The sequence below is a fragment of the Leiobunum rupestre genome, chromosome 10, assembly GCF_980474605.1.
Source record: "Leiobunum rupestre chromosome 10, qqLeiRupe1.1.hap1, whole genome shotgun sequence".
Lineage (NCBI taxonomy): Eukaryota > Metazoa > Arthropoda > Arachnida > Opiliones > Sclerosomatidae > Leiobunum > Leiobunum rupestre.
The window spans coordinates 17,936,911-18,008,999 of record NC_143393.1 but is presented as its reverse complement, the minus strand read 5'-3'; the positions used below and the strand labels follow the sequence as shown (position 1 = coordinate 18,008,999).

General features: G+C 36.6%; 4 protein-coding genes across 6 annotated transcripts in view; 2 read left to right on the top strand and 2 right to left on the bottom strand.

Annotated features, from left to right (window-relative positions):
* Positions 1-2,187: 2,187 nt before the first annotated feature.
* LOC149924909 (uncharacterized) lies at positions 2,188-3,576 on the top strand. The gene is made up of 4 exons (XM_090160340.1): positions 2,188-2,600; positions 2,664-2,776; positions 2,858-3,169; positions 3,354-3,576. Exons 1-4 carry the CDS (start codon positions 2,354-2,356, stop codon positions 3,558-3,560), a joined length of 879 nt encoding a protein of 292 aa, XP_090016466.1. The 5' UTR covers positions 2,188-2,353; the 3' UTR covers positions 3,561-3,576.
* Positions 3,577-3,603: 27 nt separating this feature from the next.
* Positions 3,604-6,689, bottom strand: LOC149924908 (polypeptide N-acetylgalactosaminyltransferase 1-like). The gene is made up of 9 exons (XM_090160339.1): positions 6,038-6,689; positions 5,813-5,979; positions 5,579-5,756; positions 5,189-5,516; positions 4,940-5,125; positions 4,730-4,864; positions 4,489-4,605; positions 4,284-4,430; positions 3,604-4,225 (listed from the first exon to the last, which is right to left on the bottom strand). Exons 1-9 carry the CDS (start codon positions 6,556-6,558, stop codon positions 4,061-4,063), a joined length of 1,944 nt encoding a protein of 647 aa, XP_090016465.1. The 5' UTR covers positions 6,559-6,689; the 3' UTR covers positions 3,604-4,060.
* Positions 6,690-22,677: 15,988 nt separating this feature from the next.
* gus (splA/ryanodine receptor domain and SOCS box containing gustavus) lies at positions 22,678-45,474 on the bottom strand. 3 transcript variants are annotated; one of them, XM_090159760.1, is made up of 5 exons: positions 44,776-45,471; positions 23,945-25,044; positions 23,744-23,876; positions 23,048-23,249; positions 22,678-22,958 (listed from the first exon to the last, which is right to left on the bottom strand). In XM_090159760.1, the coding sequence occupies exons 1-4, from the start codon at positions 45,144-45,146 to the stop codon at positions 23,150-23,152; spliced, it is 1,704 nt and encodes a 567-aa protein (XP_090015886.1). In that variant the 5' UTR covers positions 45,147-45,471; the 3' UTR covers positions 22,678-22,958; positions 23,048-23,149. The 3 variants fall into 3 exon arrangements, with proteins under 3 accessions (XP_090015886.1, XP_090015887.1, XP_090015888.1); XM_090159761.1 differs by having other exon boundaries at positions 23,048-23,246; positions 44,776-45,470; XM_090159762.1 differs by lacking the exon at positions 23,048-23,249 and having other exon boundaries at positions 44,776-45,474.
* Positions 45,475-65,507: 20,033 nt separating this feature from the next.
* LOC149924906 (uncharacterized) overlaps positions 65,508-72,089 on the top strand; it is a 6,944-nt gene continuing 362 nt past the window's right edge. Inside the window, exons 1-6 of the mRNA XM_090159948.1 lie at positions 65,508-65,643; positions 65,705-65,847; positions 65,909-66,033; positions 67,121-67,217; positions 70,940-71,087; positions 71,161-71,264. Coding sequence (XP_090016074.1) covers positions 65,613-65,643; positions 65,705-65,847; positions 65,909-66,033; positions 67,121-67,217; positions 70,940-71,087; positions 71,161-71,264 — 648 coding nt within the window. The 5' untranslated portion in view covers positions 65,508-65,612. The remainder of the gene's footprint in view (positions 65,644-65,704; positions 65,848-65,908; positions 66,034-67,120; positions 67,218-70,939; positions 71,088-71,160; positions 71,265-72,089) is intronic.

The window sequence follows — 72,089 nt, the reverse complement described above, 5'->3', positions numbered from 1 at the left end:
AAAGCTCGGCCTGGACCAGTCAAAACAAGTACCTCGAGTTACGCAGTGTGAACTTCAAGAAGTAAATAATTTGTATCCTGTCAAAGTCGGGCGAAGGTGTCGATATTGGTTTTAGATGTTTAATTATGGCTCTTTCCAAGGCCATGCCAGGCCCGGAGCCCCGGGGTACGTTCAGCAGAGTTCATCGGACTCACTGATTACTAATCGGTGACATCGGTTTCCTACTGTACGCTTTGTTTCCGGTTTTGACGTCACGATAGTCATCGGTTACTCACCGAAGTCATCGGCTGGAAGAGTCGGTTTTTCCGATGACTGACGTCATTTCTACTAGCCAGTCCGGCCCTGGGAGACATTTCGGGTCCCCGGGCAAATTATGTAAATCGTGGGCCCTTTTAATTTTCAGGGGGGGAGGTCCCGGTGAAAAGCTAGGCAATGGGCTCTCCAAAAAGCATGCTTGTGGACCTTTTACCACCGGGCCCCTGGGATTTTGACTCCTCTGCCCCCCTCTCTACACCGTCCTGTTTCTTGTGGAAATTGCACGCTATGTTTTGAAAAGCGCGGCAAAAGTTAAAATCTTGGGCAGGAAAAACGCATGCGTTTAACAGTTTCATTTGCTGTTTACTAGTGTATGTCCCCTTTAGAGAAAATATATAATCTTGTACCCAGCCTTGGAAATAACGGTGGTCAGGTGGTCAAAGACCAGTTTATTAATTGCTCAGACCAGTTTATTTATTCAAAATTTTGGGGATCACTGGTCGCCGTGTCCAGTTTATTAATAGTTGATTTTATAAAATGTCTTTACGCTTGCCCAGCTTGTTGAAATGTGGCCTGGAATAGTTCAGCCAATGCCTAAGAATGAGTTCATAAGCTCTTTAGTGGGAGAGAAAACGGATCCACAGCTGAAGCGGGGAGGCAACATTTCAACAAGATGGCCAAGGTTATTAAATAATACCAAAAAAATAGAAGGTGACCAGTTTAATAATTCGAAATAATATCAAAAAATAGGAGATGAGCAGTTTATTAGTACAAGGTTTCTATCAATTTTGATTTCCCTATTCACCGGATTTCTATGTACCGCGTCCGCGACTCCGCGTACTACCGCATTCCTCGAACGAGTCGAACTGGCATCAAACCATCAATCCTCTAGTCTCGCTTTCCCCCCGAGTACGGTAGGCTACGTGTGGTAACGGAACGGGGACTCGGGAACTACGCGAAATTAAGAGGGTCTTGTAAGCTTGGACAGTAGTCTTAGGTGAGATAGTACTAGTATTTTCTATGCCGTTTTTTTAAGCTTATAAAATGACATTAGAACATTTTATGTGGGACCAGTTTAATAATTCATAAGCTAAGGGGTCACTGGTCACAAAGACTAATTAAATATTTCATAATCAAGGGGGTCACTGGTCATAAGGACCAGTTAAATAAAAAACCTTATTTCCAAGGCTGCTTGTACCTAAGACGCTACTATACGCCAGTGTTGGAAATAAGCTTTTTAAAAGTACTGATCAATGTGACCACTATACCCCCTACTTAAAAATAAATTAACTGGTCATGACCCCCCTTTTCTGCCCCACCTCTCACCGCTTTTATTTTACCTTTGAAAGTGAATTGTTAATAGCGATTAGGAACTACAATGAGTTATAATTATCACAAACCAAAGAGCTTTGATATTTATCACATTTCTTAAGGAACTTTAAAAAATATTTCATCATCTTCTGGTTCTTCGAGAAAAAAAACAGTTTTACTCCTTTTTGTTTCTAAAAGTCATAAATAAATTGCAATGTCTTCTATGCTTATTTTCTTAAACATATTCTTAATGATTGATCTAGATGTTTCGCATTTAGTTCGATGAATCTGACCACTATGATCTGACTGATTTTAGCGGAAGAACGTCAAATTGCATTACTGCCAGATGCCACGAAACACGCTCAATTTAGGAGTCAAAATCCGCAATTTCATTAGCTGTGAGAAACTGAGAGCGCAACGCTTTTATCACTTAATTAAAAATAAACTGGCCATTATGACCAGTGAACCCCTCAGATTCTATTTAATTTACTGGTCATAGCCCAAAATAAACTGGTCTTTGACCGACGCCACCGCCTTATTTCCAACACTGCTATACGCTACCCATGGAACGCAGTATTAATACATATCCATGCGCTACTCTAGTACCAAAGATAATTTAAACTCGTACGAGTTTAAATTATCTTTGCTAGTACTTAGCTTACACTGCTACTTAGCAGACGACACAAATGCAGAAAGTGGTAATGTGGGATCCGGTTCGGGTACCCTTGTCCAAAAAACGGTGAACCCCGTTATTTTTCTCGTAACATATTAATCCAACGACTTCATAATGTTCAAAATGTTAAAATTAATTAAAACTGCTTTACCGATGTGTAGATCAGCTTTAAGTAAAGAGCAATTTAAAATAATTTGGTTTATAAATTCTCCCCCCAAGCTTAAATTAAATGGTACCATCATCAGAAACATGGCAGGCCACAGCAAATGGCAAAATATTAAACATGTTAAAGCGGTCAAAGATGCTGAAAAATCGAGAACAAACTCTAGATTTGTAACTTTACTTAAGAGAGCAGCATTAGGTGTAAAAACTATTATTTTTATTAATGTCTAAATGAAAGTTTTAAATATATTTATATACTTAGAGGGTGGTGGACCAAATCCGAAATTGAACTCCAAGTTGGCTGCTGTTATATCTCAAGCCAAGGACCAAAATGTTTCCAGCGGTACCATAGACAATGCATTAAAAAGATTAGAGGTATAATAGAACTTTAAAAAATTTATTAGTTTAAGAATTTAGATATCACATTACTTGTTAGTATTTTATTCAAAATTCCAGAATGCAAAGTTGAAACCGTTTAAAGCGGAAATAGTAGGCTCTGGAGGATGCTTATTCATTGTAGAATTAGAGTGTGAACAGAAAAATGTTACAATTCACGAATTAAAAACTGTATGCAAGAGAATACCTGGATATAGACTAGCTCAAGAGGGACGTACAGGCCACAGTTTCAATCAGAAGGGTGTTATCAAAATTTCCAAAAAAAAGGATGGAGCTGCTTTAAATAGCGAAAATGTTTTAGACGATGCAATTTTAGCAGGCGCAGAGGAGGTCACTGAGGAGAAAGATGACAATGATAACGCAGTCTTTAAAGTAATTCTTTTAAAATTAAAATTAAAACTAACGAACGACTGAAGAAGAGCCTCGGCTCGAAACGTCTTGTATAAAATAAGTTTTATCTTCTAATACCATGCCGTTTTCTCTGAATTAAACATAATTTCTACTAATTCTTTTAACAATTGATATTCTGCTTCAACCTAAAACTCTTCCATTACAGTTTATGACAAGCGCTGAAGATATTCACAAAGTGAAAAAAGAATTAGAAACTATGCAGTACGTAATTGAAGAATTTGGTTTGGAATTTTTCCCATATCAAAGGGTTTCTTTAAATGAAGAGGATATGAATCATTTGTCAAAATTTTACAATTCAATGGAAGGACATGCTGATGTGCAGAGAATTTATGATAATGTAGAGTATCAATAAATTAATAACTAATAAATAGCATAAAGTTTCACATAAAATATACTTTTAATACTTTTTTTTGTATAAACTAGAAATCACCACACTGTACACAACCTTAACATACAAAAGCCCTCAACATTGTGTATATAAAACCTTTTAGAAGTATATGCGACTTTACAAACGAGTGTAGTTTTAACAAGAATAGCTTGTAAAAATGAACAGGAAAGCTTCAATGGGTTAAATACCAACCATTTCTATAAGCATCATGTTTGAGTTTAGCGTTAAAATGAGATTTGCTTTATATCACAGTCTCTTAAAACTGTTTCTTTAAATGTTGAACTAGAAAGGAAGACCTAAAACACTTGTATATTTTAGAAATATACCAAGCAACAACACAAAACTATTTCCCGAATTATATCCGTTAAGTTAAACCTAGTTTTGTCACCTAATTAGTTAAGTTTTTAAAAACCCCTTTTTTAATACTCCACTAAAATTCCCTGTTTTAGTGTTTTTGCTATAAATTATAGTTTCACATCATCAACTTCCAATTCAATATCTAAATAATTATTAAACCACCACACTTGGGAATGTCCACCGTGACAGTGAGATACGTAAACTGTCGTACCAGCGTCCGTTCCTCTACCGTCTAGACATTTCCCAGTCATAACGTGCATTAATGGTCCTCCCTTCAAACATAATAAACATTTAATCAATGTTTTATATAAGAAAAAAGGTGTATAAGACCTTCGTATGGGTCCATTTCTGAGACTTTGCCAAAGGATCACAACGATCCATAACAACTTTTTCTCTATTTTCACCCGATAGACTCAATGAAACTTTAGCACAGTTCTCCTCGCGTCTGAGTTCCCCCAGATTTGAAAACGCAAAAAGCTAAAAAAACGTACTTATTCAAAATTATTAAATAAATTAAGATTTATAAATGACGTACTTGATTTTTAGAGAAGCTATAGCCATCACCTTGACATTTATCTAGTCCCAATGGATGGGTTGTTGCTTCGTCATTATCTAAAATATCAAGGCACAAGCCAGTGTAAGAGTTACGAACCTACAATTTAAAGAATTAAAATACTTAAAAAACAACAAACAAATGAAAATAATTTAATGTGTATAAAAATTCTCAACAGGCAAAAACTACAATTTTTTTTAATAATTTAAAGCAATTTCCTTACGGAACCGTATTGTTGTACGTTTTTATCCCAAATAAATTTATCTGGATAAACATTCTGGAGATACCAATCAAAATTTTGGCACTTTAGTTTTTGACGTAGTTGCAAACGTTCAGATATATCTCCAAAATCAATATCCTGTCAAAATAGGATTATTATTATTACTACTTCCGACAAAATTCATTATATTAAAATTTTAAGCAAGCAAGCGACCTTTAAATCCGGCCTATGTAAATAAAAATATTTCTTATACTGATCCATCCACACTTCGACAGTTCGAACAGTGTTAATGCCGTGCGAATCTTTGTTCTTTGGGAAAGGATAAGGGTGAAACGCTCTGAATATATGTCCTACGTGCGAGCATGGAATTATTAACAATTCTCCTCCGCACATCCACACCTAATTTATGTAACAAAACATTAACTAAAAATCAACATTCAACTTTTAATTAAAATAACAAACCCTGAAAGATAATTCTAAGTTCTCTCCGCCCCAAGTATCCATTTTATTGTCGTAGCTTCCAATTTCAAAAAAATATTTGCGGTCTATGGCAAATAGTCCACCAGCCATGGTGGGAGACCTCGTAGCGTCAATTAATGATTTACGCCGAGCTTGTTCATAAGGCGGTATATCCATCCAACTGAAGTACCCTGACCAAGTAAAACCACCGATTTGAAAGTAGTCACCACTGCTTGATTCGTATTGCAAGGTTTTATCATCGATGATATCAATAATTGGACATACAACGGCTTTGCGGTTTCTTTTGATTTCTTGAAGCATTGGTTCTAGCCTAAAGAAAAACAGTTTAAATTAGCAAACGATATTAAAAAATTATAATATTCTTTCACATACCAATTAGCGTTAACTTCACAATGAGAATCTAAGAAAACCAAAATATCACCCACAGCAGTTTTAGCTCCAGCTAGTCTAGCTCTGATTAAGCCTTCTCTAGACGATAGTCGGATTAATTTCACTTTTCCAGTAGGAAATTTCTTTTGAATATAAGTGATGAGATTTGACTTAAGCTCCTCTAATAATAAAAATAAGTTAAAAAGAGCTGTTACTTTTGTTTTAAAAAATATTTACTTCTGTCACTGTTGTCATCTACAAGAATAATTTCTTTAAGTAAATTTGGAGGGGTTCTATTTATTACGCTGTAGATTGTGCGCATTAGGGCAGAAAAAATTTCATTATAGAAAATAATAACTACGCTAGTAGATGGAAGACTCGAATGGTATTTTACATTCTGGCATCTGAAAAATGAGTTTATGTTATAAAATATCGAAATAATTAATTAAGTTGGTTTCTTACAACGAATGCCTAGTGTCAGGAACAGTTCGATTATAAGAAATTCTATCACTAATATAAACATTGAAAGCTGCTTCTTTGAATTTTTCATCAGCAATAATAGATTCTTCTTTTTTCAAAATCACAGCTGCTCCATTTTCTCCCCATCCTTTAATGGGTTTGATTACAGGATATTCATTATTAGCGAGAGTTGAGGATTTCTTCTGTTTATAATTATCTAAATTGTGGTTCAATGGTGGTGCTATTTGACCAATACCGTGATCAGATCCACCTTTCAATACATTCAATATTTTGGGGTTGATTTTTAGTTTGACTTTGTGATTAGCATTGTCAATTATATTAGGAGAATCCAAGTTCGTTTCTAAAACTCTAGAATTGGCGTGTTTTTGTTTATTTAACGTATCTTTAGATGCACCTTGTTCACCGAACCAAAACACAAGAAACAGTATAACAATCCCCAATACTATAACTTTAACCGTCCGTGATTTAAATCGACGTCTTCTACTAACTACCGCGGCTATCATATTAACTTACTATGTTTTAAAACTTTAAACATTAAGAAACTGAGAAAATTTTGTAAATGCATGTGCAAATTCGATGTGCATTTTGGTCACCCATTTTGTACACGTCAAAGTAACGTCATTCGCAACTCACAGGGCTGCAATGTTGTTTGTTGTTCAGGAGTTCCGGACACAAGTTTTTGTTTCAAAACTAAGAAAACCAATTTTTACAAGGAAATATATTTTTAGGACAATTCGAATAAACAATCCTTGAGAGAAGCCCCTGGTGGAAAGTATCTAAAAAGGAAGATGTATTCCTTCGCTAGAAGGCACTCGCAATGCTCTGGATCAATGTTGGTAGAAGTGCGGTAAAACGCACTGGCGCTGGATTAGGTATTCCACGGAACGCATTTCACCGGAAACGTCCCGTATTTGGCAATTTATGGTATGAATTAGAGCCAAATCAGCGTCCGAAGAAACCATTGTTTTAACGGCCACGGCCTCAAACAAATAGCGATTTTCCAGAGCTAAGTTAATTCAGCCTGGTTAGTGGCTGTAGAATAAGAGGCCAAACAAATAAGACCACTAGACAGGGAGATAAATTTGAGTACTTGTCAGCAGTAGGACCTTCCCAAAGTAACTCCAATAATCGGGCAAAGATATAATACTGTATCCGTAATAGGTTACCATTGATCACCAAAAACCAGGTCGGGAGAGTCAGTTATAGAGGCGGGATGGAAGTGTTGTACTAGGTCAGCTACGCTAGACTGCGAACTTTTATAATTTTAAGTAAATTTCATAAGAATAAGTTAGAATAACGCTCATCAGAAACATCGGTGAGTAATCGATGTCATCATTTTCTACTTCACTTCCTTTGTTCCTCTTAACGTGGCTTCCATTTCAAAAAATCATTTGTAACTGCAACTAACAATGATTGGACCATGGACTAATTAAAGGGCAACGCAAGTGGCCATGCAGGGGGTAAATTATCTTATAGATAAAAAGAACAACTGCGCATGCGCTATCTGCCATAGCCTTTCCCTCTTTAAAAAAAGCCGAATTTTTTTTGTATATATGCGCCTCTCGTGGTTGTTATGCAAAATCCATGCATACTTTAGTCGCGAAAATGGCCGAGGAAAGTGAAGTTTCCGAGCTCCCCGACAAATCGGATTCTTTATATAAAAGAAATGTAATAAAACAAAGATAAATATTCTGTTTGGGTATAATGATTGCGAAATTGTTAAGCAAGACCGAGGGGTAAGACACTCTGCGAACTCGGTGTACACTGCCGTACCCATAGAAATCTCATAGGTAACTAGAATGCTGCCGTGTAACTGGCAAATGGGCCAAACGCCGTGGCAGACGATAGCCAGATATCAGCCACTCAGAGCTCAAAGAGTGGTTCTGCCAAGAATTTAATGTCACCAGAGAGAATGACGTCACCTATCTCCCGCTATAGTAGCGGATCCAAGGAGGATTATTATCCTCCTTGGCGGAACCACTCTACGGCCTCTCATTGGCTGAAGGTTCAAGGCGAACTGGCGTCAAGCTCGGCCGTAGGCGGCAGCATTCTAGTTACCTATGATATTTCTATGGCCGTACCTTTGACAGTGCTAAATGGAACTCGCGAACTCTTGAAAATATGTACCTTTAACAGTGCTAAATGCACGAACTCGGTGTACAGAACTACAGATTATATGAGACTGTCTTACCCCTCGAGGAAGACGGGATATACACTCTTTTTCGCGCCTTTATTTTACCCCTCTTACTTGCCTCCCACTCGTCGGACATTGCCTCTGCCCCCAGCGGGGAGTCTAGCATGTACTCTTTGGCAGTGTTACCACTCCTTGGCATTTCTCCCAAGATCTGGGCATATTGAGATCGATCTTGGCATCTGGGTATTTATTTTCAACGCCTTGGTATTTTCCCTAAGGTTTTTTTCTTTCCTGGGATTTTATATTTTTCCTAGGATTTTCTGTGTGATAAGGTTCAACATGAAAAAAAAGAGGGGAAATAAAAAATTCTGATTGGGCAGTCCCACCAAAGTGTCGTCGTTGTTGATAGGTGGCGCTAGCCGTTGCCAATAGTACGACCAATTGCGCTTGCCTAGCTGATTGGACCTAAAGGGGTCGGAGTGTGCAATAACTGGTGGCTTTACCGGGGAGTCGGGGTCCGGCTCTTGTAACACTAACACATAAGGGCGGTGGCGCACTGGGAGATGTTAGCTCTGATCAAATGGTCCTATCTCGCCCTCCGGGCTGCTGTGTGCTCGTCGTTCCCCTTTATGAGCTCTTTCCAAAGGGTTTGGCTCTCTACCTTCCTAGGTAGGGTGTCGGCCGGAGTTGCTAGAGCATCCGCTCTCACTCCCACTGCTGTGTGCGAAGTGGCGAGCTGGTCGAACCATTGCTGCACCTTCTGCTGGGTTGAGCGGCTTGCGTCGAGGGTGCGACTATCAGTAGTAGGGTTCTACTACCCATGCTGGTTTTGTCACCTGTCCGGGCTTGTGGACGCTGGTGTAGGGCATTCTTATGATAGACCTCCGGTGGTGTGGTTTAAATCTTACCGGTACACCGGGATATAAATTCTGACACATGCCTAGCTGATTATTATTATTATACTGTATAACTCAATGGTGCTTTCGTCTTACGCACTGTTCAGGGCTGAACAGTACTTATGGCTTAAGCGCCACCAGTTTGAAATATCTGGTGACGCCACTGCCATACATCGACCGGCTAATGAAAAAACGGGCTGACCGAACCACAATAACGCTTCAAAGTGGAAATGATTCTGAAGAGTACTATACTGTTAAATAAAAAACCCGTTTTTTTTAAATCTAAGTCATAGCATTTCTGTGATAAAATAAAATATATACACTCTTTTTCGCGGTATTTTCATGGGCGCGTCCATGTTTGGTTTTACCCCTTTAACAGAAGACATGGTATATAAAGTACTCCAGCAGGCTCCATAGTGTCCGGTTGTGTTGTATCAATAGTAGCTCCTACCTCCAATTTTGATAATGCAACAGCCAAACCATTAATGTAGATCAGGAACAAAATTGGAGAGTGGGCAACAAGGTCAAGGAGCCCAGCATACAATCTAGTATTTCTAGTTTTGCACAGCTCAATCAATTGGGTAAGGACAAATAGGTTATCAGCAATTCGGCGACCTTTTCGCAAGCCATACTGTGATTCATGTAATAGATAATTGGTCTCCAAGTAGGACGTGATGCGTTCTTTCCATAGCATGGCGTATATCTTGTACATTATCGATCAATTGGGTGATAGGCATCTAGATCTGTTTCGGCTTTTCCCTTGCCCTTATGAATTAATGTTACTCGGGATTCCGTGCATGAATGCGGTAGCTTAGATTGGGATTCAATGTCATTATAAATTAGTCGTAAGCAGGCGGTCGCCAGTGGCCCGAGATCAGTGATAACTTCTGATTGTAGGTTATCGGTGCCAGCTTCTTTACCTCGTTTAAGGTTTTTCAGAACTGAGGCAATTCAGGGGGAAAAAATCATCATCCAATGAAGAAGCTGGGATTTCGTTTGAGTGCTCTAAGTCTTCCGTCAGAAAAATGGAATCATTGTCTACCCGCAATAACAGATCTGTTTTCACCTCTTTAACAAAATGTGTTAGACGACAGAGCATTTCATCAGGTCTGGTAAGAATTAGCCCATTTTTTCCACTAAAGCCCTTCGCTACTGTTCGATGTGTTTTTGTAGCCTTTCTCAGTTTCGATAATTAGTTCCAAAACTTTTTCCCCTGAGACTTCCCAGCCTGTATGATCTCTTTCTCCACTTTCTTTTTGATGAGACGTATTTTGCGGGAAACCATTTCCTTAACCTTCTTTTTCTCTAATAAGTATGCCTTCCACTTCCGTAGTACTACATCCACTGGTTCTTTAAGCTTTTCGAGAGGCGGTGACTGCGACAGGCGTCTTTCCCAGCTTTGACTGCCAGACTGAATTCATTGTCCCCCCATTTTTTGGGGTACCCTTCGGTTTCGTCGGTTTCCAGGTTTTCTTGTTAAGAGTTTTTTGCATGGAGGTATGTACAGTGGCAATGAAGGAATCGTAGTCTGGTGGGTTGCTAAGAGATTGAGCCCAGAGTTCTATATCAGCTGTATATGCATGTAGTCCTTCAATATCATCAAAGTTCCAAAATTCATGCCCCGGAATTGTATTAATTATTACTTTATTCTTATTTTTCTTGTCTGCTTCAGTGATACGGACTGTTAATAAGTTATGGTCACTGCCCAGGCTCAATTGCCCTTACTCATCAATTTCCATGTCTAAGGTAGTCACCATGTCAAGAAACTCTTTACTGAACAAAACATAGTCAATTGAAGAGGAATTACTACCGTTATGCCACGTAATAGTTCCGTTACACGTATCCATGAGTTTTCCAATCTCTAAATTCTGCTTTTCCACAAAAAGACGCAGAAATTCTCCATTATCACAGTCATAGCGGTCAAGCTCAGTTAAATGGGCATTCATATCACCAACAATGCAAAAGCCACGAAAACCTTCCAAACGTAGCTGTACCATATCACTTTCAAGGCAACTATAAATGCGCCTGTTCCATTCCTGGGATTGGGTACCTGTTGCACAGTAAACTATCGCTATAGCAATCGAAGGAAGAACGCTAGACTTTATCCACATATGTTCACAGCAAAGTTTGACTTCTGAGGGTGGAGGCAAAGAATATAAAGCCCCAGGAATGGAAGGATTGATATTTTTGGCCGCGGCTTTATATTCTTTGGTGGAGGTAATGGCGAACGCGCGGGGGCATACAAGAGAGGGGGGAAAGGTGCGCCATATATACTCTTTTTCGCGCCTTTATTTTATCCCTCTTACTTACCTCCCGCTGCTCGTCGACCCTTGCCTCTGCCCCCAGCGGGCAGTCTAGCATCCACTCTTTGGGTTCCTGTAATCACGGACTGTAAATTTTACAGTCCATGCTGTAATGGAGGATGTGGCTGAAAGGGGAAAAGCAAACATGGACGCGCACAGTAAAATACCGCGAAAAAGAGTGTCAAATTCTTTATAGAGAGGGAGGGGGCATTGCACAGGACTGCCAGTCGGGCTGTTTTCCAGCCCAATTGGGCTTCTTTAAAAGCTCACTCACTCACTAGAAATTTATGGTTGGGCTGTTGGGTGGTTTTTTGGGTTACTTCATAATTTTACCTCAATTTTTTGTAATCACGGAAATTTCACGTTTTTTGTAAAGAGAAAAACGTTTTTACACCTCCAACAACGGGTGGAAATCGCCAAATCTCAGAAAACCGGCCCCCGACAGGGCCGGGAAAAGAAGGGTTATTTTCTATTTACCCTTCTACCGTCCCCTGCTTCGTCCCCCCTAAATACGAGGGAGGCTCAGGGAGCGTATTAGATTGCCATTTGCTATTTGGAAAGTATTCTCTACATATTTTTTGCCAACCTCCGAACTTCTGAACTTTAATAGTACTATCAAGAATGTATTTATTTATACTTAGAGAGAATGAATATGTCGAGATTATTTTTGGAGTTTCGCCAATTCCACCCCTTAGGGCCCCCGGTCCTTGCCCCGGTATGTTCCACTGCTTTAATGAAATAAAATAATACTGCAATCTCATTGGTTCTTAAAAATTACATTTTTCGATCCGATTAACGCTGCTGCGTGTACGCAAAAAATAAGAACACCTCCTTTTTTGCTCCCCCCCCCCCCTTTTCGTGACGGGGTTAGGGCCTCAACGTGTCCGTCGATAGTCTCGACATATTCATTCTCCCTGAGTATAAATAAATACATTCTTGGTTCTATATATCAATAATGCAGGTTTCAAAATACATTTTAATTGATTTGTACTTAATGAAAAAGTTTTATTCTAAAATTAAGGAGGGCCACTTTATTATTTTTTACGATACTAATCTTTCAGTGAACGCGTTCGGAATAGTGCAAGCATCGTATCCTAAAATATTAAAGAAGCGCGCTAAGCCACAGGATACGAGTAGGGTCAACTTGTCGGAATGGGGGAAAATCCACAACGCCACCAGACGTCGTCTTATATGCCAAAATGTTCTGGAATTTGGGCTTATTTAAGAAATACCGAGTTTTAGATTGGGGTTGTTCGAAAAATTTCGAACTTTAAATTGGGCTACTTTGGAAAGCAGTTGGGCGTTAAAAGTTAAAAACATTCTGGCAGCTCTGGGGGGGGGGGGCAATGGCAAAAAAGGGTGGCGTAGAGTTGCCAGCTGGACGGTTTTCTCGCACGATTGGGCTCGTTTTCAAAGCGCTTGGCGGGTTTTGCGTTCTTGTTTTTATGGATTCCAAAAAATAGTGGCTGCCCAGCGGTCTAGAGAATAATTTATACCGCTAAATGTGTAAAACGCAGGCAAAGTTGAAAGAAAACGAGGTGATAGCGGCATTTCGGAAGTCTAGGGACTAACGATTTGGCGTGACTACCCTTATATTTGACCGCAATTCTGCTAAAAACAAATATTACACTTGTTTGGTTTTGTTATTGTTAATATGCAGTAATTGGTTGACCGGAAATTATCGCTTTTATAAAATTTTCCACTCTATTTCTTTAAATATTTGGGCTGCGGTGGGTCACTTGTACTTTATACATGAGAAAACTACTACATGACTTATACTTGATAACTTTGACTTGAGCGTGTTGAATGGAGGCTAGATCGATAGTCTGCCAGACTCAATTATTGTTATAAAAATATTTTAATAAATGTTAAAGAAAAATAACACATTTTGGCGCACAAAATTAACGTGCCACAGATATGGGACTGACTCATTTATTGTTATTTACGGATGTTACCAGGTAACTCGTGTGAAACTATTATTCGGGGCACGACGTGGCTCACTTTTTCCTTTCCCTCTTTTGTGCCGATCGTCACAACATAGAATAAATAAATTCATTCCGAACGCGTGGCCCTTAATGGATCACAGTGTGCAATAACTGGTTGCTTTACCGGGGAGTCTGGGTCCGGCTCTTGTAACCCATAAGGGCGGTGGTACACTGGGAGATGTTAGCCGTGGTTAAATGGTCCTATCTGCACCTCCGACTTCGGTCAGTGTGTCAGAATTTATAGCCCTGTGTACCTAGTAACAGAGACCATACCAGCGGAGGTCTATCATCATAGTGCCCTATGCCAGCGTCCACAAGCCCGGACAGGTGACAAACCCAGCATGGATAGTAGTACCCTACTACTGATGGTCGCACCTTTGACGCAAGCCACTCAACCCAGCAGAAGGTACAGCAATGGAACGACCAACACCCTACCTACGTAGGTAAAGAGTCATACCATTTGGAGAGAGCTCCTAAAGGGGAACGACGGGCACACAGCGGTCCACATAACCCGGCACAGCTGGGAAACAGGACCACCGTGCCCTCATACGGAGGCCCACCGCCCCACAGCAGGCTACCCAATACTCCGAGGCGGCCAGTTTGCACGGACCCTCTCCGTTAGCCTGAGCCGAAGCTCAGTTTCCAGCCCAAACCTGACCGAAGTCGGAGTTGGAGATAGGACCAATTGATCAGAGCGAACATCTCCCAGGGCACAACCGCCCTTATGGTTACAAATTGACGACTCTCATCACAGTAGAATCTCTTAAGAACGGTACTACGGTTATGTACGAGATCTTTCTACGACTTAATGAAACGCCAGAATCTCCTAGCGATGAGCCAAAGATCTACATAATTTGCTTTAGCCATCATTTATATCTTAGGACTCTTTGGTTTGCCTGGAAATTATTGGTGCTGGGGCCTATGTTTGGGTAAATCGTTGAAAAGGATTTTTCGTTTCTACTGTCACTGATTCACCACGACCATATCAGCAAAACATATATTACGACTGTCACAAACTTTGATTGAGTTAGCGAAATCGAAATTTCGACGACTTTGGATTAATTTCACCCGTCCCGAATAAAACACTTGGGAACTTCCAGTTTTTTGGCCACATTGGGACTTCTTCTAAGTCCATTTGTCCTTTAGTTTGGTGAAATGTTCCTCACTAATGGCACTTTGAAAAACACTCAAAATTTCTGGGAGATCACGGGATAACGGGCTTTGAGTTTCAATAGCTACTGCGTTGTGAATAATACTCTGGTACCAACACAGGAACAGTAGATCGGAAAAGAAATATGACGGACCAGAAGTAAATGAACCGAAGTTATCGAAATAGCGATCAGAATCGGAGGGCGTTTTCCTTATGAAAATGATGAGAAAATCGAGTCAAATAAAAGCTAATTTCCATCCCCGTCTTTTGACGCGATAATTTGAACTTGGGAAAACTATTTATAGGGTGAGTGAGGGTAAGAATGGACACTTTTGTAAAATTCCATTTAAAAACACAAATTTAGAGTAGACCATTTTAAAACGATTTGAAATACAAATAATGAATGTTCATTTTTAATTTACTCTGGTTTTTGGCATTTAAATTTGTGAATTTTTAAAACAATAATTATTTTAAGATATTAAGTGAGTAAGTCAAACATTGGACAAAATAGTTTTGAATTGGACTGGGGGGGTGCTAACTAAAGACAATAAGGTTTAAAATTAGACACTAATTCGCTAACTTTGGAAACTATTAGGAAAACTATGGACAATAAGGTATATTTTTGGACAATTTCGTCTATCATTGGACATTTTAATAAAACATATAACTTAGTGGAAAATTTTGAAAAAAGATTTTTTAAGAACTAATTTAAGGCAAATAAATAATATGGAAACAAATATTTTAATATGGTAGCAGGGCCCCAACTCAAATCTTCCATTTTTTTATAGGAAAAATAGGATTATAATTCTAAAAATATAGGACTTTATAGGACTATTTTTACAAAATTATAGGATTTTATAGGACTAAATATGCTATTTAATTTACTAACTTTATGCATTTAAAAACAAAATCTATATTTAAAGAAATAAATCTTTGATTTTCACTTAAAAAATAGAAACTATTTAACCATTTTATCACAAAAATATACTAGTAGCTAACCATGTTAACAATAACAAAAGTATAGACTAGAATGACTTGGTATAGCAATTTATACTATAGCTAAATCTAGCAATTTAACTGAGTGGTTGGATTTGAAATGGGCAAAATATCAAAATTATAGGATTTTATAGGACATCTGGGGAATTTTGCTAAAAATATAGGATGTTATAGGACATTTTTGAAAATATAGGATTTTATAGGAATTATAGGACCTCTGGGGGCCCTGTGGTAGATATTGTAATATTACAATATTAATATATAAAGATATTAATATATTACATATTATACTTCTGGTGTGCAGTTACCACAGAAATAGTTAACAGTATCTTTGGAAATTTCTCCTTCGGGGTTTTTTGTAAATTTGTAAATTTTTAAGATTTCTTAAATTTCCCGTAGAAATTTATTAATTTTCTCAAGATTTGCTAAAATTTGAATTCAAATTTACAAATTTTTGCAAGATTTCATAAAAATTTGCGGAAAACCATCAAATTTTATAAGATTTATTAAATTTCCCGTAGAAATTTATTAATTTTCTCAAGATTTGCTAAAATTTCAATTCAAATTTACAAATTTTTGCAAGATTTCATAAAAATTTGCGCAAAACCATCAAATTTTATAAGATTTATTAAATTTGAGAAATTTGCCAAAAAAATTTGAGAAATTTGAAAAGATTTTCTAAAATTTAATAAGTAATTTGAAATTTGGAAATTTTCAAATCACTGGCGTGTACGAAATTTGAAAGAGTGTCGGACCCTTCGACTCTCCTTCACTAACAATGTAAGCGAGGCAGCCTCATAGAGGGAACTAGCCACGTGTTTCGTTGAGCTCCAACCTCACAGCCGTACGCAGTCAGCCGTTTGCTTTCCCGGGAAATTTGAATATGAAAACTTGTTTTTAAAGTTTCCTTTCAAGCAAAGACCTTAAACTAAATCCTACCTCGTTTAAAATTGAATACAATCGACATGTGATTGATCACAAGGTAGGCTGTCCAATCTTAAACTTTGCACTAGTTAATTTAAATGCTTATAAAAAAGGTAAAACCTTCATTAAATTATAAAATTCGTGTACTAGAAAAACGCGAAATTGCTTAAAATAATACTTAAACAATTTATTTTTATCTCACCATTTCATGTTTGCATGCTATATCTTATATCCTAAGCCACAAAACGAAATTTCCAATGAAATTTCAAGACATTTTTTCGATAATTTTAGTTCTTTTATTTCAAGACTTGCTGTATAAATTGTCGCGGTGTAAATATTTAGTAATAAATTGCATGTTTTAGGGTATGTTTCAGGCTTCAAAATGAGACCAATTTTGCGCTTTGGCATCAAAGAATAAATTTTCAAATAAATATTTTTCAAAAGTGTTCAAACTTCGCCATGTCCATTCTTACCCTCACTCACCATATGTATAAATAATGGTTTCATAAAAACCAAAACGTTTTTCTTTCGGCATGGGAGCGCGCAAAATTTAAAATTCGAGGTAAAAATGTAACTTCATAAGGAAAACGCCTCCAACGTGGGGAGTATAGCAGTCTGATAACTTCGGTTCATTTACTTCTGGACGGACTTAATGACAGATAGCCTTCGGGTACTTTCAGTTACTCGTAAACTGAGCATGATATGCAACGAAAAAAGCTAAGTCATTACTGTATGATTTATCATTTCCACATTTGATCTCACGATGTTCATCGTTGGCTCATCGACTATTGATGATCGGATTAGTACGTTACTAATCAGTATTTTTGTTCCAAAAACGGGGTCGAGTAACATTTTTGACATTTGAACAAAAATGGAAAAGGTTAGAATATCTATTAAGAACTATTATTTATTTAATTACATTCAGGGTTGGCTAATTTAAACCACACTGGTTTAAATTATGGTTTAAACCAGTATTTTTTTTAATTAACTAAAAATGTCTGTACATTTTCTTAACGAAATGATTACATTTCTAAAACATTTACAAGGTGACCACATTTCCTATAAATTCGTTAGGTTTTCTCGTGTAGTATATAACCCGAAAACATTCCGTCGTCGTGTACCCTTTCACTTTATTGTATCCATTGTTTTTCGATAAGAATCCTTTTTGCTTATGATTTTTCCTATATTTTCCATTAATTCGTGCGAAAATTTCCTATTTTTTCTTTAAAATTTTCAAGCCTTTTTCCTGATCACCCTGCATTGATACCAAACCCAAAATGAAACTAAAACTTCGTTCTGGTCAGGTGAGACTTGTAATAATCTAAACCAAAACTAAAAACTTCGTTTCTGGTAAGACTTGTAGTAAATTATTTGCACTGGCAGTTTAATCTAGACATAGTTTTTATTACACATACCAATTTTTAGTTTAATTAAACAAAAGCGAGAAATATATTAAAAGTAAAATAAAGCAATATTTAAAAAAATCTGATTAAAAACCAAAAATACCAGGTTTAAACTAAAAAAAAAACTTTTTTTAGGTTTTATTTAAAATAAAACGGTCTTTTTTCCAACCCTGATTACATTAAATTTAAGATTTCGTTACGTAAATAGCAAACAATCATGAAACCCGATGTAGATAATAATCATTACCAAATTCATTTTTAAGAAATATTGTCAATTTAATTCTGTGATCTGGGCTTTTATACTTCACTCCGCCATCTTGAAAATAATTTAAAAATTATTATTCGTCAGTAGATGTCGTTATCATTCGCGTTGAACTTCAACCAGCGCCAGTTAAGCAAAGTTTCAGTTACGCCTGATGGCTGTAATGTGAGATTAGGTTATCTACCATAAATATAATAAACTTTACTTAATAAATAGAAAAACCACTATAGAGTAGTTTCAGTTCGTAGCTTTGGCTATGGCCGCCATTTTGTGTGGGATTTTTTCTCTATCGGAAAAAACATAGGTGACGTCGTGTCACGTGATACTGCAATCACTGTCTTGTACAATAAACAAACATTTATTTAAAAACTGCTACAGCCGTTTCGACGCTATTAGCAGCGTGGCACGAGTTAGTGAGAGGTTTGCTGATGTCCCGTTACGAGCACACCTGATAGATACCAATTTCCTACACCCATCCCAACGACTATTTGGTGAAATGAAGGCAAGCCCGTAGATGTCATATATCTAGACTTTCGGAAAGCCTTCGACACCATCCCCCATCAGGGCTTAGTCAAAGCACTGGAGTTTGCTGGAGTTGGGGGCCCGGCCCTAAAGTGGCTTTCGTACTTTATTAGAGGCAGACCACAATCCGTCGTCCTACAAGGTTGTTCATCCGCAGCTGGCACTCCTCTTAGCGGGGTACCCCAGGGAAGTGTACTGGCCCAATCCTTGTCATCGTATTCATAAACTTTATACCCAAAGTCATCCTGCACTCCCATATGACATCCCCCGTTGCTTCGACCCAGGAACAACTAAATCTACAAAATTACCTCAACACCGTAGCTTGAGCCAGGTTCACACTTACCCCTAAAATCGCTTCGTTTTAGATAACTAGTTGTCGCTTCGTGTTGGTTCGGGAAACAACTCGTCCAAGTCGGTTCGCTTAGAATCGCTTTCAAAACGACAAGGCGGGGAAGTAAAATTGCTCGTATTTTCAAAAATAATGGGAATAAAATTCTAAATTATGTCCAATAATAATACTGTATGCCACCCCCCCCCCTCTTCTGCGGCAACGATGTACTCCAGGTCTGGAATAGGTGGACGGCTCAACCCCAATGGACCCCTCCACTTTTTTCACTTTTGATAATCTCTACAAAACCCGCGGTCATTATGTGTCAAGACCAAAGTCCGCCAATGGAACTTCGCTTATAGAACAATTAAAAACTGCGTAAATCGTTGAACTTTTAGAAAACAAATTGGTGACCAACTCCGGCGACCATTTACATTAGCTCCTGTTCCTACTCCTATTCCTTTTACTGCAGGGTTGCCACACAATTTTCAGATTCAAATTCCCTGTTTTTCCTGACCATGAGATTATCCCTGACTTTTAAAGGCCAAAATTTTACTTTATATTTTACATTTATCAGAAGTTAATAAATTTAAATGGACTTATATTTCAGTAAAAAGGTTATTGAAATGCTGAAAAAATTAGCCTCACTTTCAAGGAAATAAATGATAATCAAAGAATTTGTCATAGATCTAGAGTAAAATTACCTTCAAAAAGTGTCAAGAGAAAATATAATTCCCTGACCTTTTACAAATTCTTAAAATTCCCTGAGCTATTAGGCACATTTAAATTCCCCGATTTCGCTGACGTGTGGCAACTTTGTATTTAAGTGATGAACCCCTGATAATACAAAATTTAAGCATCAATAATTCAGTCGTAATAAATCGCAATAAAAAAAATGAGTATACTTGTACAAATTATTTTTTAATTGAGTCACATTTTTGACAGGTTACAACGAGCATTTGTTTTGTTATGAAGAATAAAATTAAAAGTGTTAATTTACCTTTTTTAAATTTCGTTCCTAAGACTACTGACAAACCCCCGCCTCAAATGCTTTACATAATAAAATAAGATTTTTCAAATCGTACATTCAAATAGGAAATTCTTAAATTTTCCTTTTTTTTTCAATTATTTTTTTATACAAAAGTCGAGGTCAGGGTGGGGGAGGGCGAAATATGCAAATGGGCTGGGGTTATTATTTGCATTCCATTTTTTCGCGATTGACGAAACGAAACTTTTATTTTTCACACAAGCTATTCATATTATCAGTATCACACTTTGGTTATTTTCTTTTGGTACTCCAATATTAAATTGACCGGTTATTACTTCATTTTGCGTTTGAAACTGATTAAATTTGTGGCCTAGAATATTGTGATTGAGGGATCCAGCGTAATGATTTGATTTTTTATAACAAACGAGGGTTATTTAATTTAAATTTAATATGACAATTAAGAGCCAAAATTTTCAAAAGACGTTTAAATTTCGGTAAAAAAATTCTAAAATTTAAAAACACTAAATGGAAATTATTTCGTAGTTTTAGCTTGTTTTCATTTTGAACTACTTAAAATATTTAAAGAAACGGTTTCGGATATGTGAACGTCACTGAGGTATAGTATAATGGAGAAAAACTTAACTTTCTTAATTAACAGCTAACAATAATTAAAATAGTTGAGTAGAAATTCGTACGTAATGAATAGGAAGATTATTTGCAATGTTTTTTTTAAACTATCTAAAACAAATTCTAGAAAAAATGGCACATGATTTTGGGATCATGGAATGATATTGTTAACCCCGGTACAGAGTATTTTATTTTAAATTTTATTTTGGTCCTTCTTATCACCCCCATTTCGTTGACGGAAAACCTAAAAAATAAATAACACTGATTTGAGTGTTTCAGTCAAAATGAAATGACTTTTCGCCAATCGTAGCTTTCAGGCAAGTCTAACGCGATCCATTCCATTAGCACGCCTCATAATGTATTTTCCTACGCGGGTTAAAATGTTCGTACGTTCCGAAGTTCAGTGACCACCCGCCCTAGTGGAAACCAAGGCTAATTCTTAGTTTCCACTAACGCGCTACTTTGGTATGTACAAAAATACGTTATGAATCGCGCTAGTGGAAACTAAACACCAAGCGTCAGTCAACTTTGGGACGTAGAAACGTATTGACGACCGTAAAGAAAAATGCGTTATGACGCGCGTTAGTGGAAATTAAGCTTTATTATTGTTTTCCACTACGGCGCTGGGTTAACACTATCTCTTAAAACCAGATATCATTGGTCAAAACTGGCATTTAAGCTCTAGACAGTTGCTTACGGAACGTACAAACGTAAAGAAAAAAGCGTTACGACTCACGCTAGTGGAAACTAAGTTTAACGCTTAGTTTCCACTAGCGAGCGAAACTGAGTGTTTCTAAACATTGATTCGTATAAATCGTTTCCTTAATTTAAAAACGTCATAACTCTAGCTTTAATGTAGCCCAAGTTACGATGTTTTAAGACTGAGATAGTGTTACTTTATTTACGAGCCTAAAATATTTCGTTATGACGCGCGATAGTGGAAACTAAGCTTTAAGTTTAGTTCCCACTAGCGCCGGTAATAACATTTTTTTTACGAGCATAAAACTTTTTTACGTATCCAAGTTAGTAAACGCGCCGTTACGAGCGATAGTGGAAACCAAGCTTTAGATTTCGACTTTGTGGCCCAGGAACATATTAAGCCTAAAACCCATCCCAAACTAAAAGTTGGGAGTCTGCGGATATTGAGGTGATAGTCTATGCGGGCAAACTTTCTGTAAATAGACCGATTCACAAATTGCTTATAGCAAAGCCCTGAAAGATTCAATTTTAATTCTTTTATTTTTACTAGATGGCACCAATTTATTATTATTATTATTTTTTGGAAAAGGAAGAAATAAAAATTGATTTATGACCTCTAACACTGTTTTAAGCGATAATTTTCAGTTTTTTAAGCGGTATTAGCGAATATAAATTTTTAACTTTTCGGACTGTTGGCGCCATCTGGTGGTACTACGGGTATTTAAAAGTACCTCCAATGGCGTGACCCCCGTGAAAGGGGCTTCTCCCTAATCAAACGTGTATCGGTCTAATTAACAAGTTAGTCGAAAGCAGTTTCTTAGCGTACCAATGGCGAAATCTTTTTGAACTGAAAACGAATCTAGGACAGGTTGAGAGAGTAGAATCGTTAAAGAAGGAAATATTACCAACTAAATTACAATTAAATAAAAAGGATATCGCGATACTATACAAAAAACGCGTTTTAAAGTTGATAAAAAATGGGAAAAAATCCATTTTTACTTGTACATTTTATTTAATTTTTCTAATCCTTGTACTTTTAAATCTCACTCGCGTTAAAAATACACGATTTTTCGGTGTCAGTAACAAAAAATTATGTATTCGTAATAAAACCAAAAGGTGGTTAATTTCGTGTAACCTCTAAAAATTATACAATGAGAGGGGTCGTAACCAGAAGAAGAAAAAAATGAAGTCCGGTATTTGACCACGGTACACATTTATATAAAGGACAGGGATAATGTCATTGTTAATTTCATTCAATCGTTAATTAATTCCTGAATATCAGGAATTGATGTAACAAGACGAACACAATCCTATTTTTGTTTACGTTATTTTTTTTTGGTTTCAAGGTAATAAAAATTAAATAACACTTAGTGAAAACACGAATTCACTTAGTCATCAGCCTATATTGTTTTTTTTTTAATTTTCCAAGTTTTTTCCCGATTATTTTTTATAACATTATTGTAGTTCCGTTTAAGCACTGACACACGGCATTCCATCGTACGCAATTGTTTCACCATCTTTTCTTTTATAGAAGTAGCAGCGAACAAAAATTGATTTTGGCGAAATTGTATAGAGATAGAGGCTTGTTGTTTTGGTAATAGTTAACGTTAAACCAATAAAAAAAAGACTCGTTCATATCCGGAATAATTTGATCAGTTCAACCTCCAGTTCACACGGCTTTCTCAGCTATAGATTGGATTTGGGTTTCAGTTAATTAATGAAAGAGAAAATTTCGAAATTATTAGATAAATTAAGAAAATAAAACAGCAACGTACAAACGCCATGATCGCTGAAACTTGGGGTTTAGTTTTCGTTTGTTTTTTTGTTAAAAAATAGAACGCAAAAACAAAAAAATGGTCTAGGCAAAGAAAGGAATTCTACGTGTTGGCTGCACTCTCGTTTTCAAGCATTTTGCAAGGGTAGAGTTTAGCTTTAAACTGTTGCATTTCAGCCTCATTTTCAAGGAGCAGGTCCCTGCTTAAAAGTTTGACAAAATGTTCGGTTAAATTAATTTCAAACGCTCTAATCAATTACAGGGTTGATTTTTCGAATTAAAAAAATCCAGAAAGTCCCAATTTTTTTAATTTAAAAAATAGATATTTTTTGGTGATTTTTTTATTTAAAAAAATCCAGATTGTTTCATTGATTCTTTAAATAAAATTTCGATTAAGTTTTTTTATAGACTAAGTTTTTATGCCCGTTTTTCTGGACAAATTTAATTTAAGTGCAATGGGAAATTAAAATTAATTCTAATAAATTTATGTATTAATTAAAAATAAAATTTTAGTCTTGCTTCGTGCATTTTCATAAATACATTTAAGCATAATAGGCGATTTAAATTTAACAACCGTGATCGATTAGCGTAATCCTGTACTTTTATGTAAAGTAGGCTGTCGGAGACACTAATAGTTAGCTAATTAAAAAGGAATAAAAAATTGTTATCGAAAATTTGAAGAATTGAAAAAATATACCTTCTGTCTTTGTATCGTAGGTAGGCCTTGAGAGCTTTTGGAAGATTAAGTTCTCGAATCCGATTAATTCGATGCTTTCCTATATGTTTCCTAATCACCCTACGGCAGATTTCTTTTAACGGCACGGGTTCGGCTAAACGGGAAGAACGATAAGAATGATTAACGAAATAGAGCCAGAGTGGAGGTCAGAAAGATACTAACGATCGAGCCCGCCGACGTATTTCATGGTGATCTCGCAGTGGCCCCAGACAGCGCTCACCACGGGGTAGAGTTTCTTGCCCTTGAGGCCGCGAAAAGCGACTCCCAAGTACTGTCCGTCGGCGAAGAAGGCCAGCGTGCCTTCGTCCATGTCCAAGACGACCAGAAACGTATCGGGCACGATAAACGTCTCGTCCGAGTTGAGCATGACGGGGTAGGTGACGCCCGGATTGTTCTTGCCGTCGTGGTACAATTTGTTCCTACCCAGATCCCAGCCCCAAGACTCTCCGTTGCATCCGACCAACGACTGGTAGCCGACCGCGTGCAGAGGGGCGTCGCGGGTCGCTACGCCGACCACGGCGTGCGTGCCCCGCTGCTGTAAGTCCCAGTAGATGCCCCAGACGTGCATGCCGCGACTGAAGCCCGTCTTGCCGCGAATGCAGTCCGTGCTCTGGGCCACGGGGTGCCGGTGGAAGGTGAACTTGTCGTCCTCCTTGACGAAAATGTTCAAAGAGCGGTCCTCGTTGTTCCACGCGTACTTCAGCTGCACCTCGGAGCGCGGCGAGGGCATGTCCAAGAGCGTGTCCAAGCGCGAGGGGCACTGCAGGTCTCGCTGGTTGACTAAGTCGCGGGCCAAAGGCCGCTGGATGGTCGTCGAGGAGTCCCTGGAGATCCCCTTCATTCCGGTGGACGCCTTCTGGCCCATGTTCATCGACCAAGTCGCCGCTGCGAGCGCCGCGCTCAATGGGACGCCGGCGGCGGCGGCGGCGGCTACGGCTGCCGAGGCGGCGATGTTCGACTGACGCAGGATCGCCGAAGCGAGGAGGGCGGCGCCTGGCTGGAAGGAGCCCGGGTGGCGCTGCTGGGCGGCGACGGCCAACTGCCGCTGGTTGGCGGCCGCGAGGATGGAGAGCGGGATGGGCCGATAGACTAGGTAGCGAGCCCGCGACTTGGACGACTTGATGGCTCGGCCCGCTGGCCAGCGAGCGGACGAGGAAGCGCCGTGGTCGCCGCTGAAGTACAGACTGTAGCCCGAGTAACTGGACACTGGCGACAGCGGAGAATTGGCGTATCCGTTATGGGCCGCTTCAAACCCACCGCACCTGCCACCGAAAAAGACAAAAGATAAACATTCGATACATTAACACCGCGTATAAGATAAGCTTAGCCGCTTACAACGACGAAATCTTAAACAAGGTCTTCTAATACGACCTTTCTGGTACGTTTTAGTATTTTCTCTATAAACTTCCCTCCCAGCCCGTCGCCGCGGAAATATTTCTCCAAACTAAGACGCGCATTTATCCGTCAGCCAAGGACGCTAAATATATTCCAAGGTAAACGCGAATAATTTAATCGTTTTCTTAAATATCGAAATATTTCGGCCGTAACAACAACCCTCCACATTTATTACGATTACATTGTAACCCGGCCACCTGAATTAATGGCTTTAAAAGTCGCTTGATGACTTAGGCATAAGGTGGTGCCTTGGGTATTAGCCTAGCTGATTATTGTTATTATTATTATTATTATTACTTTTTAATTAATTAAGGATATTTTTGGGGACGGAAATTGTTAAAAGGGGGAATTTGAAAATAGAGTGCTTTCATCTGATAGGATTTTGAAAATTTGTAACGTCACAGCTGTAGTGTTAATAGTGGCCGCCATGACAGTTACCGTTTTTTATCAATAGGGAAATTACATTGGTGACATCATGAGTTTCAAATTGAAAGCACTTTATACGCAACGGAACGAAGAACGTCCAGGGTATCAAAGACGGATCCGTAACTTCCGGTGGTAAAGATAGAAAAAAATTAGTAGACTTATTTAATTTTAATATTAATTAAATATTCGTACATTATTGGACACTATTATTGTGTTCAACTAAAAGCTTGGTTTTTAATTTAGGAATATTGGCTAGATGAAAATAACCATTAAAATCTAAATACTCAAATCAAATGATGTCATTAATTAATATTAGTTTCTGTATGTTAAAAAATTACAAAAAACACGAATTCTTAAATAATAAATACTTCTTTAGAAACAGTTAAATTTATTATAAAATTTAAAATTAATACCTTACGTTACTAAAATTTAAATTTAAGATTTAATTAAAAACCACGACATAGCAGCCTTTTTATTATAAAATTTACTAATTTAGTAATTAAACTTAATTACATTATGTAAAATATAGCTTACCTTGTCACTTTAAACTTAATTACAGTTATGTAAAATATCACAAAAGTGTCAAAACTATCGCTATAGCTTACCTAGTCACTAACACTTTACAATACAAATTTTGAACTACAAAACACGGATTTGGAGAAAAAAGTGGACTTTCTTATACTGTTTACGCGGATATTTTTCACCCTACAATTACTACGCGATGAAAGTTACTTTTTTTTATTCGTCCCCATTTTTGGTCAACCACAAAAATGGGAATACTTAAAAAGAGACTAAAATTCAAAAAACTTATCGTTTACTAACTGATGCGTAAAAAAACACGTAACTTTCGTAACGGCGCGACAATTTTTAAGACGGAAATTTGTGTGAAAAGAAAATTTCTCAACCACCGCGTTTCGGAGATCAGAGATAACAATAACTAATGAAAAATCATAAACAACCGTTAATCCTGATACTACGGAAACTACTCGCGCTTATTTGGAAAACAAAGGAAGAATTTACCTCGTGTCAGACGTCCCGCTTCACAACGAAAAGTATTATCTACAACTTACAAGAGCGTTCTATTATTGGCTAAACTATGAGTTGGGGGGGTAAATAACGTCACCCGACTAGTGAATCTATCTTTTGGTTTCTCAACAGGGGGTGGCGGGAAACGTTCACCTTCAGAAAAGTACAAGGGTTTTAATATAAGCGTCACAGCGATCAGCGTGCGAGTTTTCAAAACAAATCAACGTGCGTCATAGCCATGAAAACACCTTCAAATCTGTACAGACAGCGTTGTCGCTAACGTTACATTGAAAACGGGGAATATTTTATTAAAATAACTTTAATTTTAAATAATTTTTTTGTAAGAATAAAATTAAAATGCGAAACTCAAACCAAATAAATCTTCGAGGCCAAAAGAAATTAAAATGAAATTAAATATCCAGAATTTCCAGCGGTAGACCGGTTTGACCCTACTTAGAGCTCATTAGAATCTGGCTCGCGACTATACCGAAAAGAAAAGTTAAGCCTAAACATTACAAGTTAAAGGAACCACCTATGGACTGCATTGTAAAGGATGATAAAATTAGCGAATAAGTAGATTAGTCCATTATGAAAAGGGATAATAAAGCTAAACCCTAAACAAATGTGAAGAAATTTAAAAACTTACTAATAGCTCGTACCGATAGGTCTTCGAGCGAACAAAAAGACGCGAAACTCGGACCAAATAGATCTTCGAGGGACTTTAAATACTGTTTAAGTTTACTTTTTTACGCTGGTTACTTCGATTTGTTTACAAAGTTCTTTTTTACCTATCAATCACACGAACACAAACCTTAATGTTCGCGTTTCCCCGCTGCTTGGTTTTGCGCTTGTAGCAGCCTACTTCCAGGGGCTAGCAGGCCACACTTTAAGCTCTCTGGCGCTCTTTTAACTCATCGTAGGAAAATGGGGGAAAAACTGGCACACTCCTCAACTCACCCCTATAACTCCTTCAAATTTTTGCATAACCTTTTGAAACACCCTGTATAACTATATGTTACAAAGAATTAGCAAAAATATAATTTTAAACCCAGAATTAATTAATAGAGAGGGTAAGTAGAGAGCTTTAGAAGTTAGAACGACCACGTCGAGAGTCAAGTGAAGTTCTCCACGGTTTTCTTTTCGTGTTTATACTTTGGAGTCGTAACTTTTTATAATTTGAAAACGACACCATATTTCTGTCGAGCTTATGTGGCACGTAGTGTAAGCTCCATAGCGTTGAAATAAAAATACTGAATATTAGCATTTTCCTGCTCAACAAATCGATAAATAATTATGGCGGGTTGTTTCTTTCCTAGGAGCGGGCGTTTTTGCAATCGTAAATACTAGTTTCAATTGTAACGCCATAAGACGAAATCGGAGACATTTAAAGTAAAGAAGGGTACACGAAAACTAATGTTTCTGTTTAAACAATGCTCACAGCTATACATAGTATGGGTTTAGTATTGTTAGTATTTATACCAAGATTTTGTATTTTTTAACCTTTATTTTAGAAAAAGTTTCCTATTTGCAACAAAAAATTAAATTCCCTGACATTTCCCTGATTTTTAGACAAATTTTTAAAATTCCCTGACATTTCCCTGATTTTAAGACAAATTTTTAAAATTCCCTGACATTTCCCTGATTTTAAGACAAATTTTTAAAATTCCCTGACATTTCCCTGATTTTAAGACAAATTTTTAAAATTCCCTGACATTTCCCTGATTTTAAGACAAATTTTTAAAATTCCCTGACACAGGGCTCCCACCAAAATCTGAAGAAAAAAATAGGGAAATAGGGGATTTTTCTGGCTAGAAATAGATTGAAATAGGAACCAAATATTTTAAAGTAGGAACCAAATAGGGACCATTTTAATAAACAAAAATAAGATCTTTATTCTTTTAAAAGCAGCAAACTTTTAAAACTGACTAGTTTTAATTTTTTTTTAAATATTTTATCACAAAAATTACTTAGGTTTAATTTCTAAAAAACTTTTATCGATCACAAAAATAACTATACATTTTTTGTAATAATTCTATCAAATTAAATCGGGTTTTTTTCGCTTTTCTACGAAATATTTTTTAGACTAATTTTTAAAATTCCCTGACATTTCCCTGATTTGTAGACTAATTTTTAAAATTCCCTGACTTTTCCCGATTTGTAGACTAATTTTTAAAATTCCCTGACTTTTCCCGATTTGTAGACTAATTTTTAAAATTCCCTGACTTTTCCCGATTTGTAGACTAATTTTAAAAATTCCCTGACATTTCCCTGATTTGTAGACTAATTTTTAAAATTCCCTGACTTTTCCCGATTTGTAGACTAATTTTAAAAATTCCCTGACATTTTCCTGATTTGTAGACTAATTTTTAAAATTCCCTGACTTTTCCCGATTTGTAGACTAATTTTAAAAATTCCCTGACATTTCCCTGATTTGTAGACTAATTTTTAAAATTCCCTGACTTTTCCCGATTTGTAGACTAATTTTAAAAATTCCCTGACATTTCCCTGATTTGTAGACTAATTTTTAAAATTCCCTGACTTTTCCCGATTTGTAGACTAATTTTTAAAATTCCCTGACTTTTCCCGATTTGTAGACTAATTTTTAAAATTCCCTGACTTTTCCCTGATTTTTATACCCATATTCAAATTCCCTGACTTTTCCCTAATTTTAAGACTAATTTTTACCGTGGCAATCCTGTCTTTGATTGCTCGTAGCGCCTACATATCGCAAAATCCAATAAGACAATTTTGAGAGTATATAGTAGTGAGTTAGTGACGGGATATCGGGAAACAGGTGTCCAGTCTTTGGTATGGTTCGATATATCCAAAGTGGGATAATAATTTGTATTCCTAATTATCCCCGGGGAAAAACCAGCATTGGAATTTTCTGGTGCTTTATATAGGCATATCGCGAATACGACGACCTTCTAATGACCAGGTGCCACACGCGTCTCAGCTGTTATTTGCCACGCGGGTGCGACGCTACCAGTGCCGTCGAAGGGTTGCCAACCAAAAGAAATAGACTTTACCCGTATCGCCCGTCTATTACACGCTTCGCTTTACACCGTTGAATTGTCACGGGCGACTGATTATATAATAATTATAATGGTTTGTAAAATAAAAAAGTTGAACGAATTCGGCGTGTGTAACAGTACCGGCTGTCGGCCAGCTGTCTGTCTTTAAAGGTATACTACCAAGTTTTTCACTTCACATTTTTACCTCGAGTTTTACTAGGGTATTTTACACGGCGACTGGAAATTATCTAGGATTATAACACTTACACCCGCGTACATCCAAGGCCGAAGAAAGCGAGTCCGGGCCCAGAGGCGCCTTTAAAACACTTGCGAGCCCAGAGGCGCGGTTTGATTTTGCACCCCTTCGGGCCTTTAGGCACGGTGTAATTTTGGGGTACAGTTTTGAACCCATTAGGGCCCCTGGGTGCAGATTGATTTTGGGGTACCGTTTTGCACTCCTTCGGGCCGCTAGGCGCAGATTGATTTTGGGGTACCGTTTTGCACTCCTTCGGGCCGCTAGGCGCAGATTGATTTTGGGGTACCGTTTTGCACTCCTTCGGGCCCCTAGGCGCAGATTGATTTTGGGGTACCGTTTTGCACTCCTTCGGGCCCCTAGGCGCAGATTGATTTTGGGGTACCGTTTTGCACTCCTTCGGGCCCCTAGGCGCAGATTGATTTTGGGGTATCGTTTTGCACTCCTTCGGACCCCTAGGCGCAGATTGATTTTGGGGTATCGTTTTGCACTCCTTCGGGCCCCTAGGCGCAGATTGATTTTGGGGTACCGTTTTACCCTCATTAGGGCCCCTAGGCGTGGTATAATTTTGGGGCTCGTTTCACAACCCTTTGAAACCTAATCCTAATTATAGCAATGCTAAGTTTCGTAACCCCCTCATCCTCAAGTGGAAAAATGCCCAGATACCAGTAAAATACTAATTCCGGGCCCATAAGAACCGTTATTATTCGAGATAACTATACAGCGCGGGCCCCAGTAAAAGGTACTGGGCAAGATGGAAATTTATCACGGTCGAGGAAATAGTTGTCAATGGGGAAAGAAACTAACTTTAACGTGAGCCTAAATAAGTTGACAAACGTAAGAGTGACCATGATTCATCGAGGCGTCATTTATGTAAGCGAGTGAAAGAGTAGAGATCGCGTGCGACTAAATATCGCTAGGAGGCAAATGACCCCGCCGACGCGGAGGAAAAGTCATTACGGACTGCTTTCACTCAATCCATTCCATTCAATATAATGAACCGAACGAAAGAAAACTTGGGTCTAGCTGATTGGCACGAATGTGTAGGTGGGAGCGGAGTACAACTGGTTGTACGGCGATAGGGCTTTTACGGACGCTACTAGATGGCGTTGGAGGATATCAGAGTTAAAATACTGGGAAAGTCTCGTTTGGCCCTGGCTAAAATCATTTTAGGCGTTCAAATGTTTGATTTAATAATATTAATTAAAAATAATATAATTATCAAGAATAATATTAATTAATAATAAAATTATCAAGAATAATATTAATTAAAAATTAATTAAATTATCAAGAATAATATTAATTAAAAATTAATTAAATTATCAAGAATAATATTAATTAATTAATTAAATTATCAAGAATAATATTAATTAATTAATTAAATTATCAAGAATAATATTAATTAATTAATTAAATTATCAAGAATAATATTAATTAATTAAATTATCAAGAATAATATTAATTAATTAAATTATCAAGAATAATATTAATTAATTAAATTATCAAGAATAATATTAATTAATTAAATTATCAAGAATAATATTAATTAATTAAATTATCAAGAATAATATTAATTAATTAAATTATCAAGAATAATATTAATTAATTAATTAAATTATCAAGAATAATATTAATTACTTAATTAAATTATCAAGAATAATATTAATTACTTAATTAAATTATCAAGAATAATATTAATTACTTAATTAAATTATCAAGAATAATATTAATTACTTAATTAAATTATCAAGAATAATATTAATTACTTAATTAAATTATCAAGAATAATATTAATTACTTAATTAAATTATCAAGAATAATATTAATTACTTAATTAAATTATCAAGAATAATATTAATTACTTAATTAAATTATCAAGAATAATATTAATTACTTAATTAAATTATCAAGAATAATATTAATTACTTAATTAAATTATCAAGAATAATATTAATTACTTAATTAAATCATCAAGAATAATATTAATTAATTAATTAAATTATCAAGAATAATATTAATTACTTAATTAAATTATCAAGAATAATATTAATTAATTAAATTATCAAGAATAATATTAATTAATTAAATTATCAAGAATAATATTAATTAATTAAATTATCAAGAATAATATTAATTAATTAAATTATCAAGAATAATATTAATTAATTAAATTATCAAGAATAATATTAATTAATTAAATTATCAAGAATAATATTTAATTAAATTATCAAGAATAATATTAATTAATTAAATTATCAAGAATAATATTTAATTAAATTATCAAGAATAATATTAATTAAAAATTAATTAAATTATCAAGAATAATATTTAATTAAATTATCAAGAATAATATTAATTAAAAATTAAATTATCAAGAATAATAGTAATTAAAAATTAATTAAATTATCAAAAATAATATCAATTAAAAATTAATTAAATTATCAAAAATAATATCAATTAAAAATTAATTAAATTATCAAAAATAATATCAATTAAAAATTAATAATAAAATTATCAATTAAAAATTAATAATAAAATTATGAAGAAAAATATTAATTAAAAAATAAATAATCAGCTAAGCTAATACCACCCTATTCCGAAGTAATCTTAGCGACGTATAATATAATTATTAAGAATAATATTGTATTGAAAATTAATATAATTATTATAAAATCAATTTAAATAATTTTTCGCATAACATCTAAGAAAAGCTTCAAAAACATTTATATAGTTTAAAAAATTTCAAAAAAGTTATACTTAATGTTTTTTTATTAAATGTTACGTACACAAATATTACTAGATATTTGTGTAAAAAAATTGATTTTTTAAATAAAATATCGGTAATAAAAATGTTTACTGACAAAAACGATTTCAGAATTCAAAAACCTGACTTTGGGATTTCAGAGTAAGATGTTTGAGAATATTTCTGTTATTTTAGCCTCATTTTGAGATTTAGAAACTGATTTTCGCCCCGATTTCGAGATTTAGAATCTCAACGTGATTTCAGAAATCTAAAACTAATTATGAAAATTCTGAGTAAGATTCCGAGTAAGATTGAGTTAATTTGTCGTTTTTTAGCCTCATTTTGAATCTCCAAGTATTTTTAGAATTCAAAAAACTGATTTTGGTATTTCAGTGTAAGATTTAATAATAATCAATAATAATAATCAGCTAGGCTAATACCCAAGGCACTACCTTAGACGACTTCTGTTATTTTAGTCTAATTTTGAAACCGATTTGTATTCTAATAACACGGCTATTACAAAAACGAATGGTTGAAAATGTAATGGCTTAGATTGAAAATGAAACGAATATCAACTAAATACTAGGAATATTCTATTTACAAGCGCTTTTCCTCGGATAGCGCGATAACATGTCGTAAACGCTCGCATTGAAAAAATATAGAGGTTTCTTTTATCCGCGGCAAGGAGCAACTGAGGAAATTGACCTTTCATATGGCCGCCCTCCCCTCTCCCTTCTTTCGGGGATGCCCAAAAATAAACTAACCCGTATCTTATCTTTTCAGAAGATGCCTTATTTTTTCATTCTCTTGCCAGAGTCTCGAAATAGTTGCGGTTTATTCTTTAAATAAAAACTAACAAAATGTGATAAGTTACTTTTTGTGGAAATAAAATGTGGGTATTTTATAGCCAAATCTTACCAATCTATAGTATCTTAAGAAGAGTTTAGACTACGATTTTGTGTCGTGCGCAAGATTTATTAAAAATTTAAATTTTAAATAAAATTTTGTGCATCAGACAAAATTGTAGTCTAAACTCTCTTAAGATTAATTTGGCGCAAGTCGCTAACTGTGTATAATTAATCTAAAGGATATTAATTTGTAGTGTCATTTATAATTACAGTTTGTTTGACCTTGGATAGAAATTAAAAATTTCCTATTATACATACTGTAACCACGATAAATATAATGTAACCACGATAAATATAATGTAACCACGATAAATATAATGTAACCACGATAAATATAATGTAACCACGATAAATATAATGTAACCACGATAAATATAATGTAACCACGATAAATATAATGTAACCACGATAAATATAATGTAACCACGATAAATATAATGTAACCACGATAAATATAATGTAACCACGATAAATATAATGTAACCACGATAAATATAATGTAACCACGATAAATATAATGTAACCACGATAAATATAATGTAACCACGATAAATATAATGTAACCACGATAAATATAATGTAACCACGATAAATATAATGTAACCACGATAAATATAATGTAACCACGATAAATATAATGTAACCACGATAAATATAATGTAACCACGATAAATATAATGTAACCACGATAAATATAATGTAACCACGATAAATATAATGTAACCACGATAAATATAATGTAACCACGATAAATATAATGTAACCACGATAAATATAATGTAACCACGATAAATATAATGTAACCACGATAAATATAATGTAACCACGATAAATATAATGTAACCACGATATCATTGTTTCTAATCGTTTATCAAACAAGTTTAACAATTTAGAGACATTTCTTTATACATTTATTCTTATACTAATCATACCAAAATTGTTAATTAATTATTACAAAAAAATTATAAAATTTATTTATAAAAATAAATTCATTCACAATACCTTCTACATCCATTAAAATATGAAAACCCAAATGACGATCAACTTTCACAAACACAATGTACTATACGAAATAGTTGGCATAAAATAAACACTTTCTTTTTCTGGAGTACGATTCACAGGCGAGTTGTATATTTATGGGAAGGGGGGGGGGGTTTATCGATCGCAGCTGCTGGCTCGTGCCGATGACGTACGCAAAACATCCGGGTTTCGTTCGCATACATAAAGTCGTCTTGTCATCATCGCGACAAGTCGACCATTTGTTACGCAAAACGCTAGTATTTTGTCCACGATATTGGGGAATTAGAAGAGACAATTTTCAAAACAAACGCGTATTCATCGTGAAAATGCTAAAAATAGACCACGGGGACAATAGCCCAATAAATAGCGGAGTCTGAATTTATATTAAATACGAATCAGTTTTTCGTATTTCAACGTGGATCCACACGTGACACCAATATAACGACGAACAGGATGGCATTGATGCATTCGGTGCTCAAAAATTGGGAAGTTCTATAACAGCTCAGTTTAAAATTAGTTTGATTTAAATCACAATTTATTTCAATTGAAGAATTCAATATTTCAGAACATAAGTTCTAAAACGTTTCCCATACAACTCAAATCTGAGAAATAAAATAATTTAAATTTAATATTTAATTAAATTTTATATTATATTATACAGGATGTTTCAAAAGATGATGCAAAAATTTTAAGGAGTGGCAGGGGGTGAGTTGAGAAGTATGCCGGTTAATCCCCCATTTTCCTACGATGAGTGAAAAGAGCACCAGAGAGCTTCAAAGTGTGGTCTACTAGTCTCTGGAAGTAGGCTGCAACAAGCGCCAAACCAAGCAGCAGGGAAACGTGAACATTAAGGTTTGGGTTCGTGTGATAGGTAAAAAGGACTTTGTAAACAAACCGAGGTAGCCAGCGTAAAAAAGTAAACTTAAACGGTATTTAAAGTCGCTGCTGCTTAGATTGGATTTAATTTAAATTTTAGATGATATAACCTTCTATGTAATGTATCAATCAATTAGATATTAATAAATATGAGCAAACTAAATTATTTAATGAGTAATTAAATTTTATATTATATAACCGATAGAAGTAGCGTACCGATCAATTAGACATAATTGTTGAAAAATCCATAAAAAATCGATTTCACCTTCAGTAAAAATCAAAGTTGTAACTTGTAAGTCGGAAATTTTCCCGGAAAGTTTCCGAGGCCTTTTTCCGGAAATTTTCTGTATTTATCAAAAAAAAAGAAAAGTTCATTTCATGATGAACCAAATATTGTTCGCAAATTTAAATAATCGTGGCATTTTCGCCTCATTTTTTCGAACCCATAGGTGGTATTCACGGGAAGATGCAGGGTTCGTAAAAATTTCCGGAATTAAATTCCCTGACTAAATTGCCAAATTTCCCTGTCCAGTTTTGTAGATTAAATTTATGTTTTGAGGTAAAATCTTGAAAAATGTTAGTTATGTATTTTTAATATATTTTTCAAAAATTTATTTGCCGGATTTTATTGGACAATTTTAAAATTCCCTTACTATTTTGGACCATTTTAATTTTCCCTGACTATTCCCTGACCATTGGGAATCATTTTCAAATTCCCTGACTTTTCCCTGACCTTTTGGAAACATTTTCAAATTCCCTGACTTTTCCCTGACCTTTTGGAAACATTTTCAAATTCCCTGACTTTTCCAGGTTTTCCAGGTCGTGTACGAACCCTGAGATGGCGGCCATTAGTTATGGGGGAAAGGGGGATGACACTAGCCTTCCACTACAGCGATGATGACGTCACGAGAATACACCCAATAGTAAAACGAGATTTCTAGACTAGTCTAGAATAAAAACCCTTAAAAAGTAATATATGTTTAAATTTTTTATTTTTCAGATTTGTGAAAAAATTTCCGTAAATTTTTGCGCATTTAATTTTTCCGGAAAATTAACAACTCTACTTTAAAGTTTACCCACAAAATTAATTTAATTTTGAAATTATACGCGTTGAAAAAAACCAACTTGATGAGCTCATATTAATATGTAATATCGATACCGAACGATTTTCCAACGTAAATTACGCTTTCGTTGCTAAACAAAAAACTCCGCCAGACCTTCAAATTAAAACTTAAATCAGGGTTGCCACAAAAATTTCAGTTTCAAATCCCCTGAATTTTCCCTGACCGTTAAGGTTTTGGAGTTTGATATTGTACTTTTATCAGACTCTCAGGGTTGGCACTCTTTATGATTTTTTCAATAAAAATCAAATCAATCGACTTTTTTCAAATAAATTCGATTTTATGATTTTATTAAATTTATTGATTTTTATACAATTAATGGCTCTTTTCCTGTATATTTAACGGACATTTTAATTAAATAAATAATAAATTAATAAAATTATTTACTATTTAATATTTTAGTTTACTCAAATTTTCTATGTATTTTAATTTTTTACGAACATTTTTTGCCTTTTTTATTTCACCATTGAAATAAATAATTTAAATCTTAATTTTAATCAAATTGATTTAAAACAGCCAACCCTGGTGACTCTTCCGGTTGTATTTTAAATTCTTTAGCTTTTCTCACATTCTGAAAATTCCCGGATATTTCCCAGACTTAGTAGGATTACTTTCAAATTCCCTAACCAAACCAAAGAATATAAAGCCCCAGGAATGGAAGGTGTAACTACGTCTAGTGGAACATTTGCGCTTCTCGTTTTTAAAGAGAGACCGGGTTGCGGTAACCGTTTCCGGTTACTCTGATTTGCTTTGCCGGAAGTTTCTAGCTCAGCCAAAACACGCGTCCAATAATATCAATCCTTCCATTCCTGGGGCTTTATATTCTTTGACCAAACACATTTCGACCCAAATCCTATTTAACTACTCACATCGACTTTATCAAAACTTTCATCGTAACAACTTACCGCGCACGTTGCGTTTGGAAATTATTCATTGAATCTGCCATTTTCGCGATTATATAATACTCGACGATGGATAATTTAAGAGCATCGTGACGTACACCACCAGACCGCACTTTCACGTATTAAAACTATCAATCCAGATGCGCTTCTAAAACGGCCGAGTTCTGCCAGGAGAGCCGAAACTGCGGGTACCACCAGCGTACCTACTGATTAATAAAACTCACCACTGGCTCTTTCACGGCCGACTCTACCAATATTTTTATAGAAATAGTACCGAAAAACTGGGCTAAACGCGTTGGGAAGTTCGTACGCAAAAACTACAAAACGCGAAATGTACGTTTAAAAAAAACCAACCTAGAATAGAGGGCATCCCCGCCCAAACTCTGCCTCTCGGTCGTAAGGTCGTGAACCGGAAGTAGCATAGCGAGCTCCGACAGGGAACCCCTCATTGTATCCGCTTGGCGCGCCGGAAACGACGGTATTCAAGCCTTAGGATGGTGGTACGCTGAATACTTGACTTAATGGTGAGAATCGTATCGGCGGATCACTTCTGATTAATACCGACGCACAATGGTACGGCGCGACATCTGTCGGTGACCTTCTCAACCGCCGAGTGGTAGCTACCCGATACTTCGGCGGACGCTCTACGCCCGAGTGAAGTTTCTTAGGATTGTCGAGGGCGATTTGATTTCGAGAGCTATCGAGCACCAACGTCCGTGGCTGCAAGGGTTCGTAGGAAATCGCCGTCGTTGAATGGCCAGTTTTTTAGCATCGACGCTCCATGAGAAAGTGCCGCGACGGAGGGGCCAAATCCTGTCGCGCCCTTTGAGATCGCTACAGCAATGACATTTTGATAGAGATGTCGATTTCGTGTGTCTATTGAGGTGGGTAACCTTCCTTCGGAGGGGTTTCTTCGCCGCGGAATTAGGGTTAATTCGGGTTGAGGAGACGGTGTCCGTTGACCCGGAATCGTTTCTCAAATGACTCAGTATCCTCGAAGGAACTATGTCAAACTTTGAAGGGCTATGCTAAGCTTAATATCACACAATCTATATCCTGTCCAGGGTCGAAGCAAGGGGGGGGGAAACCTACTATGGTCGGGCCGAAGGGGGGAGAAACCTACTATGGTCGGGCCAAAGGGGGGAGGGAGAAACCTACTATGGTCGGGCCAAAGGGGGGGAGGGAGAAACCTACTATGGTCGGGCCAAAGGGGGGGAGGGAGAAACCTACTATGGTCGGGCCGAAGGGGGGGGGAGAAACCTACTATGGTCGGGCCAAAGGGGGGGAGGGAGAAACCTACTATGGTCGGGCCAAAGGGGGGGAGGGAGAAACCTACTATGGTCGGGCCAAAGGGGGGAGGGAGAAACCTACTATGGTCGGGCCAAAGGGGGGGAGGGAGAAACCTACTATGGTCGGGCCGAAGGGGGGGAGGGAGAAACCTACTATGGTCGGGCCGAAGGGGGGGAGGGAGAAACCTACTATGGTCGGGCCAAAGGGGGGGGAGGGAGAAACCTACTATGGTCGGGCCAAAGGGGGGAGGGAGAAACCTACTATGGTCGGGCCAAAGGGGGGAGGGAGAAACCTACTATGGTCGGGCCAAAGGGGGGAGGGAGAAACCTACTATGGTCGGGCCAAAGGGGGGGAGGGAGAAACCTACTATGGTCGGGCCAAAGGGGGGGGAAACCTACTATGGTCGGGCCAAAGGGGGGGGAAACCTACTATGGTCGGGCCAAAGGGGGGGGAAACCTACTATGGTCGGGCCAAAGGGGGGGGAAACCTACTATGGTCGGGCCAAAGGGGGGGGAAACCTACTATGGTCGGGCCAAAGGGGGGGGAAACCTACTATGGTCGGGCCAAAGGGGGGGGAAACCTACTATGGTCGGGCCAAGGGGGGGGAAAACCTACTATGGTCGGGCCAAGGGGGGGGGAAAACCTACTATGGTCGGGCCAAGGGGGGGGAAAACCTACTATGGTCGGGCCAAGGGGGGGGGGGAGAAACCTACTATGGTCGGGCCAAAGGGGGGGAGGGAGAAACCTACTATGGTCGGGCCAAAGGGGGGAGGGAGAAACCTACTATGGTCGGGCCAAAGGGGGGGAGGGAGAAACCTACTATGGTCGGGCCGAAGGGGGGGAGGGAGAAACCTACTATGGTCGGGCCGAAAAGTTGGGGAGGGGAAAGAAACGTGCCACGGTCGGGCTAGAGGAGGATAAACCTACTACGGTGGGGCCGAGGGGGGGTACCTACTACGGCGGGGAGAAACCTACTAAAGCCTAAACGAATAAACGAAAATAATGAGGCAAAAACCATAAAACCCTACTAACCAAAAGTCGATAAAACAACCCTAAAATAGAAGATGTAAACTGGAACTAGAGCATTCTGTGTTTTAAGTCCTCACTTACCAATTGAAGCGAATCGTCCTTGTTGACCTTTCTCAGTCGTTAATAACGCGGCTACAAAGCTGACAGTCTTCAGCGAGACCAGTATTTCTTTGCTGCCGTAAGCGCTTTTCGGACAACGTCAAAGACACAAAATTTAAAGCGAAGAAAGGAAGTCGAAATGGTAAAAGACACGCGAGCGGGTGATAATCTTTAATGACACCCCCCCCCCCAAAGTATAAAGGACAGCACTTTATACCAAAAGGGTACTCTAGGGTTTAATCGAACTGTAATAAGAAAATTACGTAACGAAATTTTATAAAAATCGCTTAGTCAGCAAATAAATAATGGAAAAAAATAAACGATAATTTTTTTAAAATAAGAGTACTTAAAAGTAATTATGATTACCAAGAAGATCTTTGGTCACATGTTTTGGTTACTTTCTGTCGTAGGGTTAAAGTATTTAAGCGCGCGCTACAATCTACTAATACACCAAGAGCGCTCGTCCAAAATATTTACTCTTTTATGCGTGTATTTGTCATTATTATATTTCAGAATCACCTAATTTTTGGAACAAATATTGTAGACTATTTTGGAAGCTACAAATACCGAAATAGTTCTTTTAATTTAATCGATGGTTTGCTGCTATAGTCATGTGTTATAACCAGGATTGTGTGATTTAAATCACTTATTATATTATACTTCCATGTATTTTACAAAAGTAGGTACCCTAATTCAGGGCGAACTAACTTATTAGCATTTAATTGTAAATTAAATTTAATTAAATTTAATTAAAATGTAGTTTACGTTACCACTGAACTCACATTAATTAATTAATAAAACGCTAAAAAACAAAATTAAAATTAATTAAAAGCAATAAAAACCCGATTTATATCAAATAAATCGATTTAATTTTTTTAAATAAAAATCAACTGATTATAACTTGTTTGGTATTATAATACAATAAACAAAATTTTATATCTTTATAGAATAGAAGTCTCTATATATTTCGTTATATCTCTCTTTATACACTTGTTAGTCGACAGAAAAACAATTTCGGGCCCCAATAGAGCCGTAATTATGGAAGATAAGTATACATTTTAGGGGAGAATTATACCTAGTTTGTCCAAATCGGGCCCCCAGGGTGGCACGGGCCCCGGTAATGTCTACCGGCTCCCCCCTCTCTTGTTGGGCTTGCCCTCTTTTATTGATTCGCCGTGACAACCAAAAATTCGATGAAAAACCAAAGATAGAATACAAAGGAAAAGAGGTAGCTTACTTTGGGAATGATGCTAGGCTAAAAAATGTGTAAACATTTCTTAGTCTATGATTAGCCTAGCTGATTATTATTGTAATTAGAGAAGTATTTACTCGGAAAATCATTAGAAAAATTTTTAAATAATTATTTATATACCAAATGAGCCCAATGTAGACGATTATACCAGACACAAATTGTTAAATATAGGTTAACATAAAATTAAAAAGTCTCAAAAAAATTATGAAATACAAATTTCATAAACAAATACACTGGTTAATGGGGTTTTCCCTCGAGTTCTTCGGTTTCCCCTTTCCATAAAAACTTGTAGAGGTTAACGGTAATAGTTAGTGCAGGGAGATGTTGGCTCGCGTGGCATGAAGGGCTTGCCACCACCCTCCTACGCATTGTAGCCCGGCCACCTGAATTAAGGGCTTTAAAAGTCGCCTAAGGTGGTGCCTTGGGTATTAGCCTAACTGATTAATATTATTATAATTATTATTAACAATTTTTACACCCGCATGGTGCTGAGGCGAAAACCGAAAGAGCGATAGTTTTTAAATTACAAATTATAAAGTTAAATAAATAAGAAATAATTGATTAATTAATTTACCGTGGAAAGAAAAATTAATATTTATAAATAAGTACTAACTCAAACTTATACAGGGTTGCCACAGATTTTTCACAATCAAAATTCCCTGACTTTTCCAGGTTTTCCCTGACCATCTCCAGAGATTTTTCCTGTCTTATTTTGTGTCAATATTTTGTATTTCTTAGTCTATATTTTGGAAAAAGTTTACCATTTGCAACAAAAAATAAAATTCCCTGACATTTCCCTGATTTTTAGACTAATTTTGAAAATTCCCCGACATTTCCCTGATTTTTAGACTAATTTTGAAAATTCCCCGACATTTCCCTGATTTTTAAACTAACTTTGAAAATTCCCTGATTTTTAGACTAATTTTGAAAACTCCCTGATTTTTAGACTAATTTTGAAAATTCCCTGACATTTCCCTGATTTTTAGACTAATTTTGAAAATTCCCTATTTTAGGAACTAATTATTAAAATTCCCTAACTTTTCCCTTAATTCCAGGTTTTCCAGGTACCGTGGCAACCCTGTTATAAGACATTTAAAGAAATTAAAGTATAGGATAGGATAGGTTTAAAAATAAAGGATTTGATAGGAGTGCTGCGCTCTCAGAGGTATAATACCTGGCAGGGACCTATATAATAGTGAAAAGGAGCGTGAGGACTCTCTCCCTCGCAGGATCTCATCAATAATAATTCTGACAAGCCATACGTCGTAAAAAAAATAACATTTTCTCTCGCTTTGAAAGGCAATCAGCGCCACCTGGCAACTGGGGCGGGCTACGCTAGAAGCCCGAAGCCAACTAGGCTAACGCTACGCCAGCCAGCCTGACAGGTGAAGGCGCGCCAGCCAGAGAGGGATGAGTTCCTTAGCACGCGCGGATGAAGAGAGAGAGAGAAACCCGGCGTTGCCAAGGCGACGGAAACGCCTATAGTCGGGGCGAGCTCGAAGCCTCGGGCGCGTACGAGGCGGGGGTGAATCAACCCTATCCGCGGCCTCCCGGCGTGCTCGCGGCGGAGGGTTTCCCCCGACTATAGCGGGGGCCCGTAATGAATCGATAACCATATAGAGCTCGCTCGGGTAAACCCCGAATAGCGTTGTAGCTTCTCCAGAATCCAAATCGCCGGAAAATTATTGAAAGGCTGATTTTCGATTCAAATAGCTTTAAATATCTTTCGTTTCGAGGCAATTAAAATAGTAAATGTCGAGGATCTAAGAGCCGGGTTTGGGAAAATTATACTGAAAGGGTTTGGGCGCCCTGGTCGACTTTTGACGTGGGGGGTTTCCGAAATGGTCACATTCACGCGTCAATGGGAAGCGGTTGTTTGCAATTTTGGATTCCAACAACGCCCAAGGGCCAAAAGAGTGACTCATTTATTCAACTGGACGTTCGATTAGTGTGAAGAACATTTTTAACCTACCAGCGCGCAAACATTTCGTGCTAAGGTCACAAATACCATCTATTGCAGTCAGCGGCAGCCAGAGTGGTGTACTGCGCCATAGGTAGCACGAGATGAAATTGGAACCCCAAAATAGTTTGACACTGAAAGGGCCCCCCCCCCCGGAAAGCGCTCTTAAGTGCAGGGGCCCAGGCGGTCGCATCGACCTAACGGCTGACCCCGGGAAAACAATAAGGGCCTCATCAGAGTTGTTTTTACTGGAAATATCTATACACTTTTAGGAGAAACTTGTAAAAAGGATTGAAATCCGGGTCTCCTCACTCGAGGGGCCCGGTATTCGCATCCGATTCCCTCTCCTCACTCGACGGGCCCCAGTATTCGCATCCGATTCCCTTTCCTCATTCGACGGGCCCGGTATTTGCATCCGATTCCCTCTCCTCACTCGACGGGCCCCGGTAATTTCTACCAACTCTCCCCCTCCCTCAACGGGCCCGATTTCATTGACAATTAGATTTCCAATTTAATTTTCGCGACTTATGTTGGCAAAGTGTCCAATCCACAATCACAATAAAATATTTTAAGGCGCGTTAAACCTAGATAATATCAATCATTGGCCCCAAAAAATGTATCTCGATGGAATGATTTACAAATTAATTATATTGACGTCCGTACCCTAAAATCCAACGTCAAGATTTCTAATAACTAACCGAGTTAAAGGGCTTCTTAATTCCCTACGTAAACTTTACCCTCACTGAGTCGTCCCGTTAAATATCGGTTGACTGTGTTGAAAACGTAAGACGCGTGAAGGGGGCGTTACATAAATTTTCAATGATCATGATATATAGGCAAATTTGGTCGTGGCATTACATTATCGCATTAGCGAGCTAAGGTGTCGCGTAGTAAACTATAAAGGAAGGTCGAAATCATTTATAAACGTCAGCGTGACTTGGCAATGGAGATTTATATTTCTTTACGCTTGAAGGCGAAAGTCGTCTAACTCGAAACTAACGTTTTATTTATGGGAAATTATTCAGAAATGTTAATTTTAATACGATTTATTACCCTTAACGTACACGCCACCTTTATCGCTAAGGAGGAAAACGGTATAAAAATGTATTTTGTTTTTAAATTACATTTTGCGTAATCCGGTTTTTACGCGTGTCCTAAAAACGTTTTAAAAAGCGCCTACAATTTTTCGTTAAAAAGTCGCGTTATTCCTTAAGCCTTGGTCGGAAAAAAATACGTTGAAAATTGTATTTTGTCCAATCACGTCGATACATTTAAGCCTACAACGAGGCTCGCTTGAGGGATGACGCTATCGTCGATGCAAGAGTGCGAGATCGTTTACCCGTGCCATTGTTAAAAAAATCGAACCTCTTAATATGATATGGTACAATCTTAGCCGAGATAACGCGTAATCTAAGGAGGTATTTATTTAACAAAAAACCGGATAAGAAAATTAAATTTTGATATTGGAATAAGTACTTAAAAATTAGCAGACTCGTATAAAGATTAATGAAATGAAGACGGAATTTAAACTAGTATGGTTGTAAATAGTTAGAGGTCGCGATAATTATTTATTTTAGGGAAGGGGGAGGGGGTTTAAAGGCGCGAATTTTTGACGAGGTAATATTTTCCAGAATCAGGAAGAATATCCGAATTGTAATAGTCGTAACTAGTATATTTACCTGGCCTCCATCGCCAAGGTCCAGGCTTGTTGCAGTCGAAGGTGATGTTGGAACGCGGCGGTGGGGAAAAAATGAATTCTCTGCGCGTGGTGCGCGAAAAGCCGATGCTGAGGCAGATCTTGCTGATGGCCGAATCCGTGCAGTTGTTGGCGATAGTGCCGATGATGAGGATGAGGATGAGGATGGAGATGGTGGTGGTGGTGGTGGTGGTGGTGGTCTAAAGGATGGGAGAGGTAGCGCGGACAGAAGCCTCCCCCGCGATGGTAAAAGCTGGCGTAGTCTTCGTCGTCGCGTTGGTTGGGAGGCGAGGGCCGATACTGATCGCTACGATACCAAGAGTTCCTGGCGGGAGGAGGGCTGGGGCCCTTCATTAGCGTCTTCCCATCTTTACCCCGTCATTAGTCCGACCCCGAAACCGATGACAATTACGAGCGACAGTCATAATAGCGACGGTTATGACGCGAAAAAATATCCAAAAAACCCGACAGAAAAATCACAACCTCAATAAAATGTGATATAAAAAAATATCCAGGCTCTCATTTGGTAACGCGGTTCCTTCCTGACACAGCCAGTTCCTAAAATAAAAGTAACGCCGCGAGATGCGCGGCGAACTCTTCGGGGGGGCCTCGCGCGAACCCGGGGATCGGCAGAGAGATCCCGCTATCTCGGCCGCACGAACGCTCTGGCTGCAAAGGCCTCGTAGTCACGGCCGGACCGACGGAGCTCCGCTTTCGTTGGCAAAAATCGAACGCGCGAGCGAGGAGGGGGGGGACACCAGCACGGAAATACGGCTACTTCCGACCCCCCCAACATCCGAGGAGGAGGAAATACGCGCGCGGATCGAAAACGTTACGTCACAGCTTCGCCGCCCGCTAAAAAGTTAAAGTGACGAGGCCGCGCTTACAGGGTGCTTCTTTACAGATACGGCGTGCAGCGCGGCAAAAGGGGGATCCGTAGCTTCGTCGAACGGATCCCGCCTAGTTTCTACGCCAAATTCACCCGCTAGATGGCAGCTGCGGGAGTGATTCCTTCCCCCTTTCCCTTTTTCCTTGACGACCGGCTGCTTGTTTTTATAACGTAGTTACCTAACACTACTCTATAATAATATCGACGGTGTGTTTTTATATACGTAGAGCCGGCCTTTATCTCTAGTAGCGGGTAAACTTACTCCGTGGCGAGCAGCTGATGAGGACTGTGGAATTCGGCGCCCCCTCAACGCCAGCTACGGGCTTCACCCCCGCACACCCCCCCTGTCCACGCTCTCTCCTCTCCTCCCCCCCCCCCGGGAACTTCGTGAGTGTGGCGTCATAGGAGCGGACCGGTATATCGAGGAGGAGGGTTTTTATATTCCGTTTTCTTGGGAGCTCTGCGGAGAAGCCGATCAAAGAAAGGGTGGGGGGTTTACTATTAATATTCGCTAATACTGGGACTTCGTGAAAGAGCTAGATTCATTTTTAACATGATTTTCCCCCCGCTATGTTTAATACACTATTGATTGCTTGTCCAACTTATGTTTAAAAAAAAATATTGAGAGGAGAAATTTGGAGATGGTCCCTCACGTTTATTTCCAAAGTTGACGTATCCGCTATGGGTTGGTCGTCTATAGGGAAATCCTTAATCAATAACCAAAAGCAACCCCTTTACTATCATCATACCCAGGGATTAAGACATTTTTAGGCTCCAAGCCCGAGCTAGTTTTGGTACCCAATACCCTACACCAGCGGTTCCCAATTTTATTTTGCTATGGAACCCTAAATTTTCCACCTAATTCTGGCGGAACCCCAACTCATTTTTTTTACTCATCTTAAACTCTTGACACAAACAAAGATGGCCGCGCTGCGAATTCTCGGAACCCCTGTGACCCTTTTACGGAACACCTTTTGGGAACCGCTGCCCTACACGTTAGGTGGTTTTTTTTTCGCCTGTTTTCGAACTTAAAAGTGTACTCTTTTTACCCTAAAACGTTTAATTCACTTGTTCCGGGGAAGATAATTACTATGGCCAATAAACTATTCGCTTGTTCCGGAGTATTAGGGCTACTCTTTTCACTCCTTCTGAAGAGGACGTGTAAAGGAGTAAAACGGATTTTGTCGTCTGCTAACCGGAATTTAACTGCTGAAAAGACCACAGGCAGCCATTTTGGAAAAACGTTTTTACTCCGACTTAAATTATTCGCCACCTCAGAATCGGAGTAAAATGACGTCATAGCTTTACTCTTCTTTCCCTACTCCGAAATCCCGGAACAAACGAAAACAGATCACCTACTATATTCATGGTACAATTAAAGTTGAACAGTTTCGTTAAGAAAACTACTTTTAAAGGTAATTTAGTGGTTTCGGAGTTAAATATATAAATATTTTGAACGTCGCAAATTAAAATAAAAACTCTAATTTCACCATTTCGTCGAAAATTAAAATAAAATTAGAATTTCACCATTCCGTCGCAAATTAAAATAAAAACTAATTTAACTATTTCAAGTTTATACGTTACTCTATCATCACGGTGGGTACAGAATATTTGAAATCCTTTAAAGGAATTATAGGAAATTTATCAGTTAAATATAGGAAAAAAATTGGGAGGAAAAAATAGGAGACAATTAATTATACAATAAGAGAAAACGGTTGTCGAAATTGTTTGAAGGGGTTAAGGGTATAGACCTTCAAAATAAAGTTGATAACCGATAGAAATAGTCGAAAACTATCGCCGGACAGTGTTGGAAACAAGCATCTTTAAAAACTAGGACGTTTTAAAGACTTCTAATAAATAAAATAATAATTATCAACTAGGCTAATCCCCAAGGCACCACCTTAGGCCTAAGTCATCATGCGACTTTTAAAGCCATTAATTCAGGTGGCCGGGTTACAATGCGTTCTAAGGGTAAAATGTAAACTATTTTCATTTCTTCGGACTTTTGAGTTAAAATATAGGGTATCATAGGAAATTGTTTTTAAACTTGCAGCAGTCAAATCATTTTTAAAATATTTTTCGTGTTCAACGACCTCTAATTACCCCAAAAAGTTGGTTTTCTGAACCAAACCGTTTTACGGTCATTGTATCACCGAATAATCATTCGCAACGTTGCTGTAAATAGGAACTTGATGGAATATAATATTTTTGAATCTTGTAATCCGCGAGTTCTTTGTTACTGTTGGTACTTCCGAATTTGTGTTTATTATAACTGAGAGTTACACCTAAAGGCATTATTATAGAAATCATACAATGATATTTCAAAGTGCGGACGAAGCCAAGTGGATAATTTCACGACAACTTTTCCCGTACATCAACAAGTATTACATTCAATTATAATTTAGTCGTATATTTGAAGATTAAATGTGTTTGAGCATCGGTTCGTGCCCCTGTTGGGTTGGTGCCCAAAGTCCGGACTTGGTGGGCTTCTTGACTAATCCGACCCTGATCACACCGGTAAGGTACTGCCAGGAAAAAATAGCCAGGGTTGACAGTTTTTTTAAATTAAAATTCCCTGACCATTTCCAGAGATTTTCCCTGATTAATTTTGTTCCAAAATTTGGTATATTTAACCTATAGTTTAGTAAAAGTTTCCAAATTGCAACAGAAATTAAATTACCAGGCATTTCCCAGATTTTTAACAAATTTTTAAAATTCCCTGACATTTCCCCGATTTTGAGACAATTTGTAAAATTCCCTGACATTTTCCTGATTTTTAGACATATTTAAAATTCCCTGAAATTTTCCTGATTTTGAGAAAAAAATTACCTGACATTGCCCTGATTATTAGACATTTTTAAAAATCCGTGACATTGCCCTGATTTTTAGACTAAATTTAAAAACTCCCGGACATTTCCCTGATTTTGAGCTATTTTTAAAATTCCCTGACATTTCCCGATTTTTTAAACGAAATTTTTAAAATTCCCCGACTTTTCCAGGTTTTCCAGATAAACTCCCGGACATTTCCCTGATTTTGAGCTATTTTTAAAATTCCCTGACTTTTCCCGATTTTTTAAACGAAATTTTTAAAATTTCCCGACTTTTCCAGATACTATGGCAACGCTGATAGTTCGGAGATTACCCAAGAATAGACATGGACGCCATTTGGGGGGAGGGGGAGAAGTGACGTAGTGCCACGTGATATCGAAATTTTAAATTTTATAGTTAATACTATTGATACACTTCGACAATTTTCGCACTAGTAAAATTCTGTTTTCAATTTCATAATCATAATTCCGTAATTCGTTTTAATTTCCTATCATAGATTAAGAAATTCGTAAAAATTCTAAATCTACGATAAATTTGGATTACTGTTCCCCCTGTAAAAGTGTTCTAAGCGCGCGACACTGGTGCTCGAGGAGAAGTAAACATACAGGGTTTTGGTCTACTAACGGTTTCTCTACTGATTTGTGAGCTAACACGCGATGCAACAATTTCAATATAAATGACATTGTTGGATTGTTACGTTATTTAATTAATTATAGTATATTATTTTAAAGTGTATAATTAGGCAGTCAGTGATATTTGGTACATAAAATTTAAAATAACCGGTATATTTAAAGTAAGATAAATTCAAATCTTGACGCGGTAAAAGTTCTTAACAATTTAAAACATCATTATTTACGTTAAATGGTAAACTATTTTCAACAAGGTTTTTATTATATCATAACATAAATCAGTGGCGTAGCCAGGGGGCACGACGGGGGGCACATCCCCCCCTCCCGAAACGTATGGTCATACGTACAAATATTTTTATTTTTTTACTTTTTTTCAATGGTGTGCCCCCCCCCCGAAACAAAATCCTGGCTACGCCACTGACATAAATGATAACTTATATGAAACATCAAATATTATTACACTACAAGTGCATACACATTGTAAAGTTTAGGTTATAAATAGGAAATCAATAATATTCACGAAAGAGAAATACCGTAAAATCTATAACGCGGCCAAATTGGATTTGCCAAACAAAGCTTTATTCCACAAACACTATCAACGTCAAGCATCGACGCGCGAAATTGCGATAACCGCTAATACCTTCCTCGGATAATACCGCCATCTGGTGAGATATAATATCCCTAAACATTAAATCTATATTACGTATATAATTCGTACCAAATAGGGCCGTTTAAATAACGAAATTATTTTACCCTATATAAAAGAATAGCAGATATTATCTGTTAATAACACTAATAAATACATATGGAATCTTCACGACTGAAATCCTACACAATATCGCGAAGTTCTAACAAGGTGAAGCTATTCAAAATACCAGGTACGGGGATAAAATGTAGGCTTTATACTTTCCAATTACTACGTTAAAAAATCCTTTAAATACACATGACCGCTTAAGCGTGTAACATACACACATCGGTTTTTAGTACTAGAAAATATGTAAATCCAGTGATAGGTTTTATTTTGTAAAGGTGGAAAATAATTTAAGCGTGGAAAAAAATATTTAAGCGACCCCCGAGTATGTCGCTAAAACGTTATCGGAAGAAATATTAACCCACATATTTTTATACCGACGGACGTTGGGTATACACGAAAACTACGAGGAATTTTTACACGCTTATTCGGCTATATGGGGCTTGATTTTCGTTTCTGTCATAAATCCATTTCTTCCCCATTGTTGAAATTTAAGCGTTGGTGATTTTCGGAATTCAGATAATATAAACCATTTGTATTTCCGTTATTTTATAGCGATGGAAGTATCACGTAATTAAACACCCAAATCCGTATTAAAAATATCAGTTACAATAATAATTTATTGTTTAAAGAGAGTAAACAGTTTAATATTTATGACGGATCAATAAATTTCACATTTCTGACACCAGGTTTATCAGTATATGGGTTAAATTTAAAATTAGAGATTTTTGAAAATTTGTTTAAAAAACATTCGATGTCCAGTTTTGTTAAGGACATTTTCAACTAAAGTCACAAAAATTCCTAATAGACCTTTAAATAAAAGATCATTCATGGCCGATTATAGTTTGATAATTTTCTACGCATAGATCTGGCAGCATTTTTAAACAGGGGGCAACACAGTCAGAGAGGGGTTTGTATAATCGCCTATTCTACCACAAATATTTTGGTGCATTTTGGGACCCAATTTGTACGTCTAAAAATTATAAATAACAGCTGGCATAAATAATTTCCGAGACTTACTGGCAGGCCCGACAAGAGGGGGGAGCCGGGGCCCGTGCAGCTTAGGGGCCCGGGTTTCAACAATCGAGGTATGGTGATGCCTTGAGTATTAGCTTAGCTTTTTTTTATTAATATTACTTCTCCCAAGTTATTCCCATAAAAAGGCTAGCTATCTCCAGTAGTCTAGGCTCTCTTTCAGATTCAAATTCCCTGACTATTTGAAGAGATTTTCCCTGACCATGTCAAGAGATTTTCCCTGACCATTTCAAGAGATTTTCCCTGACCATTTCAAGAGATTTTCCGACTTTTTAAGGCCAAACTTTTTGCTATATTTTACATTTATCAGAAGTTAATAAATTTAAATGGACTTATATTTCAGTAAAAAGATTATTGCCATGTTGAAAAAATTAGTCACTTTCAAGGAAATAAATGATAATCATAGAATTTGTCATACATCTAGAGTAAAATTTCTTTCAATAAGTGTCAAGAGAAATTTGAATTCCCTGGTCTTTCCCTGACTTTTTAGGCCCATTTGTAAATTTCACGACTTTTAAGGCCCATTTTAAAATTCCCCGACTTTTCCCTGACGCTTGGCAACCCTATATTTTATCGGGGCCCGGTCCAGCTCTCGGGGGCCCTGCTTATGACAAAGGTGTAACGGTAGAAATATCTTCGTAAAAATAGTCTACTACAATATATATAAATGAAAATGGGCATTGTTAAAAACGTCGAGATAAAACAATGTCGAACTTTATAGAGCATCCCGCCTTGGGTGGGGTGGGTGGGCTATCAAAATGCAGCGAGGCTTGTAATGGACGAGAGCTAGAATCGGGCGGGGGGCGAAACGGAATAAGATCCCCCCCGCTTCTTTATTCTTATTCCGAGTCTCCGAGAGCGAGAGTCATATACCGGAAGAGGGCGGCCATCTTGGAAGAGTTCATTTCGGGGCGCGAAGGGGCGGCCGGGAGGGGTGGACGATATGGAATCACCCTCTCAGTCGATTCCTCACAGCTGCGATAAAGTGCGTCCATTTAATTTCGGATAATGAAAAAGCCAAATCTGGAGCAGACCGCTTTTCGCTATTTTTATATTCGCCATACTTTTATTTGCAAAAAATATCGTCTATAGTCTAGTCTACATGTATTTATATATTTATATTTTTTAATAGAAGATTTTTAACATCTTTTATTAAGTGGTACCAATCGGAGCGTTATGTAAACGGCAAATTCATTTAATATATCCTTCTAAAAGATAACACGTCCAAATATCGAAACTATATTAACGGGTAAAAAAAAAAGGGAATTTTTTGAAAAGGAAAATATAAATTTATTTTTCTGTGAAAAAAATACGTATTTAATTGAGCGCGAAACATACCTTTAATTAAAAACATTAAAGAAAATAAATTTTGGTTTCGCGAGAGATATTTTTAGTTGAAAATGAACGTATTTAATTCGATTTGTTTTAAGCGGGGAAAAGACTGGGTTTAATTTCTGGACGATTTTTGGACCATTGCCCAAAGTGCTAAGGCTGGGCTTAATTTAATTAAGAAACAGCGAAAAGCGGCGATTACGGAAGAAACGACTTACACGGTTATTAAAATAAAGGGGGTACTTATCATAATGTAATTAAGAAGTACGTTAAATTTGGAAGCCCGTATAAAGATTAGGAGGCTGTTGCAACTCCGTAACAAATCCAGTTGCGTCGGGAGGCGACTCAACAGCTGGAAGACTCGATCCAGGTGATGAGCGCGTTATACAAATTCTCAGAAGACAACTGGACGTTTTTCGCTCGCAAAGGCACCGCAAGGTCGATGGCCCCAAAATCATTTCAAATATTTTCCCGTGATTGAAGTATTCCAGGGCCCCCACTCAAATCTTCAATTTTATTAAACAGGGTGGCCACCAAATTTTGCGATTAAAATTCCCTGTTTTCCCTGACTACTTTAACTTTCAAGACATTTTCCTCGACTTTTGAAGGCCAAAATTTTTATTTTATACTTTTTAAGTTAATAAATTTTAATGGACTTGTATTGCAGTAAATAATTTATTGCAATGTTGAAAAAATTAGCCAACTTTCAAGGAAATAAATGATAATCATAGAATTTGTCATAGGTCTAGAGTAAAATTACCTTCAAAAAGTGTCAAGATAAAATTGAATTCCCTGACTTTTCCCTGAATTTTAACAAATTCTTAAAACTCCCTGACTTTTAACAAATTCTTAAAACTCCCTGACTTTTAACAAATTCTTAAAACTCCCTGACTTTTAACAAATTCTTAAAACTCCCTGACTTTTAACAAATTCTTAAAACTCCCTGACTTTTCCCTGAATTTTAACAAATTCTTAAAACTCCCTGACTTTTCCCGGAATTTTAACAAATTCTTAAAACTCCCTGACTTTTCCCGGAATTTTAACAAATTCTTAAAACTCCCTGACTTTTCCCGGAATTTTAACAAATTCTTAAAACTCCCTGACTTTTCCCGGAATTTTAACAAATTCTTAAAACTCCCTGACTTTTCCCGGAATTTTAACAAATTCTTAAAACTCCCTGACCTTTCCCGGAATTTTAACAAATTCTTAAAACTCCCTGACCTTTCCCCGAATTTTAACAAATTCTTAAAACTCCCTGAATTGTAACAAATTCTTAAAACTCCCTGAATTGTAACAAATTCTTAAAACTCCCTGAATTGTAACAAATTCTTAAAACTCCCTGAATTGTAACAAATTCTTAAAACTCCCTGAATTGTAACAAATTCTTAAAACTCCCTGAATTGTAACAAATTCTTAAAACTCCCTGAATTGTAACAAATTCTTAAAACTCCCTGACCTTTCCCTGACTTTTTAAGCTATTTTTAAATTCCCTGATTTCCCTGACTTGTGGCAACCCTGTTAAAGGAAAAATAGGACTATATTTCTAAAATTATAGGATTTTATAGTCCTATAAAAACCTATTTCATTTACTAACTTTATGCATTTAAAAACAATCTATATTTCGTTAAATAAATCTTTGATTTTCACTTAAAATATAAACTATTTAACCAATTTATCACAAAAATATACTAGTAGCTGACCATGTTAACAATAACAAATGTATAGACTAGAATGACTAGGAATTTATCCTATAGATAAATCTAGCAATTTAACTGACAATTGTGAGTGGTGAGATTTGAAATGGGCAAAATTATAGGATTTTATAGGTATTTTTGGGAATTTTGCTAAAAATATAGGATGTTATAGGACATTTTTGAAAATATAGGATTTTATAGGATCTCTGGGGGGGGGGGGGGGGCTGAATTAATCAGAATTATATTTGTCATTACCACGAGTTTCAACACCATCACTCAGGGGTTGTTTATTCTTGATTTAAATAATTTGTCTGATTTAAATCGGATTTTTAAATTTTTACGCACGTTTTTCTTTAAATTGTTCTTAATGAAATTTAATTATTCATTAAAATTAAATTGCGCTTGCTCTGAATTGACATTGCTACAGTTACAAGTTACAAGTACTACATAATGAAAATCGTGAAAACAATTTTTAAAGCGTAGAGTTATTGGTATATAACTTTCAAAAAACAATTCCAATGAACTATAATTTTGAGTAATCTACGTACCTAGACGTGAATAGCCGAAGTAATCTTTGGAGATATAACTGAACTAGTTCTGATAAAATGGTATTGAAAGGGTTCCAAGTTCTCTACAATCTACGCGTGATTAGAACATCGCCTTAATCTATAAGCCTAGAGAAGATATTTAACAATTTCAACGTTCCCAAAGGGAAAAACAAGAAAAATATTTCAATGTCAACTCATTTATTTAGATCCCACTTTGAAATTGTTTGTATAATTGGTGTTTTTATAAAATAATGTGGCCTTCTTGTTTGAATGTAGGTACTACGTCACAACTTTAACTTTGGTAATATTAAGAGCGCGTGCAAACCGCTCGTGTCAAAACTATTCTAATAAAGCTATGACATCGTGACGTAAGAGCAACATAAAAACAAGTTCGGCAAGCGTAGCTGAATTTATAAAAATAACTTACTGATGAGCCCCAAATAGGACTAAACCGTCTATACTCGGAAATTATTTTAAAATTAGTTATGGACTCGAATATGTATTTGGTCCTAGTTTCTCGTCTTTTATAATAATTGTCAAAGGCCTATTGGTCCGAGTAACTTATAGGTTTATTAATTTCTTTAAATTTGTTTGCAACCGAAATTAAATTCCCTGACATTTTCCTGATTTTTGTACTAATTTTTAAAATTCCCTGACTTTTCCCTGATATTTATACCCAAATTCAAATTCCCTGACTTTTCCAGGAATTCCAGGTACTGTGGCAACCCTGGTTTAGCTATTATCCATTTCATTATCAACTTTTCTACATATTCGCGTTTTTTTTTGCAATTCTTTGCATTACAATCCATAGGTGGTTCTTATTAACTTAACTCGTATAATAGGTGTTTTTATAAAATAAAACAACTTTATTGGCACGCGCGTTTCGCACGTGGACATCAAATTTCAAAATCTTTATCGATTCGAGCACGTGCTCTCTATCTTCTATAGGTGTTTTTTTTTTCGCCACGTTTTCGGGGTAAAATTTACCCGGTTCCGAATTTTGTTCGTTTGTTCCAGAGCTTTAAGTTTACACTTTTTACTCCTCCTCGAAAGGAGGTTTAGAACAAGGGGGTTTCGACCAAGAAGATGTTTGAAAAAATTTCTGTACGAGTTAAAATTGATGACGTCACCCAGATGAGCCTCCGTTGATTTTCAATACAATCTCATCTGGCTGACGTCACGATTTTACCTAGCAACGCAAAAGCCGTCATATTTTGATAAAAAACCACGCGATCGAGGCAACCTTATAGTTCCCTTTTTACGAACCTTGGGTGTAGAGGGAATAATCTAGCTTTGTCGTCTGCTTATATAGAAAATTCATCTGATTAAATTTCCTGTCACGAAAACATGACCGGTTTAGAACCTCTTCACGTGTGGCAAGCTTTTATTAACGAAAATCTAATTGTTAAATGCTATTTAATGACTTTAAAAGTCGCTTGATAACTTAGGCCTAAAGTGGTGCCTTGGGTATTAGCCTAGTTGATTATTATTAAATAAATGAGAAAAATGAAAACAAAACTACGGCTGCTAATGCAAATAAATAACCTTTAACCTTTAACTTCTTACTCCAATTCCTTTTTTTCGTCAAGATAGAATTGGCTCAAAAAAACCAGAACGGGCAGAAAAAAGACCACCTGATAATTAAAGCTAGTGACGTAGAAAAAAAAACATTTACACGTGACCCCCCCCCCCCGTAATGGTTATTTCCAAACCAAGATTTACTAAATTGACAGATTTCCAAATTAGGTTTTTGCGCGTGACAGTACCTTTACGTTGTGAGGTATAGCAGGCATATTTACCCGCTTTTATACCCCAACATGGCGGTGTATTTTCACGCGCAAAATGAATTTTAAGATCCAACCATTTGACAAATTGTTTTTGCACTTGGTACTCCAAAACTCTCAGACTAATATACTAATATACCTTGACCCGATTAAACTGTCTTTAAAGGAAAATTATACGTGTCAAGTTACGTAATACCGAGATAGAAATTGAACGAATACGCCATTAATCCTTTATTACTTAAAAATCCGTATAAATTAGAATAGGCGCAGACTTTACCATCATCCCGCATTTTAGCTACACAATCACGTTAGGTTTAATCTTAATAGCGTGAAAGGGCCTTTATCGCCCCCTCCGTATTAATTAGAAAAGGCGCAGACTTTACCATCACCCCGCATTTCAGCTACGCAATCACGTTAGGTTTAATCTTAATAGCGGGAAAGGGGTAATTTTTATTACTTATAAATCCGTATTAATTAGAATAGACGCAGACTTTACCATCACCCCGCATTTTACCTACGCAATCACGTAAGGTTTAATCTTAATAGCGGGAAAGGGGTAATTTCTTAAAAGGAAACTAACGCCTCTATCCCCCCCCCCCGAGGCGACAGTGAAACATTTTCGAGACCTAACTAAAGATACAAAACAAATGATAATCCTTTTCTTTAAGACGAAGAGGTGAGGGGGGGGGGTTGTATATCCGGCGACAGGGAAAATGAGAATGCAAGGTGACATGGCGGTTGGGTCTTTTTGGAATCAAGGAATATATAAAAATTATTCTTACCCCTATTACGTTGAACGTGGACCGTAGCGCTCGGAACCCAGAATCATTATGGCGAGTCCTTGGGAAACCGAACCACCAGTACACCGAGACCGTAAGAGATTTTTTATCTTTTCAAAAAGCGACGAAAAAAGTTACCAAAAAATTTGAAAATGTAGGTTACGAGGATCGAGAGTGAAACGATGTAAAAAAAATTACATTAGACGCGTTTACTTCGTAAAGAAAGTGTGAGCTTTTGTTAGAAAGCTGTAGATCCTCCAATTTAGATACCTAACCAACGTCTTCGGTTATTGACGTTGGTACATCGACTTTACCCCTTTTCATGGTTTTCTCACGAAATGCGTGGTTAGCGAGATTATTTCATAGATTTAAATTTAAAGTATATACATTGTTGTACAGTTCTTATAATACATTGACTGGGTTCAAGGACCCGATTTTGGTCAAAGTGTACCCCTTTTTCTCGGTGGGGGCGGATCGAGGAACTGAAGCGTGCTACGTTATTGTTAAAACACATTGTTGGCTTCTTCGAAATCTTCAACGCGAAAGTAAGATAAATTCAATTTGGGGAACGCGTAATTTTCGACATTCAAAAGTGTCGGAACTCGGTAGCTAAATAAATCGAAATTTGCTTTATTTATTTTAACTTTGTACCAGAGATTACAAATAAAACACGCTCGTTGGCAAATATAGTTTCACCAGAAGTATATACTATTTATCTCGCGAAATAAGTATGCCCACATTTGCAAATTTTGATACGGGATTTTGAATTTCAAAGGGATTTTAGAAATTATCAGAAACTAATTTTGAGATTTCAGAGAAGGATTTTCGTTGGTGTGGATTGCGTTCGTTGCCATGGTAACGCGTATAGGCGGTCACGTGCGGCCTTTTGACTCGTGATCTGTGACGTCAAATTTATGTCATGGCTACGACGTTTACGAGTTAAATACATTGTATATTAAATGTTTTTTATTTTAATAAAATATAGGGATATTGGCTAATATATCATTACGCACGGATAGAGACATTAAAGTTTGAACCGTGAATAAAAAATAAATTCAATACTATGATATTTGAATTGACCACAATATTTAAAATTAACAAGAAATAATTTAAACTCGATACTCGTTCGACCAAATGGTTGATCACCTACTGAGATTTTCCAATTTTACTAATGCCTTATCTAAGTTATGAGGCCATTTGGGACTTAAATTATACCTAAAATAATTAAATTTTTGCCGCTGTTAATTAGGTCACTTTAGTCTATATAACCGTTAAAAAAAAAACAAAATATTATCACGTCATTAGACATAAAAATGGCAGCTAGAAAATAATTTATAGATTTAAAAACTGTTATCAAAATATTTTTAAATCGTCTACTAAAACCGAAATGGACTTGTATAATTTTCCAAAATTGAAAAATTGTGGAATAATTAAATTTAGTTCAATATCCCCCTATTAATATTTAAATATTTATAATACGTTAATTAATAAACTGATGGGTATTACCTTATTTGAAATTATATTCATAAATAAACTCGAATAAAATTTCAAGTTTCTCAGTGATTTATAGTTATTGAATGCACTTTTATATTTATCTTGTATCGATAACGTAAAAAAATCGCATTCATTCTTATAAATTCATTTGCTTCGAATTATCACCGATACAAAAATTATTTTATATTTATAAATTGATTCAAGTATATTATATAATTAAAACAAAAATATAAATCAGCTAAAAATATTTCGAATGCAGTTGTAACGCGACTACCATCAATATAAATATAAAACTATTCGAACGTCTACTAGAAATAAAAATAAAAAACACGAAATAGTAAATTTGGAATTGAGAATTACATTAACCCCATCCCACTTAATTCATCCTATTTTCTTTTACAACAATATATTAATACCGCGAACAAAAATAACCCTCTTAAAACGAGTACGAGCCAAACAATAAACTCGAAAAATCATTCACTTCAATCTCCAGCTAAAGACACGTAAAAATAAACTTACCCTCAACAACCACGGACGAGTTTGAAATTCCTTTCGTTCACGAGATTATTTTGCGGGGTTTTTTGATTTCAAATAAACGTTTAGTAAAAAAGAGCTAGACTAAGCTACGACGAAGTCTACTCGTCGAATGAGACCCGGAAAATGTGACGAAAAATAATATTTGACAGAGCATACCGAAAAAGACGTCATAGACTATCACTTTTAGTTTGGGAAGGGAAAGCCACGAGCTCCACTCATTCGCGCTGGGTTTATTCACCGTGGAAAGAAATTGAAAAAAAAAACGTCACCAAAAGTATATAAACAAACTTCAGAAATCGGCTTATAATCAGTCATTAACTGATAGTCAAGTGCGAAAGAATACTTTACAATTTTTTGTCACATTAACAAGCAGGGTTGTTTAATTTAAAACAATCATTGATTTAATAAATTAAGTGACTTGTTCTACTAACCACCTAATTTTTATTTGAAACCAAGGCCTAATGAAAATTAAGTGACTTGTTCTACTAACCAGCTAATTTTTATTGGAAACCAAGGCCTAATGAAAATTAAGTGACTTGTTCTACTAACCACCTAATTTTTATTGGAAACCAAGGCCTAATGAAAGTTAAGTGACTTGTTCTACTAACCAGCTAATTTTTATTGGAAACCAAGGCCTAATGAAAATTAAGTGACTTGTTCTACTAACCACCTAATTTTTATTGGAAACCAAGGCCTAATGAAAATTAAGTGACTTGTTCTACTAACCAGCTAATTTTTATTTGAAACCAAGGCCTAATGAAAATTAAGTGACTTGTTCTACTAACCAGCTAATTTTTATTGGAAACCAAGGCCTAATGAAAGTTAAGTGACTTGTTCTACTAACCAGCTAATTTTTATTGGAAACCAAGGCCTAATGAAAATTAAGTGACTTGTTCTACTAACCACCTAATTTTTATTTGAAACCAAGGCCTAATGAAAATTAAGTGACTTGTTCTACTAACCAGCTAATTTTTATTGGAAACCAAGGCCTAATGAAAATTAAGTGACTTGTTCTACTAACCAGCTAATTTTTATTGGAAACCAAGGCCTAATGAAAATTAAGTGACTTGTTCTACTAACCAGCTAATTTTTATTGGAAACCAAGGCCTAATGAAAATTAAGTGACTTGTTCTACTAACCACCTAATTTTTATTTGAAACCAAGGCCTAATGAAAATTAAGTGACTTGTTCTACTAACCAGCTAATTTTTATTGGAAACCAAGGCCTAATGAAAATTAAGTGACTTGTTCTACTAACCAGCTAATTTTTATTTGAAACCAAGGCCTAATGAAAATTAAGTGACTTGTTCTACTAACCAGCTAATTTTTATTGGAAACCAAGGCCTAATGAAAATTAAGTGACTTGTTCTACTAACCACCTAATTTTTATTTGAAACCAAGGCCTAATGAAAATTAAGTGACTTGTTCTACTAACCAGCTAATTTTTATTGGAAACCAAGGCCTAATGAAAATTAAGTGACTTGTTCTACTAACCACCTAATTTTTATTGGAAACCAAGGCCTAATGAAAATTAAGTGACTTGTTCTACTAACCAGCTAATTTTTATTGGAAACCAAGGCCTAATGAAAATTAAGTGACTTGTTCTACTAACCAGCTAATTTTTATTGGAAACCAAGGCCTAATGAAAGTTAAGTGACTTGTTCTACTAACCAGCTAATTTTTATTGGAAACCAAGGCCTAATGAAAATTAAGTGACTTGTTCTACTAACCAGCTAATTTTTATTGGAAACCAAGGCCTAATGAAAGTTAAGTGACTTGTTCTACTAACCAGCTAATTTTTATTGGAAACCAAGGCCTAATGAAAATTAAGTGACTTGTTCTACTAACCACCTAATTTTTATTGGAAACCAAGGCCTAATGAAAATTAAAACGCTGTCATAATGAAAACTGACAATATTTACAAATTTATGAAATCCAACGTAAATCTTCCGGTTATAAACACTCGCTTCCGATTTAAATTAGCTATTTAAATCTAAGTTCTTTTTTTAACCAATTATTAATTTAAATCTCCTATTTATACTTTAATGTATTTATGAAAATGTATGTTCTATATCAATATCAATTCAGAGCAATTCCTATTAAATTTAAATATATTGATATTATTTTAAATTTTATTTTACATTAGCGCTGCACTCAAATAACGAATGAATGTGTCAAGAAAAACCTTAAAAATAAAAACAATTACAATAATAATTCAGCAACCCTGCTTACAGGAAACTCACTTTACGAGGAAAACTAACCGAAATTACTCCATGTATAATATAGAATTTTTTTAACAGAAGCTAATGGGTGGTACGGTTTACACCAAAGCAAAACCTGAAAACTGTTTATGGTCGTAATGTAATGATCATCACTGAATTTGTCGAAGAATCTTTTACCTCCGACCGAAAAACATTGCGAAGCATCAAGCACGATATGTAACTACGTAAATACCAGCGACTTTGATCAGAATTGTGTTTATTTAATCGATTTATTTAATTTAAATCGGATATTTTTGTTTTATTGATCTGGTAAATTTATTTATAAATTTTAAATGCAAACTAAAATTTTCATTATTCTTAATTAAATTTAATTACTACTAATTTACAATTATTCTTTATTAAATTAAATTAGTAATAATTTACAATTATTCTTTATTAAATTAAATTACTACTAATTTACAATTATTCTTCATTAAATTAAATTAGTACTAATTTAAATTATTCTTTATTAAATTAAATTACTACTAATTTACAATTATTCTTAATTAAATTTAATTACTACTAATTTACAATTATTCTTTATTAAATTTAATTACTACTAATTTACAATTATTCTTTATTAAATTAAATTAGTACTAATTTACAATTATTCTTTATTAAATTAAATTACTACTAATTTACAATTATTCTTCATTAAATTAAATTAGTACTAATTTACAATTATTCTTCATTAAATTAAATTAGTACTAATTTACAATTATTCTTTATTAAATTAAATTACTACTAATTTACAATTATTCTTCATTAAATCGAATTACTAATAATTTACCATTTCATAAATACATAAAAGGCGATTTAAATCCAATATTTAAAAAACCTTTGATTTAAATCAATGATTAAAAACATGTCATTTAAACCAATGATTAATAAACATGTCATTTAAAATAATGATTACTAAACATGTCATTTAAACCAATGATTAATAAACCTGTGATTTAAACCAATGAATAATAAACCTGTGATTTTAATTAATAATTAAAAACATTTTATTTAAATTGGGATTTACATCTGCGATTTGATTAAAATTGTGCTTTATATCTCCGATTTGATTAAAATTTGCCACATTTGATGTAGTGTCAATAAATAATTTGATAAGATATAAATGAAATGAACAATTGACCAATATTGGATATGTCCGTACCAATTATGACAAGAATCATAACGACACGCGCTCGTGACTAAATAAGCGAGCGGCAGAGGGCGCGGTGGAATATTGGAATAGGCAAGCAACGCCCTCTATTAACCAGCATCTCCACTATCGATTGACTCAATTTCAACCCAACCAATGTACAGTCAAAGGTACAGTGTAGTACCCCAACCGGAACTAGAAATTTACACAGCTACGAAAATATCCCGGGTTCAGATAAAAAGGCGTCGGGTTACAATTTAAAGCACGTGCGGCCAAAAATGGAACAACCCTAAAACCGAACGACATTGTTATTCGAATATTATTTCAAAAATTCAATTTTAAAAGCAAAATATCGCGTTTGAGAATAAAAAATTAAACAATATTTATTAGTCGCCTAATAAATTCCCTATCTATGCAGGAAATAACTTCATTTCCGATTAGAAAAATTGGAACCGTAACCGGAATACCGTAAACATTTGCATAACAGCCCACGTACGTCACTCAAATTTCGTAATACATCTATTTAATCTTCTTCCTCAACAACGTTGGCCTAGGCTTAGAAATGGTATAATATAAAAGAAAATGCAATCTTTGCAGTCTGCGGTCTAGAGGTTGGGTCGAGTTTAAAGGAAAAATATATTTTAATAAAATCATTCCGTTCGTTGACACCAGGGGTCAGGTTAGGACGACTGAAAGTTCCGAGGCGAGTCCATCATTTCGTAGGGTGGCGGAAGGTAGTACGGCCAGTTTCTAGCATATGGGGAGTAATATGGATCGCGGGACAATGCTAAAATATATCGCACTTGCAGAAACACACGCTATATTTAAAACATTATGGCTTCTCTCGTTAAACAAAGAAGAGTTTAAAAATAAAACTATAAGAAGTAAAACATCTCCACCCATAAACATTATCAAATTTTTTGATCGAGTTAAAATTGAGGCTAAGCGAAAGCCACGGTTAAAATGTTTTAATAGGACCTAATAACGATTTGACAACAGTGCCAAGTTAGTTTGTCGAATCGTTAGCGAAGCTTAGACGTTGCGGTTCGTAACGTCGGCCGCTTAACTTCTTAACTTCTATAAAACCACGTTTATTTTTGAGAATGAGGTTTACCTAACCAGTTTTTCTTTAAAGAAATTAAAAATTAAAAGTTACCTTTCAGATTGAAGTTTTCTCTCTCTCTCTAATGTCTATAAAATATTATATTATTTCAACTTGGACATTCAATACCGAACTTTATCTGGGTCGAATTTTTAGAGTTCGCGAAAAACACTACCGTCTTATTTTCGAATGCATTTAAAGTGTATACATTTAAAAGTGTGTGTGTGTGTGTGTGTAGGGGGGGCATATCTAGTAGTATACCCTACTTGACTTGGCGACTTAACATTAACCTATTAAACGTGTTTGTGGCTCTAAGCGGGTTTCCAATCTCGAATTGCGCAAAGGCTCTAACCCCCTCAGCAGTTCGAATATGAAATATATAGGACTACTTTCGTTGGTTACATTTTCGCAATGAAGGAATGGTTAAAGATTACAGATAGAAGGTAACGCGTACTTTACCTACTTTCCCTACCTTTAATTCCCACTCAACTCTCTAGCAGTCCCGACCCAGAATTACTCGTATGATGTTTTTAAATATTATAAATTCTAGGAGGTCTCTATCAAAGGGAGGGTGATTCGTTGGGGGGTTAAGAAATTGGGCTAATTTCGATCCGTTTCTACTTACTGAATTACCCTCAATTAAGTTTCACATCAAAATAATTCCTGGTCACTAAATATATAAACACAACACACCATTTCGATTTAAAAATTAAACAACCACATACTTTAGAACCACACTAATTATAAGCCTTGGTTACGTATTTACCACTAAATTGTGACTGAAAAACGTACCGAAACCATCCCAAACAAAAACGTTTTGCATTGCACTATCTTAAATTCAACCGGCTGCAATATTATGCTTTTTTCCCAGCTTCTTTAACCATCGGGATAGTTCCCAACAAAATGTACCTTAAATTTAAATACGCGAAGTTTTAAAATTTATGGGTTTCGAAGCTTGGGCCTTAAAATTGTGAAAGTGACATTTCTATAATTAGCCTCAAAAACACGCTAGCCAAAGCAATGAATGGATTGACTGCATCCCCGTGAAGGTTAAGCCTAGGTGAGATGTTCCATACCTCAGAAAAATCCTATGTCGAAACTCCCAGGGCCTGCGAATTCTTCATTAGCTCTCGAATTTTGCTTTCCTTTGTATTTTTTGACAACTAGGCCTAACCAACTATAACTGCGAAGGCGCAAAATCATACTCGAACGTTTTCCCGGTTAACATCTTGAAACTTATTTGACATTCCCCGATTTCGATAAGGAAGAATGGGAGACCTAGGCCTACCGACCTCGGCAGCAAGCCCTTCGGTTATCATTCCATTTTTTTTTGTTAGATAGCGCAACAAGATGGCGCGTTTAACTGGTCACGTGACCAGAGTTGCCAGGCATAAGTGACGTTGCGTAGCCCAATCGGAAATTAAACTAGCCCAAAAAAGCACCCATCGTCAAAAATGTTTTGTCGAAAAATAACCCAAATTTTGCCTATTTTATAGCAAATTTTCGGAAAATGGAGTGGAAAATTTTATAGAAATGTGAATTTTCGATCAAATAAATAACAAAAAACAATCAAAAAATATATATATAATTTTTGATTTTATTAAAATTACGGTCTAATATTAGGGTAGTCCGCTATTCAACTTTCCATCCGTTTTTTACATTTTACGATAAAATTATTCCCTAAGCCGCTGGGCACAAAAAAAAGCCAAAAAATTCGTCTCTAGCCCAAGCCTTTTTTCCCCACAAAGCGCCTGGAAAAGAAGCCCAATCGGGCGCGATAAATGCCCATCTGGCAACTCTGCACGTGACAGGAAAAATATAGAGGGCGCCTCTTTCCCCGACGATAAAAAATGTTGGCTGTTTTTGATAAACTTTTGATTAATATTTTTGGTCCGTTATTATTTCAATAACGTCGACGACTAATTGTTCCCAAAATCATTCAGTCCAATATAATATTAACATTTGATTCTGGTTAATTAACTTTAATTAGAATTATAGTAGTTAGATATGAACGACGAAAACTGCGCTTTCGTTCAGGGTAAATCGTAACAATCGCGTTACGCACTTCGAAATAATTAATTCTAACTTTTAATTAATAGTCGGGTCAATGGTTAAGGCTATTCACCCTCCTGGTGGTCACACTCATGGTCCAGGGGAACATGGACATACCCACGAACATATGGAGAGCCCTGGTAGTTTCGTACAACGTGACAAACCCATACCGAGAACTGATTTTAAGCAGGTAGAACACGCGGGAAAACGCAAAAAAAATGTGTTATTTAAATGTGGATTTACCTTTTCAGAGAGCGTTTACGGTGGGAATTGGTGGGCCAGTTGGATCTGGAAAAACCGCTCTAGTTTTGGCCCTTTGCAAAGTTTTAAGGGACAAATTTAACGTTTGTGTCGTTACCAACGACATTTTCACCAGGTTATCAACTTTAATTATTTTAAATACATTTTACCGGTTTATCATAGATGGCGACACGTAGTTTTACTTCTCCAAGCAGTTTCCGCTTTCCGATACGAGATGGCGCTACTGTGCAGGCGGTTTATTTTCTTTAGCCGCTACGACTCTGCTTGCGGTAAATTTAAGTCGAGCTTCTTTGAACAATAGGAACAAATTGATACGAAAACCTATAATCTAATGAAATGAGGCCAATAACATAATACCCAACAAATAGATAAATTACCATGGTCATCTGATTTAGAATAATTTGATTTAACTTAGTGATTTAAATCAGGATTTATATCAAGCCGTATAGCGGCGCTAAGGGTGGGCTGAATTGGGCTTTAGCCCCCCTGCATTTCTAAGAGGGGCCATATATTTATATTAAAAGGGCCACATATTTATAATTAAGAGGCCACATAATTGAATTTATGAATTTTCTTTATCTCTAAAAATTTGTTTTATTGGCACCAAGAAACGTTTTTCTGGAGATAAAAATCTTTCAAAATCAATTCGTTTACTCACCACTTTTGCGAAATATGGTCAATCCAAGGTTCCCGCTAAGGGCCACAAAATTCTTAGGGGCCCCAAAATAACTAGCCCACCTGTGAAAAAACTTTAGCCCCGCTACTGAGATTATCTAGTGATTTGATTTAAATCACCTATTTATACTTAAATTTATTTATGAAAATGTACAAACATAAGTTCTCAAGCAATGTCAATTCCGAGCAAACTAATTTAAATTTCCATTACCACTGCACTCAAATTATTATTTTTTAATTTGTCAAGAAAACGGGCATACAACCTTAACAAATTAATTGAAATTCGACTTAAATCAAATACAAACCTTTAAACGACAAAATCTACTTGAAGCCCCAAAATATCCTCACTAAAAAGATGCGCTAGACCACCTATAATCTTTCAATTATAACTCCACCACGATAAAATCAAATAAAGCCTAGTTCAATAAAATATGAATTTTATCGAAGCCAGCCATACCGCAGCCCGAGCATTCTCGTGGCAACAGACAAATTTCTCAATTTGACGTTTTCTATTCGTTGGCTTTTAGAGAGGATTGGGAATTTCTGGTGAAAAATAAAGCATTGCCAGAGGAGAGGATGCGAGCTGTGGAAACGGGGGGATGCCCACACGCGGCCATCAGAGAGGTAAATAGAATCCTTTTTTAATTAAAATCAAGAATGTATTTATGTGGAGACGATGCTCGGGCGTCGCGCGCGAATTTATCCCCCGCCAGGTTAGGGGGCGGGGAGTAAAAACGTCATCGATGCCCCCTTCAATCGAACCAATGAAATTTCGTCAGTTACAGCTAAGAGCAAGAAACACAGCACTGCCCACACAAGGAGAACGCAACCCGTCAAAAGTCGTGCATTTTCTCGCGTACAGTTTTCATTGGTTGGACGCTTTAGCGCCTGCTGCCGTCGGAAGGGGAAAATTCGGAAATTGTCTTCCCCCCCCGCCCGTAAAACGTTCAGCGTAAAGGCTCGTCCAATGAAATTTGTACACAACACTGCGTTAGCGTGTTTAAAGGCTAGCTGCGTTCTCCTTGTGTTTGTTGCTCCTAGGTTACAGTTAAAGGCCTAGGATTTCTTCCGCCAGTTTTCCTGTAAGTTTTCTTCCCGCCGCGCAAATATCCTGGTGGTAGGCCAACCGCGGAACACGTTGGCCTACCACCAGGATATTTGCGCGGCGGGAAGTAAACTTAAAGGGAAACAGGCGGAAGATATCCTAGGCCTTTAACCAATGATATACTTGGCTGATTTGATTTTTGTTACAAGTCATTCTCCGTGAGCCTAAATAAATACATTTTTGTGTAATAAAACTGGAACGATCCCTTTCGGCAGCCAGAAGCGTGGCGGGTAAACCTACTTTCAGGGACAGTTTTTATCTATTTTATCTGGGTGAATCTGTCACTCAAATTAAATTTGGAATTTCAGGCCAATTTATTTTACCGCTAAATGCGATGTGACAGTTGGCCTACAATATCCTTAATATCTTTGAATAGAAACCTTGAAAATAGAAAGGAAAAAGTTTAAAACAGAATTCCTCAGAATTAAAACTCGTAATTGAAATTATCCGAATATGAATTATGTTTAGAGATGTACTATCCGAAGTATATAATACATTCTTACGTGATAATAATAATAATCCATAATCAGGCTACCACCTTGGGCCTTAGGCCTTTTCACACGAGCCAACTTTTTAATCCAACTAGATGAGTCAACTTGAGTTGAGTAAACTAGTTGGTTCGTGTGAATAAAAGTTCGATGAGTTGATCCACCAAAAAAGTACGCCAGAAAAAAATGGATCCCTGATCCATTTTTGCTGACTCAGCATTTTGATTTGAAAAGTTGGCTCGTGTGAAAAGACCTTTAGTCATCAAGCGACCTTTAAGGGGGAAGACTACAGTGGCCATTGTCTACTTTCACGCTATTTCAAGCTGAACTCTTTTAATTTTATATTTTAACTTATAAAAATAATATTTAAATGTAGAACAGCCTCTTGTTTAGTGCCTAAAATAATTTTGACAATTTTAAATTTAAAAGTAATTAAGTTATTACGTTTTAATTCGGACCCTGGAGCTAAACAAGTTGGGCAAGCGCCCAAACTACCCTTTAGTTAGGACCTTATATCTCGTTAACTATTAATATTAGAATTATCAAAATTATTTTAAGCACTAGAGGAAGGTTCAGCCTAATAAGAAAAATATAATTCAATTGTGTAATTGTTAAAACAGAAACGTACAGCTTGAACGAAAAAGAGGCTTTTACTGTATTCTTCCCCCTTAAAGCCATGAATTCAGGTAAACTAACTATTACCGTTAACCTCAAAAAAGTTTTATGGAAGGGGAAACGGAAGAACTCGGGGAAAACCCCTTTAACCAGTGGGGAGATAACTTGCAAACTCAACGCGGAAGGAGTTGTTCCGATTTTTCACCTAGTGCCCCAAGCTGGAATCGAACCCAGTTCCTCTTGCTGCGAGGCGAAAGTGCTAACTACTCCGCCACCCCACATTAGTCAGGAATGCTAATTGAAAGTTCTTTTTGACGTCACTTAAACAACAGCGACAACGTGAGAGGGAAGCGCGCGCAAAGGGGATTTTTTCTCTCGAAGGCGATACGCCAGGATAAGCATTCCAAGTAGAGGTAAAATATTCCCCAAAGTGACAAACTTATAAATCAATTTTATAGACTTATGGTATTATGTAATGTGGCGGAAGGAAAATTTACTGCCTGTTTTACTCCGCCAGACTTTGTAAAATTACATTTCGTAGAGATATTTAATTATTTATAAGCCTTTTTTTCTCAAAATCACAATAATAACGAATATTAAGATACTAGAGAGGAGCCGGGTTCGATCCGAACTTGTGGTACTGGGTGGAAACTCTGAACTACTCCTTCTGCGTTGAGTTTGCAAGTTATCTCCCCACTGGTTGAGGGTTTTTCCCCCGAGTTTTTCGGTTTCCCCTTCCATAAAAACTTGTAGAGGTTAACGGTAATAGTGAGTGTAGGGAGCTGTTGGCTCGCGTGGCATGAAGGGCTTGCTACCCTCCTACGCATTGTAACCCGGCCACCCGTTTAAAGGCATAATAAGTCGCTAGATGACTTGGGCCTAAGGTGGTGCCTTGGGTATTAGCCAGCTGATAATTATTATTTATTATTATTATTAGCTATTTTATGTTTCAAGCGAATAGGAAGTCGAATACTTAATTTTAAGAGATAAATTATATACTTATGATACCATAAACCGTAATACAGTCAAAGGCAGGAAGCTGATATTACTCTACTGTTTTTCATAAGCGTATCAATTTTAGAAAATTTCGGCGAATTATGATTCACTTCACTCGATCAATTGAAGTGAAACCCGCAACAAATTGAGAATTTGTTTGAAAAGGGAAGAATCTAAATTTCGAAAGAAATGAAATGAAACCGACATTGTGTCTTTTGGATGAAACCTTGAATCGGATACGCGTAGCTAAATTTCGTTACTTTTGATAAATGGACGGACCACTTTTTCACGGTTAAGAAATGAAAGAAAATTCGGAGACCATTTTCGCGAGAAAGTGTCACTCTTAGTCAACGGAAGATTAAAAAAAAACTGGAAAATTTACAAAGCGGTCTTTTTAGAATCCACTTTATCCAAACGCTTGACGAAATGACAAATTTCTAGTGTTTATGACACATTATGAAAAAGACTTACGTAAGTGTCGCTTTCATTTCAAAATGTCTTCAACACCATCTTAAACTGTGGTCAAATTACGTACTATTCTAGTGGCGTAGTCATGATTTTTTCAGGGGGGGGGACACACACTATCGCCCTCATATCTAGTATTATAAAAAAATTTGGGGTGAAACCGATTTGATATCGGTTTCGGTTACCGATATCGCTATTTTGCCGATTAATCTAAATTACAGATTTTACCCGATACCAATATTTTCCAGATATTTTAAAATCAATATTCTCCAAAACAAGGCAGATGGCGCCACTAAACTTGGATTTGGCTTTTCTAATTTATTGGAAAATATCGGTATCGGTAAAATTTTGGAAAATATCGGTATCGGTAAAAATCGGTTAGATATCGTAATCGGTAAAAATGGTGGAAAATATTGGTATCGTTAAATTTATTGGAAAATATCGGTATCGTTAAAATCATTGGAAAATATCGGTATCGTTAAAAATTTGTTAGATATCGATAATAATCGGTTACATATCTGTATCGGTAAATTCACAAAATCGGCATCGGTATCGATTAAATAACGATATCGGCCCAGAGTAATAAAAGCATTGAAATCGAAGCTCTAAATGTTCGTTTCCCTGTAAGCAATTTGTGAATCTATCTAAATTAAACTTTTCCCATTTTTTCAACTTAGGATTATTCAGCCAATTTGGAATGCGTAAAAGACTTGACAAAAATTTATTCTCCGGATCTGATTATCATCGAATCGGGTGGAGATAATTTAGCGGCCAACTTCAGTCGAGAATTGGCCGATTATATCATCTATGTCATCGACGTTGCTGGTACTTAAACAATAAAAATTACTTTATGAAGATTTTGGGTTAAAACAGTACCATGGCGTCTTGTTTATTTCAGGTGGGGATAAAATACCACGCAAAGGCGGGCCAGGAATAACCGAAAGCGACTTGCTCATCATCAACAAAACCGATTTGGCCGAAGCCGTCGGGGCAGATTTGAAGGTGAGTTTAGTCAGGGCCGAGAAGAGCGGGCCCGGGCCCGGGCCCATGTAAAAACAATTCAGGGCCCCAAGAAAGTCGTTATTACTGAATATAGCGATACGTTTAAGGAGATCAACGTGATATATAAATCTAAACATGGGCCCACAGGCTCCACGGGCCCCGATAAAACAATTCAGGGCCCCGAGAAAGTCGTTATTACTGAATATAACGATGCGTTTACGGAAATCAACGTGAGATATAAATCTAAACTCGGGCCCACGGGCTCCACGGGCCCCGATAAAACAATTCAGGGCCCCGAGAAAGTCGTTATTACTGAATATAGCGATACGTTTACGGAGATAAACGTGAGATATAAATTTACACCTGGGCCCACAGGCTTCATGGGCCCCGATAAAACAATTCAGGGCCCCAAGAAAGTCGTTATTACTGAATATAGCGATACGTTTACGGAGATAAACGTGATATATAAATTTACACCTGGGCCCACAGGCTCCACGGGGCCCGATAAAACAATTCAGGGCCCCGAGAAAGCCGGTATTACTGAACAAAAACGCGGGATATAAATCTAAACCCGGGCGTCGATTCTCCAAGGGCCCCGATAAAACAATTCAGGGCCCCAATAAAGTCGTTATTACTGAATATAACGATGCGTTTACGGAGATAAACGTGAGATATAAATTTACACCTGGGCCCACAGGCTTCATGGGCCCCGATAAAACAATTCAGGGCCCCGATAAAGCCGGTATTACTGAAGAAAAACGTGGGATATAAATCTAAACCCGGGCGTCGATTCTCCAAGGGCCCCGATAAAACAATTCAGGGCCC

Excerpts from the sequence above, each read along its gene's own strand:
- gus (XM_090159760.1), bottom strand. The coding sequence starts at position 45,146 with ATGAAGGGCCCCAGCCCTCCTCCCGCCAGGAACTCTTGGTATCGTAGC. Across the intron at positions 25,045-44,775 it reads ACCTTGGCGATGGAGGCCAG|GTGCGGTGGGTTTGAAGCGG; the intron begins GTAAATATACTA and ends TTTCGGTGGCAG. Across the intron at positions 23,877-23,944 it reads ATACGTCGGCGGGCTCGATC|CCGAACCCGTGCCGTTAAAA; the intron begins GTTAGTATCTTT and ends CTTCCCGTTTAG.
- LOC149924909 (XM_090160340.1), top strand. The coding sequence starts at position 2,354 with ATGTTCAAAATGTTAAAATTAATTAAAACTGCTTTACCGATGTGTAGA. Across the intron at positions 2,601-2,663 it reads ACTTAAGAGAGCAGCATTAG|AGGGTGGTGGACCAAATCCG; the intron begins GTGTAAAAACTA and ends TTATATACTTAG. Across the intron at positions 3,170-3,353 it reads ATGATAACGCAGTCTTTAAA|TTTATGACAAGCGCTGAAGA; the intron begins GTAATTCTTTTA and ends CTTCCATTACAG.
- LOC149924908 (XM_090160339.1), bottom strand. The coding sequence starts at position 6,558 with ATGATAGCCGCGGTAGTTAGTAGAAGACGTCGATTTAAATCACGGACG. Across the intron at positions 5,517-5,578 it reads TGTGAAGTTAACGCTAATTG|GCTAGAACCAATGCTTCAAG; the intron begins GTATGTGAAAGA and ends GTTTTTCTTTAG. Across the intron at positions 4,226-4,283 it reads AGAAATGGACCCATACGAAG|GGAGGACCATTAATGCACGT; the intron begins GTCTTATACACC and ends TTATGTTTGAAG.